This window comes from Mustela nivalis (genome assembly GCF_964662115.1).
Source record: "Mustela nivalis genome assembly, chromosome: 12".
In the NCBI taxonomy this organism is placed as follows: Eukaryota; Metazoa; Chordata; class Mammalia; order Carnivora; family Mustelidae; genus Mustela; species Mustela nivalis.
In genome coordinates, this window is record NC_139031.1 from 35,827,128 (window position 1) to 35,899,216 (window position 72,089).

General features: G+C 40.9%; 1 long non-coding RNA gene across 2 annotated transcripts; it reads right to left on the bottom strand.

Annotated features, from left to right (window-relative positions):
* Positions 1–10,202: 10,202 nt before the first annotated feature.
* Positions 10,203–51,620, bottom strand: LOC309845318. 2 transcript variants are annotated; one of them, XR_014301208.1, is made up of 4 exons: positions 51,343–51,620; positions 34,239–34,302; positions 10,368–10,544; positions 10,203–10,275 (listed from the first exon to the last, which is right to left on the bottom strand). It is a non-coding gene; the product is annotated as an uncharacterized lncRNA (long non-coding RNA). The 2 variants fall into 2 exon arrangements; XR_014301209.1 differs by having other exon boundaries at positions 10,368–10,564.
* Positions 51,621–72,089: the final 20,469 nt, after the last annotated feature.

Here is a 72,089-nt window from a genome sequence, read left to right on the forward strand (position 1 = left end):
AGTTATCTTCTCACAGGAAAAATTGAAGGACTGTCTGTTACAATTTAACCAAGCTGAAATTTTGTAACATGAGGCCATACAGTATGTTCTTTTGCAGAAAAATGCTAGGCCTGCCTTATCCCTAAAGAAAAAAGAACATAGTGAAAAAGAACACAGTGAGACTGCCTTGTTTACAAAGGCTGCTAAAATAATAAATTGATTATTTTGAGTCCCATTTTAGTATGTCTGAGTGAGAATTTGTTGAAGCAGAAGGTGCATTATGGGGAAAATGCTTAGGAAGTGAAATTAGGTATTTCATACATGGAACAGTGGCTGCTCAGAGAGCGGAAAACCCCTCAGAAATAATTTATCAAGTGGTGATGCAGCCAACAACAATGAATACAACTCTTCTTCCAAATGAGGGAATGGTTCTAGATAGCTGTCACTGCAGATGACAGCAACATTATAGTCCAGATCTTGGAACTATTGCATAACTAATGTTCAAAGGTTTATAGCCCAGAATGAACATTATGGAGAGCAAACAATCTTTGATTCAACATTATCAAAAATAGAATATTAAAGCATAATCACAGAGTAGACATACGCCATGGCCAAAATGCAAAGTGATGCTGGCTTGTGCAAGAAAGCTTTCTATAGCCATGAGACATTCCAAACACCAGTTAACATTGAACAGCAAGTCTGACATTAGACAAGTGTGTGAGGTAGAAAAGCCACAACTAGTATAAAAACAAGAAAAAAGAAAAGAAAGATAAAGAAGAGTGGTAATAAACAAAAAAGTTCAACAGAGTAATTGCAACTTTTAGTAGATAAGTCTTCCAAGGGCATTTGTAAATGATGTACAGGCTCTTTGACAGACAGGTCAAGTTATTTTTTCTGAAACTATAAACATTTGTTGGGAGACAGTTTTAGAAAGTTTTAGAAAGGAGGAAGCAAAACTGCCAGGTTGGTAAAAGGCTACTGACATGAAAACAATAGCTTCTGAGGAGAGGACTGACATGATGTTGATGATTCTTATAAGATTAATCTACTAATCAGAAGAATGAATTGAAAGGGGATGGGCAGGGTTGGGTTCAGGTTCTGTGCGTCTGAAGCTATTATCAGCTTAAAGAGGGTGTAGGTCGTTTTGGGGTTTGTTTGTTTGTTTTTAAGATTTTATTTATTCATCTGACAGAGAGAGATCACAAGTAGGCAGAGAGGCAGGCAAATAGAGAAGGGGAAGCAGGCTCCCCGCCGAGCAAAGAGCCCAATGCAGGGCCCGATCCCAGGACCCTGACACCATGACCCGAACCGAAGGCAGAGTCCCCAACCCACTGAGCCACCCAGGCGCCCCAAGAGGGTGTAGGTCGTTTTTATTAAGAAAAAGAATATATATTTAAGAATATAAAACTGCTGGTGCCATACCCAGAGACTTTGAATGGACCCATACAAAGAAAGAGGCCTGAAGGTTAAACTTCTGTATCTTCACAATAAGCTACCTTATGGGTAAGTGATAGTTTAACCCCTATCTGACCACGCAAGCTGGAAACCCAGAAGTCCTCTTTTTTTTTTTTTTTTTTAAGATTTTATTTATCTATTTGACAGAGAGAAATCACAAGCAGGAAGAGAGGCAGGCAGAGAGAGAGGAGGAAGCAGGCTCCCTGCTGAGCAGAGAGCCCGATGCAGGGCTCGATCCCAGGACCCTGAGATCATGACCTGAGCCGAAAGCAGTGGTTTAACTCACTGAGCCACCCAGGCGACCCAGAAGTCATCTTTGACTCTTCCTCGCATTTCCTCTTCAGTCACCAAGTCATGACCATTTCATTTCCTAATTATTTCTCAAATTCATTTCTTTCTTCATTCTTTTTTTTTTTTTTTTTTTTTGAAAGAGAGAGCAAGTATGCAAACAGGAGGGAGAAGGGCAGAGGGAGAGGAAAAGAAAATTAAACAGGTTCCATGCCCAGCACAGAGCTCAAGGTGGGGCTGAATCTCATGACCCTGAGATCACAACCTGAACCAAGATCAAGAGTCGACACTTAACCTACTGGGCCACCCAGGCACCCCTCTTTCTTCATCCTTAATACCAATACATCTACCAACAGCATCTCTTACCTACTCTACTGCAAAGAGCTTCCTAACAGGTTCCCTGTTCCCATTCCTGACCCTTGTCAGAAATCCTTGACCCTAACACTCGGAACTCTATCTAATCTCTACCTAAAAATTAAATCTACGATTTCACGTATCTATTGAGTACCCTTCATTAAAGCCCCAGTTAGGAGAAAGCATTAAGCCTCCTTAGCATGACAAGCAAGGCCTCCATGACCTTGTCCTTTGTACCTCAGCAACCTCAGCATTCAACTCTTCACAGTATCAACAACATAATGCCTGTATTTCTTTGTAAACACCTTTTAAGTTTTCATATCCAGGCTTTCAGTTCCTGGTTGACCTCTTAGCTTAGAGTCTCTGTTTCTCCTCATCTTCCTCCTTTCCACCTCCCTTAAGGTACTCCACACACTATACTGAGGACTTGTTTCTCTCTTTTCGTCTCCTCTCCAGCCTATCATTAACTCAGGGGTAGGAGCGATGTCTGACTCATGTTTGTATCCCTAGCACTTAGCAGAATGTAGGTCTCATTAGATTATTTTTGAATGAACAAATTAATGACTGAATCAATCACTGTACGAGTCATTCTCTCTGACAAAGGACATAGAAACAAAAAGAGTAGAGAACTAGACTATGCCCATTATTGTGGATAAGAGAAAGAAAAGAAGGCAATTAAGCATAGGCTACTGAGAATAATTAGAAAAGTAGAAGGAGGGCCCCTGAGTGGCCCAGATAGTTAAGCGTCTCCCTTCGGCTCAGGTCATGATCCTGGGGTCCTGGGATCAAGTCCTGCATTGGGATCCCTGGTCAGTGGGGAGCCTGCTTCTCCTCCTGCCCCTCCCTCCCTCTCTCTCTTTCTCATGAATAAATAAAATCTTTAAAAAAAAAAAAAAAAGAACGAAAGAAAAGTAGGAGGATTAACAGGAATTGTGTCATTTACTTTCTATTTATCATTAAGTTATACCGTTTCTACAGTGAATGCATACTACTTTTTAAATAAGAAATAAGTTTGGGGCACCTGGGTGCCTCAGTAGGTTAAGTCTCTGTCTTTGGCTCAGGTCGTGATCTCAAGAGTCCTGGGATTGAGTCCCACATCGGGCTCAGCAGGGAGCCTGCTTTCCCCCACTCTCTGCCTGCCTCTCTGCCTACTTGTGATCTCTCTCTGTGTCAAACAAATGAAATTTAAAAATCTTTTAAATTAATAAATAAGAAACAAGTTTATTAGGGTACATGCTAAGCTGCTTAAAACAGAGACCCCAGAATGCAAGCTGGTGCAACCACTCTGGAAAACATCATGGAGGGTCCTCAAAAAGTTGAAAATAGAGCTACCCTATGACCCAGCAATTGCAGTACTGTGTATTTACCCTAAAGATACAAATGTAGTGATCCAAAGGGGCACATGCACCCGAATGTTTATAGCAGCAATGTCCACAATAGCCAAGCTATGGAAAGAACCTAGATGTCCATCAACAGATGAATGGATAAAGAAGATGTGATATACACACACACACACACACACACACACGATGGAATACTATGCAGCCATCAAAATAAATGAAATCTTGCCTTTTGCAACGACATGAATGGAACTAGAGGGTATTATGCTGAGTGAAATAAGTCAATCAGAGAAAGACAACTATCATATGATCTCCCCGATATGAGGAAGTGGAGATGCAATGTGGGGGCCTTGAGGGGAGTAGGAAAAAAATAAATGAAACAACATGGGATCAGGAGGAAGACAAACCATAAGAGACTCTTAATCTCACAAAACAAACTGAGGGTAGGGAGAGGGTTGCGGGGTTATGGACATGAGGGAGGGTATGTGCTATGATGAGTGCTGTGAAGTATGTAAACCTAGCTATTCATAGACCTGTATCCCTGGGGCTAATAATACATTATATGTCTATAAAATTTTTTAAAATTATTTCAAAAATTAATTAATTAAAAAAAAAACCCCAGAGACCCCAAAATAAAATGGTTAAAATACAGTATAAGTTTATTTCTCTCTCATGTAAAGACCCAAAGGTGATTAGTCCATGGCTAGTGGAGCAACAGTGCTGTCCTCAACATGCCAGCCCTGCCTCTTGACCACCAATTTCTAAGGCTGCTTCTAGTCAAGAGTGACAACAAAAGCGGAGGATAGGACGAGAGCAGCAAGATGCTCCCAGCTCCTGGCCCAACAGCCATACCCAGTTGCGAGGATATTGGGAAATATAGTCTCTAGTTGGGCATTGATATGCCCAGCTAAAATTCAGAAGAGTTTCATCCATAAAAGGGAAAAAGAGAAAGGAATACCAGGGATGACTAGTGGTCAGATGGAAAGTGTTCTGTTCTGTTGGTTCTCTACAAGAGAGAGAGGAAAAGAGAATGATTTAGTAAAGCAGTAGAAGCAAAGGCCAGATTACAAAGAATTGAGAGTTACTGGGTACTGGGAAACTGAAGATTAAAAAGTACAGACCATTTATTCATGTTCAACAGAGAACTGAAGAAAAGAAATAGGGTGATGACTAGAAAAAACTAAAACTTGAACCAGATTTTGTTTTGTTTTTCTTGGGGAAGGAATAACCCATGCTTGTCTGAAGTTGTCAGTGGAGATAAGGATCAAATGCTTGAGAAGACCTAAGCCTGGATATGGCAGCTGTGCAGAGTCAGAAGGCCTCCTCTCCTGAAGCTGAGGGAGGGATGAGAGGTCAGTCTGGAGACACTGATACTGAAGTGGAAGGTAGGGGGAAGTTTATCCTACCCACCAGTTCTCCAGCTCTCCCTCCACAGAGTCCCAAGCCCCAAACTTTCCTGCCCCTAATCCTACCCAACCATCCCCCAAAATATCACCTGTTACCCAGTACCATTTTCTACTTTGCAAAGTCAATGAATCACCTAGACAAGAGTTTCAACAAAGACTTCGAGGGATACTCAGCCTCCTCTTCAATTCATTTAGTTACACACTCTTTATTCAGTACAAAAGATTACTCTCTACATTCTGTCAGCTAGGGGTATAGAGATGGACAAGACAAAATCCTTGCCTCCGTGGAATCTGACTTGGAGGACAACATGTACATTTCAACTCTAACCTTCTGAAGACAATGCCTGGCATTTGCTGTGTTACCCAGTTTACTTAACAGTAAAATTTTCTGGGAGGGGAGAAGACAGGGAAACAGTGTGACACACAGGGGACACACAGTCACACTGAATCTATACCTGTTCTCTGGTGGCTAGAACATAAATCTAGAAAATAAATCTACAGAACTCATACTTAGAAAACGGAGATAACACCATGTTTATCTTGAAGAGATGTTACTAGGTATTCAAGCCTCTATACAGTACCTTGAATGACCATAAAGAGCCAGTGGTTCTACCACCTTGATTCTCCACAGGAGCACATGCTTCTCTCCTTCTGTTCTCCCCTTCTCAAACCATTCTTGGCCCTCTGTTTGCTTTTAATTTTCTTCATGTTCTCCTGCATACAATCACCTTCCGACTTCCGTTTAAACTCAACAGGCCATTTGTAATCACTGCTGGGCAGTGGAGAGTACAGGTTAAGAGGACACGTGGACTTCTAAGTGAAAGGCTTGAGTTTGATTCTCAGTCCTGCGCAATTTCACTGATATCTTTGAGCCTCAGTTTTCTCATCTGCAAATGGACATAACACCTACCTTGTGGCTTACTTCTGAGAATTAAATGGGGGTGTCTGTGTAAAGTTCACACACTGTTAGACCTAGCAATTACCAAAAAAGGTTATTTGTTATTATGTGACAATGCACCCATATAAAGAAACTGGCATCAGCCCAAAGCCTGACTGGTTCAGGCTGTTGGCCCAAGTTAAAAAAAGTAATGAAACAGCATTAAATACTGGGATGACTGATACATTCCTTCTGGAACACCCTACTGCTATACAGACTTAGAATGAACCAGCAGTCAGCGGTTCTAGGGCCTCTGGGGTTGGCCCTATTAGTAGTAATAATACAAAATGCTGAGTCATCCTATCCTCCCCCAACAACCACTGGATTTGGAGGGGGGTGGGGAGCTGTTAGGGACTGAAATCCTCTCTGGCAGGCTTCTCAGCAGAGCATTCCAGGGCCTACTTGGCCCACTCTGATCTCCTGACCCACTTGCAGCTCACCTTTTCTTTTGTCTCAGCCCTATTTATGATCTCACCTCTCTGCCTACTGATCCAACCGGTTATTTTCCTCCTCTGGGCACAAGCCTCCTGACCTCAGTTCTGGAACCACAGCCAAACAGGCAGGTGTTCCTACTGATACCTGGGAATTTCCACTTGGGAATCAGGGGATGCCCTGAGCAGAAAAAGGTGCTTTCTTCAGGAAAACCCTGCTCAAGTTTTTTTCTAAAAGAGTTAAATGAGAGGAAGGAGAAAGCAAATAAAAAACCTGCTTCTAATGGACATATAGATGAAATGAAGCAAAAGGAAAAAAAAACCAGACATGTTTTCCAGAAGATAGATGGATGCAACTACTTGATTAATTTCCTAACCTTATCTGTGCAATCTAAGGGTGCTGCCAGAGTTATAAAGATGGCTTGCCATCTCTTCTCTGTCGTAAATTCTTTTCCATAATAATATCAATTTTGGTAACTAATCGACCCTTGCTCTGTGCTATAGGCCTGTGAGATAAATGGTTTGTTCCGATTTTCAGGCTTCAGAGCCTTGCAATAGAATGCAGATGTCTTGAGTTACAGAATTGGTTAACAATACTGTATTTAAAAAAACAACAAAAAAAAGACCACATGGGAAATGAATTCTGGCAACTTTGCTTACTGAATAACCTGTACCGGCAAAAATACTTGCCCTTTAAAGTCTTGAGTATACTGCTCCTTGTACCCGTGTATCCTTCTAAGTCCCCACTTCCTGTTTCCTTGGTTGTGAAATGCTGTGTGGTTACAAGTCTGATGCACAGGGACTGAGTGGTCAAAAAAGCCTCCTCTGTCCCCACTTCTGCAACCCTGACCACAGACCCTGCAAGTGACAGGAGGTGGAAGTTGCCCGCAGGTCTGAAGAGCACTAACCACTACCTCTACCACTTCCTTCCTTCTTGGGTTTCAATCTCTGGTAACTGTCCCCTGCCCCTCCTCCCATCAGGTGATGCAAATGTAACCATCCCCTTGTGGGGGCGTGTACAATGTGGCTGTGACATCTTACTCCTATCCACACTGATCACCAAGGGTGGCTGTGGCATGGGGGACTGCTTGCTGCCTCGCTGCTCTATGCCTGACTCTCCAGAGGGCCATTGAAGATGCCTTCCCAACAGAGAAACAGTGCCTTGCTAGAATAGGAAATATGCACCCTATCTCTGCTCTCTGCTTCACACAGGGTACTCTGTTGAGCCATTCCCTGATCTTGAGATTATTCTTCTTGGCTAACAATTTAAAAGACTTGCCATCTGCTCACGAGGTCCTAAAAGTTTTGATTTCAACATCTGTGCTAAAGATCAAGTCCTGAGTTTCATTCTTAATTCATATTCATTTGCAGACTAATTTTTTTTCAGGCCCTAGGTCTCTGTGCTTATAATAATTCTCCTGGTTGTTAATGAAAGGGCCTGACACAACTCGTTTTATTTAGTTTGGGTTTTGTTGTGAATTATTATTGAGAAACAGGACAGAATCACAGAAGGAGAACTGATGACTTTTTTTTTTTAACTATTAGGGGTTATGCTAATTATTTTTATTAATGTTTTCTGATTTTAAAACTATTATATAATGTTTTACAATATATGAAAAATCCAGGAAAGTTTAAATCACCAAGATAAAAAGGACAAAAATCTTACCACCCCCATGGTAGTAACTGTCCACATTTTGATGTATTTCCTTCCAATCTCTTTTTCCCACAATTTTAGTAAGAATGGGAAGGCTATTTTTATTACTAGCACCCTTCAGCAAAGAACAGGGGCTGGGCTGGTGGGGAGGGAGGGACACACATATTTGCTTGTGTTTCCAACAACTCCAAAAGACAGGCGTTGCTGAAATTATAGAAACTGAGTCCTAGAAAGGTGTTAATAATTTGCTTGAGTGACGATTCAAATCTACATCTCTCACTCCCAGGGCAAAACTTTTTATGAAGTGGACTCCCAACTGAAGCCTTTTCGTGGATTTTATGGAGAGAATGAAATGTTCAGAAAGGGATGCTGGTCTTCCTGAGAGTCAGATCTATCCAGTGTATTATTAAATCAGAGCTACTGAAAGAAGTCTCTTCGTGTGTGTGTGTGTGTGTGTGTGTGTGTGTGTGTGTGTGTGTAGCCATTTTCAAAGAGAGACTGATTTCTCCGAGAATCCAAAATATCACTGTTATTGTAAGCTGAGTAGAAAGAAATGGAGAGAGTGCTCTGAATCATCTCAAAGCAGCTCAGCAGTTCCGCTCTACCAAAAGAGAAAGGAGAGTAAATCTTTGACAGTCTGGGCCACTTTCAACACAGCAAGAGCCTGGCAATGTCTTGCCTTCCAGGGACTTCCAGCTGCAGATAAGTCATGACAGCACCATCTAGAGCTATTGGCCAGATGTGAGTAAATGACATTGAACACAGAAATGGAGTTGTAGTTCTGCTAAAAACCTTTGGACTGAGATAAAAATAAATATTAAGCAATCACCATGCTAACCCTCCCTGTACAAGATCTGGGTCATTAAGACAAGTACATACAATAAATGGCTTCCCTGCCCACAAAGAGTTTCATCCAGTCAACAAATATTTATTGAGCACCTACTATGCACCAAACACTGTAAAGATAAGATAGGTCAGTAAACAAAACAAAGATCCCTGCCCTGAAGCACTGGCTGCTGGGTGGGAAAAGATGGACAAGACACAACAAATGTAACTGAGACAAGCTGTGCAAATTCCAGAGGCCAGGATTTGGGTATGAAGTGCAGGTTTTACTGGGGAAACTCCTACATGAAGGGTTAACAAGAGGCATGGGGTCCCTTGACCTGCTATTCATTTTATATTCACTTGCTTCCAGTCTGAGAGTTTGCTTTTATTTTCCTTTTACATTTCATCTTATTATTACTTTTTAATTTGTAAAATGTTTACACTCGTCATTATCTTTAAGGAAGTGTCACCTCCACCTCCATCTCCTCAGCCCTTTTTCCTCCCCCTTGTACAAAATCATTTTCACTAATATTTTTACTTATCCTTTCAAGGCCTTTGTATTTGGCAAAAACAAGCAAACATTCTTTTTTTTATTATTATGTTATGTTAGTCACCAAACAATACATCATTAGTTTTTGATATAGTGTTCCATGATTCATTGTTTGCTCCATGCAATACATGCCCTCCTTAAAACCCATCACCTAGCTAACCCATCCCCCCCACCCCCACCCCTCTATAACCCAGTTTGTTTCTCTGATTCCATAGTTTCTAATGATTCATCTTCCCTTCTCCTTTCCCCCATCCTTTCAGATAGTTACAGGCCGTTTCCCTCTACATTTTTAAAAAACATTTAACCACCTGTTTATATCTTTTGTCCATTGTGCCTTTCTCAGTAAAGTACTTTGGAAACTTTTCTGACTCCAGTAAAAAAACAAAGGCCACAAGGTAGTCATAATAAATGTATATATCAACTTGGGAGAGGACTGGCATCTCCTTGATGCTACCTCGTCTGACCCAAGAAGGTGGGATGTCTTCTTATTTGTCTCTATTTGTGTTTCACGGAGCGTTTTACAGTTGTCCTCTTATCTGTTTTGCACATTTCTTTGCATCCATTTGGTAAAACCACAACAGGATGGAAAAAAGCCCATGGTCATGCTGACTGGTCTTACTTTAAATTTATTACCACAGACCTAAAGCAGTGTCTTCCTGCTCCCTAGCAGGTAACACTGCCCTGTCTTTCAGCCTCCAGCTCCCCCCAGAGCTCATTACACCCTCTCCCCCCACCCCTCATTCAGCTGATGGTCTTGTTTTCTACCTCATTCAGAAAACAAACCAAAACGGAACAAAAAATCAGAAGACAACTTCTGGAGTTTTTCCTTAGGATAAAAACGCCAGCCACCCAAATTCCAATTTTTCAAAAACTCTCCCTCTGGGGGGGAAAAAAAGAAGAAGAACATAAAAAAACCAACAATAGTAGAAATCCAAGGGCAGCAGTCACTCCACAGCCTACCTCAGAAGCCCAGACTTGTGAGAATTACATGGAAGAGGAGAAAGAGCAGTGGGGTCTTGGTGATAGTAGACTTTAAGTAACACCAGGCTGGGTTCACTGCCAGCAAAGACAGGCAGAATACTGGTGTTTAAGGCAATGAGCTGGTTAAGTCTCCTCTACTGGGCCCCCAGGGGAAGGGCGGACCTTACCCAAATGTGTGTGCTCCCTCCTGAGTGCCACAGGTGGACTGGAGGATGCCTGGGAATGTCAGGTTGACAGCAAGAACGAAGGCCCCCTCATCATTCCTATTAAAGTCTGGAGGATGTATAAGGGCTTAGTTGCCATGGCTGAAGCTTCTTTTGAATCCAGTGGATGGGGCTGAAGGCCTAGAAGATTGATAGTCATACTGAGAAAACAAGATAAACACCAAGCAATTGATAAGCAAGACAGAATGATAGAGCTTATTTATATTTACACACTGATGTATCTACTAAATTAGGCGGTAGAGACAATTCAGAAATAGAATAGTATATAATAAGGTACTGATCATAGGATGCCAGGGATAAATACAAAAATGCTTGAGAACAGAGAGATCTCACAGCTAGAGCCATCAGGTCATGGATTATCTTGAGAAACAGCAGCAGTCTAAAGCTAGATTTTTATCTCCAGCATAAAGATTGTTAAGGAGGCTCCTGCCACATAGATCTAAACATGAGCAGGACAGAGGATGTACATTGATGACCATAGATTATCTAATTGACATGATTTTTAGGAAGGTCTCAGTTTAGCCAGCAGAGGGCAAAAGAACACAGAAACCATTTCAAGATTTATGATCCTTGGAATATTCAGAATAGGATTGTATAGGTGTCTTTGCAAAAATAAACAACAAAAACATGACAGGTGTGGGTCTTTTGAAAGATCATATTTAAAAACAGCATGTCTAAGGCAGTGACTAATTACTGTTGACATTGCAACAAAGTCTTCCTTTTTGTAAAAAGTCAGAATTTATTTAAATGATGCATTTCCTTATAGATCCTTAAACACTGACAAAAATAGGGGAATATGTTTAAATAATTTAACCTTAATTTTAAGAAATACTTTTAGTTGAAAATCCCACAGAAATAAAGTCTCTGAAACTTTAATAAACATGCATAGTAGTGATTAATTTTACAAATCTCAGAAATGCATTTCTTTAGAGAATGTGATGCAACTGTAAATATAGAATACAGTGACGTGTGTGTGTGTGTGTGTGTGTTTTAAGATTTTATTTATTTATGTCACAGAGAGAGGGAACACAAGCTGGGGGAATGGGAGAGGGAGAAGCAGGCTTCCTGCTGAGCAGGGGGCCCAAAATCGACATAGGGCTCCATCCCAGGACTCTGGGGATCATGACCTGAGCTGAAGGGAGATTCCCAACGACTGAGCTACCTGGGCACCCTTGCAGTGACATTTGTTAAATGAGGTAACGAGTGTCAAAATGTTAAATGGGTTGTTTATTAAAGACAATTATGCATTTAGCCTATGTGGTCAGTAAGAATGGAGGTAGGAAGAGGGGGAGAAGGAACTGCCCCTTCCAACAGAAAGAGGGCAAAAGCAGACTTAGACCTCAACAAAATCCTGAGGCCAGTGGCCTTATATCTGTTCCCTCCAATCTCCATCCACTCCTTTCCTGCTGCTCACCCGGACAATTGCAAAAAGTATATTTACTATTCAAATGAAGTTTCAAGCCCACATATTCCAGACCCAGATAGAGAAACTGCAAAAGGTTTTCCCCAGCATATTGTTAAATCACTTACTTTGGGGGTGGCAACCAAGTATCAAATTCACTGAGCAGGAAGTGTGAGAATCAAGATTCTAGCTCTAAGGTGAACATTATCTGGGTAAACCACTGAACCTCTTCAATCCTCAGTATTTTTCATCTACAAAATAAAGGTGTGAGGCTAGATGATCTCAGAGATCCCTACCAATCCACAGATCCTAAGTTTCTATTTATTTTGTCCCCATCTTATACTTCTCCATCTTACCCGATATGTGAGCTGGTAAAACTATAGGATGCTAGTCTCTGCTCAAGAAAATATGCAAATTAAGAAAGAACTCTTAGGACACCTGGGTGGTTTAGTCGGTTAAGCATCTACCTTCAGCTCAGGTCCTGATCCCAGAGTCCTGGGATTGAGTTCCACAACGGGTTCTCTGCTCGGTGGAGAGCCTGCTTCTCCCTCTGCCTGCTGCTCCCCCTGCTTGTGCTCTCTCTCCCTCTCTCTGTCAAATAAATAAATAAAATCTGAAAGTGAGAAAGAAAGAAAACTCTTAAAGACCCTGAGAAAAAATAATCTCTACCACTAGAATGTCAGATCTGAAAGCGGGATACAAGGAAATTCACTTTATTTTATCTACTGAGTGGAAGATTTTATGCCATTCAAAGCACACTTTTTTTTTATTTTTAAAAGATTTTATGATCTAATTTTTATTTTCGTAAAGATTTTCTTTTTAAGTAATCTCCATACCCAACATGTGTCTCAAACTCACAACCCCAAGATCAAGAGATGCCTGCTCTACCAACTGAGCCAGCCAGGGGCCCCCAAACCACACTTTCAGAGGCCAGCTTCAGGTCAGAAGTCTGCTTTTACACATCTCAAGTCTCACTGAACTGTAATCATCAGGGCTCCCAGGTCACTGAGCAATTAAAGCACTGACTAAGGGAATTAAGAGCAGGCAGGATAGCCTGTTTAAACACTCTTCCAGGCAGTGGTGTAGAGAAGCATTATTTCCTACCCAGACTTTAAACTATCTCTAGCGGCTGAAAAGCATTCGGCTCTAAGTAACAGAATAGCCAACCTCAGAAGCTTAAACCCTGAAGAACAAGAAGCTCCAAGCTTGGCTCCATGGGTGGTCAGTGGCTGCCAGGTCAGTAGTTTCCTCCACGGAATTAACACCTGATGGTTACAAGGTGTCTGCCACATTCTAGGCAGCACAGCCCCTAACGGCTCCAGAAACAGCGAAGGATGAGTAGACAGATGGAACTTTCTTCTCCTGAAGCTTTTGCTCTTATGCTGGGGGGGGGGGGGTCTTTCCCCCAGCCTAATTGCTCTTATATTTCATTGGCCAGAACTAGATTACATTTATTTCTTAACAGTTAAGGATGCCAGGAAGTCCAAGATCAAAGCGCCAGCCGAAACCAAAAATCCTACACGAAATACTAGCCACCCAAATTCAACAGCCTAGTAAAAGGATCACACACTCTGATGAAGTGGGATTTATCCCTGGGATGCTATGATGGCTGAACATACACAAATCAATAAGTGCTATATACCACAGTAACAGAATTAAGAATAAAAATCACATGATCATCTCCATAGATGCAGAAAAAAAGCATTTCTTGTATAAAAGCACTAATCCCATTACAAGGGCTACACCCTCAGGCCCTAATTACTTACCAAGGACCCTACTCCAAATACCATCACATCGGGAATTAGGGGTTCAACATATATTTAGTGGGGGCAGAGGGCATACAGACATTCACTGTCCATCAAAGAGTTTTACCATTTCATTTTCTACCCTATTGCTTCGCTTAGTGTTTCTTTTGCTCTTCTGTTAAAAGAGTCGTCTCTGTGTTGAATCAACAGCCAGGTTATTCCCAGGCAAGTGACTGGAGACATTTCCTTGGGAAAACTCTCTTGGAAGACAAAATGCACACTGTTTCGGAAGCAGCCCAACAGAGTGCAGCACTGCACTGCTCACACCCTCCCAGGGACGGAATGGTACTGGTTGTCAAATTAATTTCTTCTTTCATTCACAGTTCATTCTGGGCTTCTGCCTGGTCAAGAATTTAGAGCCAGAACCTTAGACAAAGGGATTTAAGCTGCATGCTAAAAAAATGTCAAAACTATTGTGCATAAGAGAACTGTGCATTTTTTTTTTTTTTTTAGAAAAAGATGCCACCAGGATTACAAGATAGATTCTCCCCATGAGTGAAATCTGTTTAGTAACTCATCAGAAAATCTTCAAACTACGAGTGAATTCTCATATTCTCTTCCATAAGCCATTAGACTGTGTCTTTCTACTTTTTGGACTATACAGTAACACAATACACTAAAATGAGTGGTCTGCAAATTTGGGTAGCCTATTTTTAACTTTAATTTTTACCTCCCCATGAAAACCTTAATGATGAATAAGGCCACTTTTTGGGAAAGTTGCTTATTCCACAGAACACAACTGTTATGCCTCATGTTAAAGCACGAAGCGCTGAATCAGGTCACCTTCTCTAACAATCTTTCTCGATTTAAAAAGAAACACCCAAAGATGACAAGGAGTGGCTTCATTTTCAAGGTCATCTAATGAGAGAAAAAGAGTTGCTCTAGGTTAAAGCAGAGCTTTTTAACTAAAGCAAGATCCCACCATTGGTACCCAGAATAGCCAGGGGTTTACAGAGCAATTGCTAGAATTACCTAGAAATACAGAATCATCTCCCAAAGGGAAGTTTTGGTTTCTAGGGATAAGACACAGTCTCTGAGGGAGTAACTAATGAGAGGCAAGATGCAAAAGGTCTAAGGCATTTGTCACTATCCTAAGTATAGTATTTAAGCGACAAGCAAAAATGTGTATGTACATTTCCATTTGAGGGGATAAAGCGCCCTTTGACCCCGAGCATACTCTGCAGTCCAACTGGCTCTTATTTCTTAAAAAGTGTATGTATAAGACCTGTCTGAAGTCTGAAGTTACAAAACATAGGAACAAATACCCAACTCTTCTTGTGATTAAATTACAGGTCTCTTAGCTGCTGGAGGCCTTTCAGAGGCAGCTCACAGCCTGGAAAAACGTCTAATTCCTGTTAGACCCTTTAGGGTCCACAGCTGTTGCCTCCTTATTTTGACTAAAGGTGATTGCTCATGAATCCCCAGATCACATAAGGATGCTCACCACTGTATTAAAGAGACCCCGGGCTCGGTCCTGGTTGGGGTGAAGGAGCTTCCTGTGTACATGTGCCTCTTGTCAGAGGCTATAGCTTATCAGCGTGAAGCAACGCTGAGATGTAACTATTAATGCAAGATTCATTGTTAAATGTTTTTTCATCTTGTGTAGTTTATTTTTTAAAATTTTTTATTTAAATTCAATTAATTAACATATAATGTATTATTGATTTCAGAGGTAGAGGTCAGGGATTCATTAGTCTTATATAACTCCCAGTGCTCATTATATCATGTGCCCTCCTCCTTAATGCCCATCACCCAGTTACTCCAACCCCCCGTACCACCCCTCCAGCCACTCTGTTTCCTATGATTAAAAGTCACTTATCGTTTGTCTCCCTCTCTGATTTTGTCTTGTTTTATTTTTTCCTCTCTTCCCCAATGATCCTGTTTTCTTAAATTCCACATATGAGTGAGATCGTATGATAATTATCTTTCTCTGATTGACTTACTTCGTTTAGCTTAATACACTCTAATTTCATCCACATCATTGCCAATGGCAAGATTTCATTTTTGATGGCTGAGCAATATTCCATCTTATATATGCCACATTTTCTCCATCTATTTATCTGTCAATGGACATCTGGGCTCTCTCCACAATTTGGCTACTGTGGAGATTGCTGCTATAAATATTGGGGTGCATGTGTGCCTTTGGATCACTACATTTGTAATTTTGGGGTAAATACCTTTTATCAGCTTCTTGAGGACCCACCACACTGTTTTCCAGAGTGGCTGCACCAGTTTGCATTCCCACCAACAATGCAGGAAGTTTCCCCTTTTCTCTGCATCCTCACTAAGTCTGTCATTTCCTGACTTGTTAATTTTAGCCATTCTGACTGGTGGGAAGTGGTATCTCATTGCAGTTTTGATTTGTATTTCCGTGATGCCGAGTGATATGGAGCATTTTTTTAATGTGTCTGTTGGCCATTTGTATATCTTCTTTGGAGAAATGTCTGTTCCTGTTTTTTGCTCATTTCTTGGCTGGATGGTTTTTTCTTTGGGTGTTGAGTTTGATAAGGTCTTTATAGATTTTGGATACTAGCCCTTTATCTGATAGGCCATTTCTCCCATTATCTTCTCCCATTTTTGTCGGTTATCTTTTGGTTTTGTCAATTGTTTCCTTTGCTGTCCAAAAGCTTTTTATCTTGATGAAGTCTCATAATTATTAACTGTTTACATAAGCTTTTTTGAAGTTTATCATACAGGCAGAAAATTACAAAAATATTAAGAGTGCAGCTCAATGAAGAATTCCTAGTAAGGAGACAGATCATAGGGGAATTTACTGAAGGAGCAGTCACCCTACAATTAAATATTTTAGGGGGAAGGAATGGCCAGTGAAGAGATGACTGTGAAACCAAAGTAAGAAAGCTTGACACATGTCCCCCAGAGTTTAAAGAATACAAAAACTGGTACCTATTCTCAACAAAAAGGTATAAGGTGAGGGACTGGCTAGAGCTGCCAGTGCAAGAAGAGAGCAGGAAAGTGGAAGCCTGCAGCACTCATACCAGCTGTGGACAGGGGCACCCATTTCCCAGACTTGACATCACAGACCGTCATCACAAGATCATCATCCTCACAGGCTCCCAAAAGGATGCCCATTAGGATAAGGAGAACCCAGATAAGGTCTCTGGAATAGGACGTGAGGATTCGTAAGAATGTAGAAAGTTCCATACTTGAGTCAGAAAATAGTGTAACTAGAAGGCCCATGGGGGGATGAGAGGGGAGAGGTGTGCCCAGAAACTCCTCAGCAGAGAAAGGCCAGCACTTTGCTTATCCATAAGAAGGGGTATTTGCTATCAAGGATAGGAATACACATAGCTCCAGCTAAGTTAAAAGACAGGCTATTCTTTTTCTGTCATCCTCTTGCACAACCAAACCCTGGGGGAGGCTGAAGGATGGAGCAGGGAAGCAGAAGGACAGACCTCCCCACTGCCAGTCTGTGGGACTATAGGTCAGCCCTGAGCTGAGTACAAAGGGTGGAGGTGGGGATTTGATTAGTTAAGATAGGAATTTTTAATACCTGAAAACAGGACTGCTTAGATAATGAAAAGAGACCAGAGATGGATATCATTTGCCCAAGATGGTCTGCAGAGCCGGAAAAGAAAATCCAACATGGTATGTTTGAGGACACCTCATCCCATAAAATGGTTACATAAGTTTGACCATCCATAGCCAAGAGATGAGAAGAAGTCTACTGGCTCTCCTAAGGTATGCAGCCTGGAGGCTTTGAAATCTGAGGCAGGGTTTCGGGTGAGATAAAGAAGTCTTTTAATTAAAGTCAGCAAGGGTAAGAACAAGGTGACATAAGATTCTCCCAGAAACTTCAAAGCAGAAAAGATTAAAATGACAGCTTGGACACCTTAACCATCCTAAGAGTAGACAGAAGAATTTATTGAGTATAGTCTAAGTTTTCTCCAGAAGCTAGAAAAAATAGTCTTCTTCACTGGTTATCACTTACCTACTGGGCCCTGTCACACCACACCGGGAGTCAAATATTTCATTGCAGGGACCTCATTTTTGGAGGGAAGTTGCCCAAAAGTAATACAAGAATTTTAAACAGCGAGGAAGTCGATTCAAAGCCCTGAAATACAAGCAAGTCGAGGGAACCTGGGATGTTGAGTCTAAAGAGACTCAAGGAGTCCATTTCAAGAGCTGTGACCGGCACCATGGTGGCATGATGATCACTATGTGCGCCTCTAGATGGCACACCGGCCACTTTATGAGCAGTTTGAGGGTGGCTGGCATTGTCTTCAGAACCTTTGTGTCAAAGTGACTCTTAGCTGTCTTTTAGGGGAGAGGTTTAAGATCTAACAAACAAGGCCATTCTAGATTGGGGAGCTCCCTCTCCCTTGAAATAGCCAGTGTCAAGGAGAGAATTATTCTTCACACATGGAACTGGAACTCCAGACTGAGAAGCAGGCAAGCAATGGATTTGGGTATTAGAGGCTTTGTTTTCCTAGGTCTGTCTCTCAAGGAAGAAAAATGTTCAGAGTTGGCTCTCACTGGGGCAACGAGAGGGATTCTGACTTCTAATGCATAGTAAGGTTGGTCAGAAAGGAAGAAAAAAATCAATAGAATCCCATATAATAGAATTCAAATAGCATTCCATGTAATAATTTCCAGTTATTTTCAAGGGCCTCAAATTTTCCCATATTCCCTGTTGATGTCACCAATTTGGAACTGCAAAGTGTTTCTGTTCCGATGGCTCTCTGGGTGAACAGTGAACAGTAGTGAAGAGTTGGGGGTGAATAGTGGTTAGTAGTAGAGCAGAGGTCCTGAAGTATCAGACAGAATCGTTTGCTTTTCTCATTAGCCACTCCACCAAGTTTGGGTATCATCACTGAAACCTGGGGGACATAATTTTGAAATGTGTAAAAACAAGACCAAAACTCTTTGGCAAGTAACATCTTAAATCTCACATTCATCTAAGAAGTCTTGCCTCCTACTCCCTCTCTTTTTTCATAGCGTCTGTGATACATTTCAAGAATAGGCATGAAAAATAAACTGCTTTCATGCCCTTTCAAAGAATCATTTTGAAACCTGACTTTCAGACTCATGGTAGGAATTTAAAATGGACGATCCACCCTAATCTAAGACTAGTCTTTTGGTACAAGGATGACAAGGGACACACTACAAAGATTATCATACAATCTTTGAGTAGTTTTATTTTGATTTGTGGTGGTGATGAGTTTAAAATGGTCCATTCAATGCTTTCTTACTGAACACACATTTTGGAAGGCAACAGTTAGCTTAGACGTAGAAGCAATTCATGGAGGGGAGCAAATACACATGGATAAGGAAACAATAACTATGGATAATATTTACTGAATGCTTGGTATGTGCCAAGCCCTGCTCTAGTATTTTTTTTTTTTTAAGATTTTATTTATTTATCAGAGAGAGAGAGGGGGAGAGAGCGAGCACAGGCAGACAGAATGGCAGGCAGAGGCAGAGAGAGAAGCAGGCTCCCTGCCGAGCAAGGAGCCCGATGTGGGACTCGATCCCAGGACGCTGGAATCATGACCTGAGCCGAAGGCAGCTGCTTAACCAACTGAGCCACCCAGGCGTCCCCTTGCTCTAGTATTTTATTCACATGCATAATCTCATTTAATCATCACGGTAGCTTAATAGGATAAGAAATACTAGAAGTTCCCTCTTATCCATGGGAAATAGATTCTGAGACTGCCACTGGATGCCTAAAACCAGAGATAGTACTGAACCCTAGATACACGAAACTTTTCCTATACCTATGATGAAGTGGAATTTATAAATTCAGCACAGTAACAGTTCAGTAACAATAACAAAATAAAAAGTAGAGTAATTATACCAACATACTTAATAAAAGTTATATGAATATGGTCTCCCCGTACCCAATATCTTACTGTACGGTACCCACCCTTCTTATGATAATATGAGATGAGTAAATGCCTACCTGATAAGACAAAGTGAGGTGACATAGCGAAGCCAAGACTGACCTTCAGACAATTCATCAGAAAGACAATCATCAGTTTCTGGACCATAATTGACCATGAGTCACCGAAACCACAGAAAGCAAACCTGCCAATAAGGGTAGACTACTGGATCATAATCTCTCCTTGTTATCAATAAGGAACCCAAGGCACAGAGAGGTTAAGTGACTATTCCAAAGCCAAACAGCTTAGAAGTATTGCCCCCTGGATAAAAGCCTGTTCTTTTGTATTCATTCACACAATAACATAATAATTTGATGCTCCCAGTAACAGGACACAACCAGTTTGCTCTGATATATGCAGTTTCAAAATTTCTCCACATATCTACACCTCCTCCCGACCAGCCTTTAGTCTTTTGAAAACAGCTTAACACTAGGTGGTACTGATTTAATGAAAATCTTGAGAATGAATTCAAAGTTTTTAGTTAATATTTCTGAGTGTGCACTGTTGTTTGACATTTTAAAACAGCCAAAACATTGTCTGAAAAAATGGTTGAGTTCTATGATTTTTCTCTTTAAGACAAATGTAAAGTCCAGATATGTTCGTTATGGGCTATAATTAATTTCACTGTTCAGTTTCCTCTAAAGATGATAGATTTTTTCCTGCCTTATAACACCCACTCCTCACTGCTGGTTTCAATCTTGGCAACATTTACATAAAATACTAAACCAGTCTCCTCACTTTGCCCCTCTGAGACTTCCTTCCTCCCACCTGACCCCTCCCTCTCCCTGGGACCCAGCATGTGCACAACCCAGGGGTTGTGCCATTTTAAATCATCAGGGACAAGTTACAGTTAAGACTCAGATTTCTGAAATAACAATTTAAAAAAAAACAAAAAACAAAACAAAAAAAACAGGCTGTTAGGGTTAGATTGCTATACTTAGGATAGAGAGGTTTATGACTGAAAGAAATGGAAGCTCAGCAGATCTCAATGTTTGCAGAGCCTAGGGCTAGAGTGAAAATATTGGTGAGGATGTAGAGAAAAGGGAACTCTTAATGCACAGCTGGTGGGAATTTACATTGGTGCAGTCACTCTGGAAAACAGTATAGAGGTTCCTCAAAAATTAAACAGAACAGAACTACCATATGATCCAGCATTTCCACTTCTGGGTATTTAGCTGAAGAAAATGAAAACACTGACTCAAAAAGACATACACACCATTATTTATTTCACTGCAGCATTTTATTTATTATTTTATTTATTATTTCACTGCAGCATTATTTACAATAGCCAAGACAGGGGAGCACCCAAAGTGCCCATCAATGGATGAATAGATAAAGAAAATGTGATCTTCAGCCATAGGACAAAGAAAACTTGCCATTCATGACAACATGGCTAGAACTAGCGGGTATCATGTGCTAACTGAAATAAGTCACAGAAAGACAAATATCATATGATCTCTCTAACGTGGAATCAAACAAACTGAATTCAAACAAACGTGAATTCAAACAAAACTGAATTCATAGATACAGAGAACAGAGTGGTGGTTACTAGAGGCATGGGGTGGGAGGTGAGGGAGCAATGGGTAAGATGAAAAAAAGGCAGAAACTTCCAGTTACAGGTACAGCATGTCATGTAATGTACAACATCGTGAGTACATTACCAATGCTGTATTGTGTATTTGAAAGTTGTCAAGAGGGTTGATCTTAAAAGTTCTCATCAAAAGAAAAAAATTATGTAGCTTATTTGGTGATGGATATTAACGAGACTTTTTGTGGTAACCAATTCACAATTATAGACAAATATAGACACATCAGGTTGCACACCTGACACTCATATAATGCTATATATCAATTATACCTCAATAAAAAAAGAAAAAACTTACTTTTAATTCTTATTTCAAAATGTTATATTAAAATGAGAAGGCAAAATAGTAATTATAATGAATGACTCTTAAAAACTATTTATTGGGGTACCTGGGTGGCTCAGTGGGTGCAATGTCCAACTCTTGATCTCAGGTCTTAATCTTAGGGTCATGAGTTCAAGGCCGACATTGGATATGGAAGCTACTTTTAAAAATAAAATTAAAATTAAATCAAAATAAAAGCTATTTTTTGTGGTAAAAACTCATAACATAAAATTTGCCATCTTTACCATTTTTTTTTAAGATTTTATTTATTTATTTGACAGAGATCACAAGTAGGCAGAGAGCCGGGCAGAGAGAGAGCGACTGGAGGAAGCAGGCTCCCTGCTGAGCAGAGAGCCCAATGCCGGGCTCCATCCCAGGACCCTGGGATCATGACCTGAGCCGAAGGCAGAGGCTTTAACCCACAGAGCCACCCAGGCGTCCCCTATCTTAACCATTTTTAAGCATACTGGACAACACTCATAACTATAGCCACCTTGTGCAACAGATCTCCAGAACTTTCTCATCATGCAAAACTGAAACTATATATATTGTTCTATACCCTCTGAATAACTTCCCTTTTGCCCTCCTCCCTGCCCCTAGCAAATACCATTCTACTTTTTGTTTCTAAGAGTTTGACTATTTTAGATCTTCACATAAGTGAAATCATGCAGTATTTGTCTTCCTATGACTGGTTTATTCCACTTAGCATAATGTTCTCAAATTTTATCCATGTTGTAGCATGATTAGTGATATTTTAAGTTATCTTTTAGAAATATTAAATTTCACTAACTTTTTTATAAAAATAAGATTATTTACAATTTTTGCAGCCATGGAGGTAAGCCACTCAGATCTCTCTTCAAAGGAAAAATGGCCACGAAGTACGCAGTTATCCATGGCCCTTAGCCACCCCTTCAGGATCCGCCTCAGTGCGCAGTTTGAGGCTCTGCCATCTCAAGGGAGCTTTCAGTTAGAGGCTACGAGACAGGGAAACGAGGGGTTAGTCATTTCTGTTTAATCTAGGACTCCCCTACTGGCAATCTTTGTACCAGAGATCCCCGCTGGTCAAGACTTTCTCAGAACTATATTGCAGTCAGAGGCTCCTCCTACCCAAACTTACTTCCTTTCCTCTCCATAGGTATCAGACCTACATTGTGGTCTGAACGCTTTCCTGACCCATTCTTGCTCCCTTTTCCCTTGATCTTTAATAGACATTTCCCCCCCAAAAATCCCTTGTACTTCTGACACCTGTTTCCTAAAAAACACAAATTGGCACAATTTTCTAGCATTTAGTAACCGTTTAGTTGACAGCACAGAGAATTGGTATTGCATTTTATTCAGGTTACATCTAGGCCCACATACATACAATATTTAACATCATATGAATGAATCTTGCAAATCGTCATTGTCCACCATTTGCAGTTTGTGTGAACACCATGCTCTGGAAACACAGATTGGAACATGAGGAGAAGCAAGAACACGGACACTTGGGCACTACAGAAAAATGATATTTTGTTGTGCAAGCATCTACTACATTCAAGTTACCTGAGAGGAAGTATTCAAAAGTTAACTAATTTGTCTTCTCTTTACTAAACATTTCTGTTACTCAAATTCTCATACTGAAGCAATATCCATCTCCAATATCTATAGTGCTAAAGCACACTGACCTTCAGGTCATTCAGATGCCAATGACTGTTGTTTAAAAGTACTTGGGGCAAAAGGTGTGGTTAAATATTTCACTGGGTTCTGAATAGTATTAACCCTGAAGATAGATGCATAATGTCACAGATTGTATTAGATGAGAGCCAAGCTCCGGATCCTGTGACAAAGAAACTTAAGTGTTTTCTGTGCCTGTGAAATACTGGTGTCTAAAACACAAGAGTTCAGGAAAGGAAACCGTGTCACCTGGATCGAAAGATGGTGCTGACATTTTCTTTTCTTTAAGATTTTATTTATTTATTTAACAGATAGAGAGAGATCACAAGTAGGCAGAGAGGCAGGCAGAGAGAGAGGGGGAAGCAGGCTCCCTGCTGAGCAGAGACCCCCCCCCAACCCCCCCAATGCGGGGCTCGATCCCAGGACCATGACCTGAGCCGAAGGCAGAGGCTTAACCCACTGAGCTGCCCAGGCGCCCCTTATTTTTTTTTTTTTTTAAGATTTTACTTATTTAATTGACAGAGATCACAAGTACGCAGAGAGGCAGGTGGGGTGGGGTGGGGAAGCAGGCTCCCTGCTGAGAAGAGAGCCTGATGTGGGACTCGATCCCAGGACCCTGAGATCATGACCTGAGCCAAAGGCAGAGGCTTAACCCACTGAGCCACCCAGGTGCCCCTAAAGATGGAGCTGACATTTGAAAATGGGCATCCAGACTTCAAGGGAAGAGGGTATTGTAGGAGGATCCCAAGTTTACCTTGTTCCAGAGATACACCTAGAGAACAACATCAGTGGAAGAGATGAAATTGAGAGCCAAACTGAACCAAAGGCATGGCCACAGGACAAAGGGATACTGTAGGTACAGAGAGGGGAGGATCACACCCTACCCCAGGCACCCCAGGCACTGGGAACCTACACTGAGCTGATGATCCCCATAACATTTGACTTTGTAAACCAAAGGGGCTTAACTTCTTCAGTTCTAATGATTAGAAGGACTTAAACTTCTGGAACTTTAATAATCAGTGGGCTTGCCTCTAGGAAATCTGGAGGGTGATGGAACACTGAGTAATTGCCCTCAAAGAGACAGCACAACAAACAGTCCTGCTGAGATACAGCACGGAAGCAACAAATTGAAAGACACATGGAGTGTATGGTGGAGGGAGGGGGGTGGGAAGAGTGGAGGGGATTTGTTTGCTAATCTCAGGGCCTGTGCTGGAGGAGTAGGGATCTTTGGGAGACTTCTATTAGAACAAAGGGGCCAGCACGTGCAGATTTCCAACTCTCACTCCCCTCCCCAGCCTATAAACACAAATCAGCACAGCACAAACACTCCCCACCTAGCTTGCTAACAGCAGCTCCAACCCTGCACACTTCTATAGAGCTTCCTTCTCCAACCTGGCACCCTCCCATAGCAAACACACCTAGCATTCCTGAGGGCTCTCCTGAGGCCACCCCCTACAATAAACATGGCAGTGTGCAAGTAGCGCCAACAGGGGTCAGCATCACTCCAAATTGACTCCTGCCCCTTCGAGATATAGTAAAGGGGATTCTTTGAGTGGAAAGACCACAAGGAAAGGTAAGAAAAGTAGCAACCACAAAAGCAGTAAAAATGAGTCAAGGGACTCACAAAAATCAGTCAAGAAACTCACAAAACAGAAAGATCAAAAGTATGACTCCCTATACTTAAACTGGGGGGCAGGGGGAGGCAATAAAGAATGGACTCAAACTTAAGCAACCATCAACTTAGTATAGAATGCTATATGCAAAGATGTTATATATAAACCTGATGGTAACCACAAATCAAAAATCAGTAATGACTATACAAAAAAGAGAGAGAAAATAATCCAAGCATATCACTAAAGAAAGCCAATTTATGGTGAGAAGAGACAGAGAAGAACTACAAAAACAACCATAAAACAAGTAACAGGAACACCTCGGTGGCTCAGTGGTACAGTGTCTGCATTCTGCTCAGGTGATGATCACAGGGTCTTGGGACCTAATCCCACATTGGGCTCCTTGCTCAACGGAAAGCTTGTCTCTCCCTCTGCCTGCAGCTCCCCCTGCTTGTGCTCCTTCTCTCTCTAACAAATAGATAAATAAAATCTTTAAAAAAAAAAAAGTAACAAAATGGCAATATATACATACCTATAAATAATTAATTTGAATGTAAATGGACCAAATCCTCCAATTAAAAGTTTTAGGGTGACAGAATATTTTAGACCTAAAAGACCCACCCTAAAGACCGACCCACATGCTGCCTACAAGAGACTCATTTCAGACCTAAAATCAAATGCAGATTGAAGGTGAAGAGATAGAAAGCATTTATCATGAAAATGGGAGTGAAAAGAAAGCCAGGATAGCAATAACTACATCAAACAAAATGGACTTTAAAACAAAGACTGCAGCAAGAGGCAAAGGAGGATACCATATAATAAGAACAATCTAAGGAAATATAATAATTGCAAATATTTATACACTCAACATGGGAGTACCCAAATACATAAAGCAGTTAATCACAAACACAAAGAAAGTAATTGATAGTAATACAATAATAGTAGGGGACTTTAACACCCACCTACATCAAGGGACAGATCATCCAAACAAAAATTGAACAGCAAAGAGTGGCTTTGAATGACACATTTGACTAATAGATATATTGAGAACATTCCATCCTAAAACAGCAAAATACACATTCTTTTCAAGGATACATGGAACATTCTCCAGAATAGATTCTCCAGATTCTCCAGAATAGATTTTGCAGCATCATTTACAATAGTCATGATATGGAAGCAGCCCACATGTCCACTGATAGATGAATGAATAAAGAAGAGGTGGTGTGTGTGTGTGTGTGTGTGTGTGTGTGTGTAATAGAATATTATTCAGCCATAAAAAGGAATGAAATGTTGCCATTTGCAATTACATGGATGAAGCTAGAGAGTACAGTGCCAAATGAAATAAGTCAGTCAGAGAAAGACAAATACCAGAGTATTTCACTCATAAGTGGAATTAAAGAAACAAAAAATAAATAGTGGACAAGGCAAGAAAAACTTTCAAGACAAATTACCAGAAGAGACGGAGGTGCTGAGAGAGAAGGAGAGAGCTCTGGAAATCTTCAGAGGTATACCCTCGAGTATCTGGCTGAGTATTATTCTTTGAGTGTTTGAAAGGAAATTACCCAAGGCCAGGAAAAGAACCACTGGAAATGAGAAGGCCCAACAATTCCCAGGGGTCACATAGGGTGGGGAATGGTTTATTCTGTATAATCCTGAGGGGAAAGATTTCTTAATACATGGGGCATTGTGTAGACTCCTCAAAAGTGTGCCAGTTTAGCAGGAGGGCTAAATTATTTCCTGACTGAAGGCAGCTCTAGACTTGCCTTAACAAAGAAAGCTTAAAGACAAAAGTTAAAAGGATCTGATAGGTTCCAAGTAACTTAACTGTGTGCTGAGACAAAATCCAACACAATTTGAAGGAATACAACAAAAACCAAACACTCAAAAATATAAAGTTCGCCATGTCTAACATTTGATCATAAATCACCATGCAAGCAAAAAAAGCAGGAAATATTACCTATAACCAGGAGACATTTTGATTTTTAAAAACGAGAAATGAAAAACATGATGACTTAGCAAAGATATTGAAACAGTTATTATAACTATTCAAGAAGGTAGAAAAAAATGACCATTATGAGGAGAGAAATGGAAGATATTTAAAAGACATAAATGAGACCTGTATAGGTAACAAATATGTCTAGATGAAAAATATACTAGATGGTATTAATAATAGGTATGATGCTGCAGAAGAAAAGATAGCTAAACTTGAAGAAAGGACAGTAAATCTATCTGAGGTGAGCAGAATTCCAAGATGTACTCCCAAGATTTCATGCCCCTGGTGTACAAACCCCACATAATCCACATGACTATGAATATGATACATTTTACCTGGTGATTATGTTATACGACACAGATGATCTTAAGAAAGAGAGATTATCCAGGCAGACTTGACTTAAGCACATAGGCTTTTTGAAAGCAGATTGTTTCTCTGGCTGATCACAGAGGGGAGTTACAGATCAAAGCAAGAAAAGTATTTAAAGCACTGTTACTAGCTTGACAATGGAGGAGACCATATGATAAGAAATGTGGGCAGTCTCTATTTCATAAGATCAGCTATGAACTGAGGGGCAGCAGAAAAATAGGGACCTCAATCCTGTAAGTCCAAGAAAATGAATTTTGTCAACAAACAGTGAGCTTGGAAATGGATGCTAAGCCTTACGTGAGAACCTCATTCCCTGTCAATACCTTGATTTCAGCCCTGTGAGATCTTGAAGAGAGAACCCAGATATGTTGTGTCAGATTTTTGGCTTATAAAACTGTGAGTTAATAAATGAATGTTATTTTAAGGCTCAAAGTCTGTGGTAATTTGTTGTATAGCAGTAGAAAATTATCCATGAGTGGGGCACCTGGGTGGCGCAGTCAGTTAAACATCCGACTCTTGGTTTTGGCTCAGGTCATGATCTCAGGGTCATGACTGAACCCTACATTGGGCTCCCCACTCAGCGCAGAGTCTGCTTAAGACTCTCTCTCTCTCTGCCCTTCTTCCCTATGTGCTCTCTTTCTCTCTCTCAAAACAAATAAATAAATCTTAAAAAAAAAATTATCCATGAAGCAAGAGAAAAAAGACTAACAAACGACACAGCATCAATGATTGCAAGCAATATCAAGGATTCTAGTGTATGTGTAATGGAGCCTTAGGAGAAAGGGGAAGAGCATAGTTAAAGATATAATGGCCAGGACGCCTGGGTGGCTCAGTCGTTGAGCGTCTGACTTCAGCTCAGGTCATGATCTCAGGGTCCTGGGATCTAGTCCCGCATCAGACTCCTGCTCAGTAAAAAGCCTGCCTCTCCCTCTGCCCTGCCTCCTGCTTGTGTGCATTCTCTCCCTTTTAAAAAAAAAAAAAAAAAAAAAAAAAAGATATAATGGCCAAAGTATGTAAAACATTTAGCCCAATTATGCCTAATATATAATATGTGAAATTCTCACCATAGAAAATTTACTTTTATTCAATACTTTAAAAAACTGGAGTTGTAGAAAATAGTTTACTACTTAATTTACTGAAAGAGGTTACTAGACGAAATGTATTGAACCTATAAAAAAACAGTATGTAGATTTTATAGGCTCAGTGCCTAAAAGTTGATCATAAAACCTGACCTGACATCAAGTATTTTCTAGGAAATTTATCAGTAGATTTCTGACTTTACAGAGCCTTATTTCATTAACAAATATCCAAATTAGCTACTAGGTAAAATTGAAATAATTTATTAAAATCAAGATCATCTGAGTGCCTGGGTGGCTCAGTCATTGTGTCTGCCTTTGGTTCAGGTCATGATCCCAGGGCCCTGGCTGGGATCGAGTTCTGCATCGGGCTCCCTGCTCAGTGGGAAGCCTGCTTCTCCCTCTTCCACTACCCCTGCTTGTGTTCACTCTGTCACTGTGTCTCTCTCTGTCAAGTAAATAAATAAAATCTTTCATAAATAAATAAATAAAATCAAGACCATCTGCCAATCAGTCATTTAAAAATATAGAACTCTGGGGCACCTGGGTGGCTCAGTTGGTTAAGCAACTGCCTTTGGCTCAGGTCATGGTCCCAGAGTCCTGGGATCAAGTCCGACATTGGGCTCCCAGCTCCATGGGGAGTCTGCTTCACCCTCTGACCTCCCCTCTCATGCTCTCTCTCACTTTGTCTCTCTCTCTCTCTCTCAAAATAAATAAATAAAAATCTTAAAAAAAATATATAGAACTCCAACGCCATTGTAGGAAGCCTCTATGATAATACCTAATGATCTCTACTATCTGATATTCATGCCCTTGAGTACTCTCTCCCAGCGCTGTGGAATGGAATTATTGGCTCACTTCTAATGAATAGAATATGGTAGGAGTGAGAACAAGCTGCTTTTGAGAGTAAATTATAAGAAGACTGTCTTCTCTTTGGGGCTCGCTCTCTCTCTCTCTCTCTCTCTCACGTCACTAGCCTAGAAGGAAAGCCAGTTGCCATGTTTTGAGGAAACTCTGTGGAAAAGCCTAATTGGCTAGTGATTGAACAACCACATGTGTGGCCTTCGGAGTGGATGCCAGCATTACCATCAGTCGACCTTTTGGATGAGACTACAACCCCAGCTGATAGCTTGGTCACACCTCCTAAGAGACCTGAGGCACCCAATTAAGCTGCATGCAGATTCTTAACACACAGGAATTCTTTCAAGCCTCTATGAGTTGGGAAAACTTGTCAAACAGCAGTAGATAACCAATACAGTTTAATATTCAGCAGTTTAATCTTTTTCATGAAGGGCAAAATAATCCTACTTGCTACTTTGTGTACCACAGTATTTTCATGGATCAGTAAACAAGTCAATGTGTAGCAGGCCATTACATGAAGATTCAAAATCTGTAATAATTTGGCACCATAATATATTCAAATATTGTTGGAAGTAGTAGGAAGTATGATATAAGAGAATAGAGTTTACCAGGAACCAAAGTAACACTTGGTTCATTTTATAATCTCAGAGAATCATTAGGTTCTTTTAAAAATGTTCCAGAGAGATATCTTTAATTGCTGGTGCTATGTTCAAGTTAAATAACTTTCTACCCACACAAATGGGTAAAATTATATGACTCACTAATTCTCCCACTGAACAGAGCTCCACAAAACCTTTTGGCCATCTGGCAAAGATAGTACCTTTGGGACTAATAACCTAAGGCTCTCGGGGACCTAATAATCATATCAGAATAATATATATAGTTCTTACTAGCTAAATAATATCCATGCTAGAGATGTAAGATAAAGAAAATGATGATTAAAATAGCATTGGTTTAAACTTTAAAGCTTATAATATTATTGTCATTTACAGTTTCATTTGTTTCTCACCAAAAATCTTGTGTACTAGATATTTTTATCGTAAGTACTTTTCACAATGCTTATTCTTTGCTATGTATCTAGGACAGAGTTTGATAACTCTAGAGTTCAAAGACAATTTGACACAAACAGAATAACTGTTGGCTCCTGAAGCTACAAAATGCCTGCATTAAAAAGTTAATAAATCTGGGACGCCTGGGTGGCTCAGTTGGCTGGACGACTGCCTTCGGCTCAGGTCATGATCTGGGAGTCTCGGGATCGAGTCCCGCATCGGGCTCCCAGCAACACGGGGATTCTGCTTCTCCCTCTGACCTTCTCCTCGCTCATGATCTCTCTCACTGTCTCTCTCTCAAATAAATAAATAAAATATTAAAAAAATAAAAAGTTAATAAATCTAACATAATGAGAAAAATCCTACTATCCTACTGCCTTCCCAACCCACCCTTGGCTGGACTTTGTCTTTTCTTCTATTCCACATTGTTTAAGACTTTTTTTTTTTTTTTTTTTTGGAGGGAAGGTTTACTCTAGCTTAATGAGCCAAATTCTTTGAGCCAACAACTACCTTCCTTACAAGTGCATAAACAAAATTGACCATATTTGTTATGGGAAAAGGCAGTCCAAAGACATGGTAATGACTGCCTACTGTGGAATTTTCATCTCCTGCAGAAATTTATAGCCCCATTCACCACCACATCATATGCCTCCTAGAAAAAGAAGCAATGGGTATTTCATTCCTGTCTAGAAATTGATGTGTAGCCAGGGGTAACATGTGCACATTCACATCTGCCTCAAGCAGCGTGTAAAATGTGCCCATGAATCAAAGATTCTCTAGTATTTTTAAATCACAGAAAGTCAGAACTAGCTGCAAAAGGCAGGCTTTGGGAGTTGGGCTGCACTTCCCTGAAATATGTGTCTTGATCTTTTGTTGATCCATTTCCTGGACTGGAAGTCCTCTAGAGGTTCTTTTGACTCTAATGTTATATTTGTGGACCAGCCAAGTTCATTTAAGGAACCTGCCTAAGCTCTGTTAACTATGTGCTGAATCCTTGATGTCAGATGGTATTTTTCATGGGTGCTTTGGATTATGACACACAGTGTACACAGTAGGATATTACAATATATCTATGGCTGGCAAAGAGTCATCAAAACTAGTTGAAAAATAGGAAATAGTTGCATGAAAAGAAAACATTTAAATAACATGTCTAGCAAAGACCACTAGCAAAGACCAAAAGTCGCAATTTCTATTTTCCCCTATTTCCTTTATATTAGAACTTCTGATTTTAAACAGCCATCTGAAACAAAGATATTTCTTGGTAGTTTGCTGGTAGATATGGTCATTTGTCTAAGCTCTAGCCATGAGATATAAGCAGTAGTGTTATGTGTAGTATCTTGGAAGAGTCCTACTGGCTTAAATGCAGACAAGATGGCTGAAGCACAAGAACCATGAACCTGAACCATGAGATGGCACTTGCATACCAAGAATAGCAGGCCAACAATATAGAGGGGACCTTGATCATAGATACACGGATGCTGTCTCTAGATAGTCAGCCCTGAACTATCTCCAAACTTCATTTGACAGAGAAATAAATGGCCGTCTTGTTTATATCACTACCATTTTAGATTTCCTGTCACCCACAACAGAATTAATATTGGTGACAAAGCAAGAATATTTGTAACCCATTTTAATAAAGTTATGTAGGTGTGTATGCATACATGCATGTGGACATGTGGTATGTTAGGTCCAGCCACCCAGCATCCACTCTCCCATTTTTAAATCATTCTTATTTCCTTTTATTGAACTGCCTCTCTATCACTGTGTGAGGTCATGATGGGTGGTCACGAACACATTCTCTCTTTAATGGACCCAAGGGGGGTCTCTAGAGTCTCCTTTCATCCGGTTCTTCTTTTCACCTCCCTGTTTTAGGGAGAGGGAAGGCGGAGTGTTCTAAAGCTCAGTCCTAAGTCCTCTCCATTTCTTGACTGTGCTCTCCCACAAAGGAATTTATCATCCACATCAGCATCTGCTACATCTATAAACAGAGGGTCCACAAAATACATCTTTAGCCTGAACCTGTCCATTGAATTCTATACGCCTGTATCAGTCAGGACTCTGGCAGAAATGAGTGATATGTTCAGACTGGCACAACTTAAGTGTGTAGACAGGATACAGGGAAATTAAAAGAGGTAGAACAGTGTTCTGTAATTAGCAAGAATGCAGCCAGAACCTGGAAAGACAAGGCTTGCAGGGGAAGGTGTCTGATGAGAGCTGTGACCTTTGGTTCAGGGACACAGCCTTTACACAGCAATGAGGCAGGGATGAAGCCAAGAAAACAAAGACAAAAGTCACTCCTTTTCCTCTTTTGATCTCCTGTTAGTGTACCCCACTGAACTAACCTGATCTGAAGCCAGAGGCAAAGGAAGTTTTGTTGATGCAGGTCACCCTCCCAGGGCTACAAGCAGGGTGGAGGGAGATCTGGAGGCAAAGACAGAAAATGTGTGGCACAACCCATATATCTGGTTACCTACTTAACATCTTTTGATGTCTCAAGGCACCTGAAATTCAGCATGACTGAGAAGAAACCACTCATGCAACCCCTCCCAAGATTTAGCCAATCTGGTCATCTTTCACTGTTCCCAACTTAGGAAATGACACCATTAGCAATGTATTTATGGAACCAAAAACCTGGAAATTATGCCTGGTCCCTCTTGCCCTGTCCATTCGTACTCAAGTCTATCACCAAGTGCAGCTAATTTTATGTAGCCTAAATTCCACAAAACAAAACAAAATAAAAACCATTCTCTCCTAGTACTTTGATTCTTTTTTTTTTTTTTTAAGATTTTAATTTTACTTATTTATTTGGCAGAGAGAGCAAGAGAGCACAAGCATGGGGAAGAGCAGAGGGAGAGGGAGAAGCAGGCTCCCTGCCCAGCAGGGAGCCCAATGCAGGGCTTGATCCCAGAACCCTGAGATTGTGACCTGAGCTAAAGGCAGGAGCTTAACCATCTGAGCGACCCAGTTGCCCCCAGTACTTTGATTCTTCAGAACAAAGGTGCAAGCCAGGAATGCAGGCCAGGCCAAGACCACTAGATCCCTGTCAATTATTAACCCTGTTCTTCAGGCTCTCTTCAATCTCATGAGACTCCTGGATTCTTCCCACAAAGCTCCTTTTTGGTCGATTTAGTGAGAATTAGTTTCTGCTGCCTCAACAACAGTCTTAATGAATAAAGTAAAATGTTTAATTAGGAAGCTGAGAAAGTACTCTCTCCGAAAACATGTCCTCACTCTTTACAACTTACAAAACAGTCTGAAACTGTTCTCTATCTTCAGCTATCTTCTCCAAAGACAGGCATTAAAAGATAATTCTGTAAATTAAAAAATGTAAAGCACAGCTATGTATAATTCAATCACAGCATGGCCCATATGTTACCAATGGGCATCTCTCAGAGTTTTCTCTTTGGGTCTTTTGTCTCCATGTTTTCTACCATAAGCACTTACTACCTTTGTAATTGAGTAAGTAAACATTATCTTAAAAAATAAATAAATTATAGTGTACTGATGCTGGAATAATAGTAAAAATGCTTTAATACTGCATAACAGGCACATAGCAAGAAAGCAGCTACTACAGAATTGTATTAAAAAACAAAACTAAGATTTGGGTGTTTTAGTGATATACACACAGTGGCTGAGCTCATTCATTCAACATGTATCCATATATTGAGTGTCTGTTTATACTTCCTTACTTATACTTCAAATAGGCTAATTGTTGGACTCATAGACTATACTTTCATTATATGTCTATGTACAGAACATAGTCTACACAGGTCCTACAGATATAAATGAAGGAAGATTTTCATTTTTAAAACACTTCTAGTCTTGTGCAAAGTGACACAAAGTATGGCATGGGAACCCTTTGCATCAGAGTCACCTGTGACAGTGGTTCAATGAAAATGCCTAGGTTCTTCCCCAGGAACCAGAGAAAATGACAAAGTGAAGATGAGATTTAAGCCTGATTTTTTAAAAATTATTTTTATTAACATATAATGTATTTTTTTGCCCCAGGGGTACAGTTTTAAGCCTGGTTTTAAATGATATAAGGAAATAAGAAATTAACTGGCCAAAGAAACAAAGATCTGGCATTCTAATTAGTATAAGACAAAAAATATTTAAGAACATAATTCTAGAGCTTCCTAATTTAGTAACTTGTAAATAATGTGTCATAATAACAGTATTACAGACTTACACTTCTGCTACCAAGACAGCACACATGCTTCAGTTAAGAGCTGAATGCTGGGAGTATTCATGGCCTGAAAAAGTAATTAATATATTTATTAATTATCCTCCTGTGCATACTTCCAACAGCTTAATTGTTTGACAGACTGTACCTTCATTATAAGTCACAGTGACCAATAATAAACTGATTTTTTTTTAAGATTTTATTTATTTGTTTGTCAGAGAGAGACAGAGCGAGCGCACTTCCAAGTGAACAAGCAGGGCAGCAGGCAGAGGCAGAGAAAGAAGCAGGCTTCCTGCCAAGCAAGGAGCCTGATGCGGGACTTGATCCCAGGACCCTGGGATCATGACCTGAGCCAAAGGCAGCAGCTTGACCGACTGAGCCACTCAGGCATCCCAATAAGCTGGGTTTTTATAGCTTTCTTCAAGTTAAAAATGCTCATATTTCACACCTGAGAAAAGTTCCACTTATTCTATACTAACATTGCCTTTGAGTTCATAAAACATCAAGAAAACCTACGTGTAAGTTGTTTTCCAAAAATCTGCAACCAAAGTACTAACAAAATGATTACTTTAAAATCATAGCTCCCATGCTGCTTTTACCTTGCCTTAATTGCAGTTAACTCATTCATCCATTCATCTGTTGATTGACTGATAGATTGAGTCATTCACTCAAACATTCATTTACACAGAACACTGTATACATGTGCAAGAGACTGGAGAGTCAATGATAATTAAATCCTTCCTTCAAAAAAAAAAGTTTGCAGATAAGTTCACAGATAAAATGAAGATGAGAGGTAGTATATAATAAATGCCACCAACTGAAACATGCAAAGTACTAAGAGGACTCAAAGGTGAGAAAGCTGGCTGCCACTGGGTTTCACAGGAGAGCTTTGCCACTGACAGGTCAGATAATGAGGGAGTAAAACTGACAATCTCAGCAGTTGGATATAGGAGTGGAAGAATCAAGCAGATGCTTGGAGCCTGCGTAGCAACAACAGAAGCCAAAAAGAGGAACAGCTTTTTAATGGGGGGAAAATGAGTTGTTTAGGACCAAGTCTAGCATGTTGCTGGGATATCTAATGAGATATGAAAGCAGGGAATTAGGAAAACTAGTCTCTGGCTCTGGAGAGGGTACAAGGCTGAATATCATGGGGTCAAGGATGGAGTCAAGGCTCATGGCCAACCCAAGTTTTGTTGTTAAACCTCTTTGATCTTTGGCGGCCTCCTCTGCAAAGTAAAAATGCTGTGTTAAACCCAAGGTCCCCAAAGCATGGTACACTTCAGGATTTTAGATGGTCCACAGAGAAACCTCATTTTACTATTTTATATTTATTTTCAGGTGTTTTCCAAAAAAAATATATTGCACAAGAAAACCCTGATTTCACTGACATTATTTCTTTGGCTAAATGAAGAAAAAAAGGCATCTTGGTTTTTAAGGAATACTAAAATATATTGGCAATAGTCTGATAAGGTACAAATTGTGAAGACAGTTTGCAAATGCTAAGTTTGGGAAGCTAAATTTGGGGTTGTCTAGAAGGTGTTTAGTACTAAATATTCCTAAATTCTATCTAAAATCATAGGTTTGATGGTATTTCCATAGGTGGAAGTGGAGGGCTAGACAAGATTGACAAGAAAGAGTATGTGAAATGAGAAAGGGGCTCAGGGCAGAGCCTGGAGGATCCTGCACTGAAGGGATGAAGAAGGGAGCTGGAAGCAGCATGGGGCAGTCCTGTCTGAAGCCTCAGTTGGAGGTGGGGGTGCTGTAAGTAGAGAAGGAGGCAAAGAGGAAAGGCAAGGAGCTGTGCCTCTGTTCTTAACTCTTGGAAGTGAGATACAGGGAGATTCTACTGTGTAGAGGGAGCAGAATGTGGAGGAGACAGCCAGTTACTTGTACTTCACATGCCAAGCAGAAGTACTCTGATCCTATGATTCAGTAAGCTGAGAGAAAAGGAGGGTGACATTAACTGCACAGAGTAGAACAACAAACTCAGTCACACTTTGACTCAAATGTCCCACACTCTGTGTCTGCACCTACTCTTTTATGTGTGGGCAATTCATTCGAACTGACATTTAACTGGTGTCTAACCACTTCCAGAAACTATTCAAAGTAGTGGGGACTTAGAAATGGATGAAATACAGTTGCTGCCCTAAAGAGCCTACAGTGTGGAAAGGAAGGCAGACATGCTTACAAATAAATTAGAACTCAGTGTGAAGGGTCCAATCATAAAAGTACATTCAAGGAACAGCAGTACGAGAGAAGAGAAAGTGTAAAACTCCACTCTGATGAGAATGGGAGAAGAAAAGGCGACAGTCAGAAAAGACTACCCAAATATAGATGACCCTAAGTCATAAAGGAAATTTTACATTTCCAAGCACTCTAAGATTTATTCATTCAAACAATATTTATTGAATGCCTATTACGTGCCAGGCACTATTCTAGACACAGAAAGTAAGAGTGATTTTAAAAACTGAAGAGAAGGGATGAACAGAAAGTAAGAGTGATTTTAAAAAATCCCTGCTCTTATGGAATTTACAAGCTAGTGAGGGAAGATAAGTAACAAATCAGCAAAAAAATAAATAGTATGTGAGATGGTGATTAAGTGCTATCAGGAAAAAAAATGATAGGAAGGGAGGTTAGAAAGGGTTTAAGGCAGCATGAGCTGTTATTTTTCTTACTCGTAAGTTTAAGACATGCGTGAGCTGTTATTTCTTAAAAGAGTATTCAGGAGAAGCCTTAGTAAAAACAGGATCTTTGAGCAAATCCCTGAAGGAGGAGAGGAAACAAGCCATGTGGATTGAGAGGAACGGTATTCCAAGAAGCGAGAACAGCAAATGCAAAGGTTCTAAAGTGGAAGCATGCCTGGCATGTTTGAAAAGCACTGGGCAGCGTGAGCGGGCACCAGGGAACCACAGAGAATAGGTCAGAGAATTAATAGAGGGCCAGATCAGGCTTGAATATTTTAAGAGTGAGATGCTTTAGAAATCTCATCCAGGTAGGTATGTCCAGGAGACACTGGGCTCTTTGAATCCGGAGTTGAGGTAAGAGGTCTGAGCGGAGCACAGATGGTCCACAGACGGTATTTAAAGTCATGAGCCTGCATGAGACCACCAAAGGAGTGAAGATAGATGGCAAACACAGGTCTGTGGACTAAGCCAAGAGCTTTCCAGTGTTTGGAGATCATGACAATAAGAAGGAACCAGGAAAGAAACAAAAAAGAAACAGTGCGAAGGGAAAAAAGGGAAGCCAGAAGAGTACAGTGCCCTTAAAGCCCAGGGAAGAATAGTCTCAAGAAGGAAGGGGTGATCAACTGTGTCACATAGATTAAGTGTGGTTAATGGGTCGAATAAAAGGAAGACTAGGAGGTGGTCATTGAATGAGCAGAGTAGAAGTGCTTATTGATCTCAACAAGCCAAGTTTTGGTAGATTGGGCAAGCCAAACTGGAACTGGGGAGCACAGACAAGTCTTTTGAGAGTTTTGCCCAAAAAAAAGATGCAGAAAAATGGAACAGCTGCCAGAGGGAGATGTATGGTCAAGAGGGTTTTTAAAATTTAAAGGTTGTTTTTGTTGTTTAATAAGGATAGCACAGCCTGTTTGTATATTAACAGGTATGATCTAAAAGAAAGAGAAAAGCTGGTAAATAAGAGAAGAAAACTGCAGAAGCAATGGGTCTGAATAGAAAAAGAAGAATGATAGACAACTATGCATAAAAAAAGGTTTGGTCACTGACACATTTAAACTAATAGAAAACCCCCAAACAATCATTCATATGTTATTCCTCAACTCAGGTTTCCTCCATGGTCACAACTGCTTGTGTGTATGTTTTTTGACATTTTTGTGTACGGTACACAACTTGTTCCTTTTTGGTGTGGTATTTATATACAGGGCTTGATCAATGCAGGGAAAGTTGCTCTTTCTTGACAGCCCTGAATCATACCAGTTTCTCTAGTAGAATGGTCAAAGGGCCTCTATAAATGAAGTTTGTGTTAGTTTTAGGAAACCTTAATTAGGGGAAATTTCCATTAACATGGAAGGGAGGGATGTGTTTATTTCTGTGAATTGGGAATTGTCTTGAGGCTCCTCTAGTCTTCACTTCCTTCCCCCATCAGAAGCTTCCCAGAGCCTGCATAGCATATACAAGGAAGAATCACATATCAGACACAACAAACACAGGGATCTGACTACTTGAGGGACACACTAGCATTGCGATATCTAAGAGAGGTTTGTTCTTTTCAAATCAGTTTCTTGAGAAATTTGATGCTAGTATTGCTCAAAACATCCATTCATACCCTATGGCATGTAGAAAAAATATTCAACCTTACAGCAAGGAAATTGGGGAATGTCTAAAGGAATTTATAGCCAATTCTATTGTTGAGGTTTTTAACAACTTTTTGGAAATCTAATTTATATACCATAAATTCACCCATTATACAGTTATGTCAATGACTGTTGATAAATCTAGAGTTATGCAATCATCACCAAAACCCAGCTTTAGGACGTTAGGATGTTTCCATCAAGCCATAAAGCTCCCCAGGGCCCATTTACATTTAATCCCCACTACCCTAGGCAACCACAGATCTTATTTCTATGCCTAGAAATTTTCCTTTTCTGGATATTTTCTTTAAATAGGATCACACAGAGGTGCCTGGGTAGCTCAGTGGGTTAAAGCCTCTGCCTTCAGCTCAGGTCATGATCCCAGAGTCCTGGGATTGAGCCCAGCCTCGGGCTCTCTGCTCAGCGGGAAGCCTGCTTCCTCCTCTCTCTCTGCCTGCCCCTCTGCCTACTTGTGATCTCTGTCTATCAAATAAATAAATAAAATCTTATTAAAAAAATAAATAAATAGGATCACACAGCATGTGATTCTTGTTCCTACCTCTTTCACTGAGCATTATGTTTTTGAAATTCATCCATGTTGCAGCAACTATCAGCACTTTGTTTTAACATATCACTGAATAGTATTTCATTCTATGGGTATATCACATTCTGTTTATCCATTCACTAGATGATAGTCATTTGAGTTTTTAGTTCGGGGCTATTATGAATGCTATAAACATTCACATGCATGTCTCTGTGTGGATGTTTTATTTCTGTTGAATAAGGGTTTTTAACTGTACAATTCAATGGTTTTTAGTACAGTCACCAGAACTGTGTAACCATTGTCACTATCTAATTGCAAAATATTTTCATCATCCCAAAAAGAAACCCTATACTCATTAGCAGTCACCCCTAATATCCCCTTCCTTCCATCCCCTAGAAACTACTAGTCTACTTTCTAACTACAGATTTACCTATTCTGGGCACTTTATATAAAGGAATCATACCATGTGGAGCTTTTTGTGACTGACTTCTTTCACTTAGCATAATGTTTTCAAGATTCACCCACATCACAGCATGTGTCAGTGCTTCAGTCCTTCTCAGTGGCAAAAAAAAAATGCCAGATTCTTTGGATACAACACCCCTTATCCCTACGATGCGATGATATACGCATCGGGGTTGTTTCCACTTTTGGGCTATGATGAATAATGCTGCTATGAACACCTGTGCACAAGTTTTTGCATGGACATATGTTTTCAATTCTCAGTGCTCTGGGTTATATATCTAGGAGTAGACTTGCTGGGTCATATGGGACCTTTATATTCGACTTTTTGAGGAGCTGCTAAACTGTTTTTCAAAGTGGCTGCACCACTTTACATATCAATCAGCAATGTATGAGGGTTCCAATTTTTCCACAAGCTCACCAACACTGTGAACTGGAAATTCACTTGTTACCAGCATAAAAGGGGTTAAGCAAACCTGTGATTTTTTTTTTTCCTACGTGAATAACACAGCGACATCCCTGGGTTGATCTTCCAGAATGAATGGCTGGGTTACTCCTACAACTAAGGAGAGAACACTCTCAAATGCAGACAGTGATCCAGGGCTAGATCTCAGAAAAAGACTCCCTTGTAGTGAGCTAATCAAATAATAACATCCTCATAGTAATAGCTACCCAACAACAGCCTTGCAACTTTCCAGAAACTGCTTATTAAACCTCAGGGCATTATATGTACTTCATGATTTCCCTACCCAAATGAGTAGTTTCACTAACAAGTTCTAACTGGTAAGGTAGAACTTTTGTCTCATCCAGGGAGGAAATCTGTGAAAAGAAATGAAATGTGTATGTGTATATACATACATATATATACTACTACAGAATTCAGCATTGTTTTATTTCCCACACTAAAATGTCTAGGCTGGGCACCTGGGTGGCTCGGTGGGTTAAAGCCTCTGCCTTTGGCTCAGGTCATAATCCCAGGGTCCTGGGATCGAGCCCCACATCGGGCTCTCTGCTCAGCAAGGAGCCTGCTTCCCCCTCTCTCTCTCCCTCTGCCTGCTCTCTGCCTACTTGTGATCTCTGTCTGTCAAATAAATAAATAAAATCTTTTTAAAAAATTAAAAAAAATAAAATGTCTAGGCAGAGAGCCAAAAACCTCAAAATAAGCTTTCTTTCAGTGCAAATAAATAATAATGAATAATTTAAAAATAGTTCATTATGTTGAATTATAATCAGTAATACCTAAGTATGAGATTGTTATGTTATATATTTTATATACCGTTCAATCAACTGCTTTAATTACAATTTTAGTTATGTTTTCTATAATAATAAAAGAAAAATATCACATGTCACTAGTGGATTATAACAACAGGTAGAATAATGTTAAGTAACAATGCATCCTTGAGTGTGAATCCATAGGAAAAATTTACATATATCATAGTCTAAGAACACTTTAGAAAATACCACACCAATATATATTTGAACAGAGTTGTAATACTATGCAAGTAAACTAGTAAACAAACCAAACACCCCCCTACTTGATGAAAACAGCAATTCAATGTCAGCAAAAAACTTTGCCACGCAGCGAGAGAAAGGGAAAGAATAAGAGAGAATAGAGGGAATCTAAAAGATAAAGTCTCAGGTATCAAATCCTAGAACAAATAATCTTAAAAATGTTCTCTTCTCCAGATATGCTTCATAACTCATATTTATATTAATGTACTGTAATCTGTATTGCTATATTTTTATTCATTTTCATTGATAATTGGAATTATTAAACTTCTTTTCTTAGTGCTTAGCAAATGCAAAATGTTAGCAAATCCAACCTTAGAATGTATCATGGAAATGGCCCATTTCTGACAAACATTATGTCCACAGGGCTTGTATCAAATGACTATGTTTAAAAAGGACAAAAGTGTTCCAAAGGTCCTCTGACCAACAGTATAACCTCATGTGTTGTGTACCACAGGCACTCAATCAATAGAGGAAGAAAGACTGGAGAATCAGCTAAGCACATTTACAGAAATCAAAGATTATCCAGAAATCATGTGGGTTTTTTTTTTTAAATGAACAGAGACATAAAAGGGCTATCCTTTTTTAATCCCTTAGAGTCAACCAGATACAGGATTTAACCAATCTCAGAATATATTCCTCTTCTGAAGTAGAGAAATAGACCCCATTATAATAATGTCATTCATACCATATCATGCCAGGACAGCAGATGAGTCATTGGGGGGGCCCCTACCTGAGAAAGGCCATGTCAAACCTGAACCAGCTCTTCATGCCTTCCCTGCAACTATGTCAAGGGACTGTTCTGCATGGCCTCAAAGATGGTAGGAGGAAGAGCATCTGCCACACCACCTGCTGTTTCTGCACAGAAGAACCCCCCTCACCCACCCTGGGCTACAGCAGAGTCATCCAGGAAAAATACCCTACCCTCAGATGTGAGCATAAAGGAATGGGTGGCTATTTAAGGCCTTTTACTTTGACTCACTGTACCCCTAAAAGTCGAGCTCTCTTTTAAGAAATTAGTGCCAAGAGGGCTCAATTCTGATGACTGCCTGAATTAAAACCTGTTACAACTAGGGAAACTGGGGTAAGCTGCTCCTGCCAGTATAACCCTGGAGGGCTTCTATCAGAGATACCAGTATTAACATAAATGACCCTGTTCTAGCCTGAGGCTAGATTTGGGCATGTGGGACACAGAGACTTCTGAAATTCCCCAAAGTCCCTTGGGATGTGGCCTGCTTTGTTCCTACCTTCCCCTTGACTTAATGTGACTGACCCTCATAATCCTTCTCTTTGAGGATTTTCCTTTTCAGCTTCCTGCCCCAGGAGTCATCGTAGAATAATCAGTTACTTCAACCATCTGTAATAGCTATCTCTCTCTCTCTCTCTCTCTCTCTCTCACACACACACACACACACACACACTTAACAGAGAAAATAAAAAGACCTCAAAGACCAAGCTGCAATGAAAATGGCTTAGACAACCTGAAGACCCATGATACTAAAAGGTATAATAAAATCATTCCTGAAATATTTAATGTAACTAATTGCTAATACTGAAGATGCCAGGAATTCATCAGTGTATAAAAAAGAGATAAAATCCCTACTAGGGGAGAAAATAAAGGAGAAAAAAAGAATAAAGATGGGGCATTGAGTGGACTGCAGTTGTCAGGGAAGATTTCACTGTGGAAATGCCACATTTGAACAAACACCGGAAAGAGATGAGTGAGTCAGGCAGCACCAAGAAGAGCGTTCCAAGCAGGAGGGCAGCAACTGCAAAGTCCCTGAGTTGGGACCGTACCTGGCATGTGCAAGGAGCGGCAGGGAGGCCCATGTGCTGGCATCAGAGTAAGCAAGCAAAAGAGAGGCAGAGAGAATGAGGTAAGGGGGGGGGTGCAGTTCATATATAGGGTTTCTTGGGGCCACGGAAGGACCTGGGTGGAATGGGTACTCACTGGAGCATTTCAAGCAGATGAAGGACCCTGTTGAGAGCACTTTGTGACTGGTCACACACAGCACTCTCATAGTTGGCCTGACGGTACCAAACTGAGAAGTACAAGTGAGTACTGGAGAAGAGAAAAAGAAGTCAAATAGGCTGAAGAGTACTAGTGGACTAGCGCTGGTGGTGAGGGATGTTGTGATAAGGAGCACAGGAAAGAACATAGCGTCCACATTTGTTGGCAAGAAATAACAGCCATCACTGAGATGGAGGGTATATGAACACAGGTGTTGGAAAGCATTCACATTAGAGCCAAACTCCCAACCTATCTCAATAACCCAGAGGGTTCTATAGCCCAGAAAAATTATAATTTGGGCTCATAAACAAAAGGTTAAAATATGACCAAAAGATTTACTTTATTATATCATGAGGTCACATGATCTTTGGGAAAACACTGCCAGATGTGTCCCACCACTTGTATTATCTGTGTCCCACACTAGCAGCTGCTTTTAATTAAAACTGTAAGCTGCTTTACACATAAATATCTTGGTGAAATATTAAGCACCCATTTTATAATCAGCCCTTGGAGTATTTCTAAACAGACAATATATAAAGGAAGAAGACAAAGAAATTCCAAGGTCCCGTGCTGGGTAAACACAGAAACTGAGAGATTTCTGTATAGCAATGTCAGACCAACTGACCAATAAGCACTGGCTCTTGTCCGTGAGGTAAAGTAGAGGATCTAGGACATAAAGCCCCTGGAACAGATGGGGGTGCTGGATATTGTGATAAGGTGTCTTTGGGAGGGGCTTATATCTTCTCTGCTTATTTGATTCCCAAAGAAATATTCACTCACTGTGATTTTTTTTTTTTTTTCTAAAAATGACAAGGATGAAGTAAAACATTCTTCTTCTCTAACGCCTCTAACTACATGAAGTCACAGTTAACAACCGGATGTTTCTTTTAGACTTTTTTCTGTGCATATAATTCCTTACTTATAAACACATATTTTATATGTTTCCACATTAAACACAGAACAAAGTTATTTCAACAATGAAACTGTAGGTATTCTTTACATACTGTTCTACCCTTTTCCCCTTACTTGCCTCTTCATTGCTTTTTCTCTCCAGATTAGGTTGTATAGATCTGTCTCACTCTTGTTTTAACAGATTTTTTTTAATGTGGTAAAATATACATACAGTTTAGCACATGAACCTGTTTTAAGTGTACAATTCAATCATGTTAAATACACTTAGAGTATTTTGTGCCTCATGCCTAAGAGATAGGTCACACATGGACTTTGGAGTCAGTCTGCCTGGGTTCAACTCCTGGTTCCCAGACAATCAGCTCTGTGGCCTGGAGCAAGGCAACAGTTTCTACATCTATAAAATGGCAGTAATACCACTATCTATCTCATAGGAGTGTATCAAGTGTATATCAATACTTAAAAGTACTCAGAAAAGGGCCTAGCATTTGAGAAGATTTAACTATGGAACAGATCATATTGATAATAAGTATATATCCTAATATATCTAACCAGTTCCCTAAAAATGGCCAGTTAGTATATTTGGGGGGATAGCTCCTCAGAGGCAGCTGGAAAGGTGGGAGGGCCACATTAGCTGAGCTCTGGGACAGAGGGTGCTTTTGGCACATACTGGAGAGGAATAGTAAAGGTCAACATGCTACAATGAGCGGGGCGGTTCTAAACAAGGAAGAATGCCCCCATCCCAGCACAGAAACACAACCTTACCTTTTCATACTACATTCCTATTTCCTGTAATTTTTTCTCCACAGACTGACTTGCACCCAAACAAAATGATAAATGTAGAAGTCTAGTTGATGTAGTTTTGTTTGTAATAGTAACTGATGGGAAATAATCCAAATGTGCTTCTCCACATGGGACTAAATAATTATTAAAGTACATTCATACGGGGCTCCTGGGTGGCTCAGTGGGTTAAAGCCTCTGCCTTCAGCTCAGGTCATGATCTCAGGTCCTGGGATGGAGCATCTCATCGGGCTGTCTGCTCAGTGGGGAACCTGCTTCCCTTCCTCTCTCTGCCTGCCGTTCTGCCTACTTGTGATCTCCGTCTGTCAAATAGATAAACAAAATCTTAAAAAAAAAAAAAAAGTACATTCATACAATGGCATGCTATACAGTGGTTTTAAAAGATTGAGAAACTGCGCATGTACTATTAAGAAAAGATTTCCAATATATATTAAATGGAAAAAAAAAGTTTAAAGTGACATACAAGGTATGCTAGCATTTCTGTAAAAAGGAAGATGGTAATTAAGAAGCCACATTTACATATGGCTTTATTTGTGTATATGACATAGGAAAATAAATGGGGCTACCTGGGAAAGGGTTTACAGGCAGAGGTGAAAATGTGGTGGATAGGATTAGGGTGGCAGTCAGAATTTTTAATATGTGCCTTCTTCTAACTTTTTAAAAAATATTTAGAATCCGTAAATACCATGGCTTTTTTTTTTTTTCTTTTTGAATTAAGGAATGAGGTAGGCTTTTCTCCAGCATTTGTGGAAACTGGGACAAGAATAAAAATACAGGTCTACAAATGTAAAAGCTATAAATCAAGCTAACAAACTGTTAAATAAAATATGTTCTCTTCCCCTACCTTGATAAATAAACTTTCTTAAAGACAAAAAAGATAAATAAGGGCAAAATTTGAAAGCTGACATAATAGGGTTGCCTGGGTGGCTCAGTAGGTTAAAGCCTCTGCCTTTGGCTCAGGTCATGATACAAGGGTCCTGGGATCGAACCCCACATCAGGCTCTCTGCTCAGCAAGGAGCCTGCTTCCCCCCATCTCTCTCTGCCTACTTGTGACCTCTGTCTGTCAAATAAATTTTAAAAATCTTAAAAAAAAAAAATAGAAAGAAAGTTGGCAAAATATAAAACACATAGAATTAAAAATTATTATTATGCATATCCACATAGCTGAGCAATGGTTTGGTGAAGTTTGGAAGAATAATAAAATAAAACAAAGTTTAAAAATTTATGAAGTAATTTTTGAAGATTTATTTATTTATTTGAGAGAGAGAGAGCGGAGGGTGGGGCAGCAGGAAAGGTACAGAAACTCAAGCAGGCTCCCCACTGAGTACAGAGCCTGACATGAGGCTCCATCTCAGCTCCATCTCAGGATCATGGTCTAAGCTGAAACAAGAGTTAGACACTTAACTTAACCTACTGAGCCACCCAGGCATGCCCACAATATATTTTATATTTATTCTATACATCTTTTTCTTGCACATCATTTCAATATAAACATACTATGTAGTCATAGTCAAGATTTTTAAATAATTTGAGTGCTACTGACAGTAATAACAAATTAGAAATCTTTCTTGAGGGCGCCTGGGTGGCTCAGTGGGTTAAGCCGCTGCCTTTGGCTCGGGTCATGATCTCAGGGTCCTGGGATTGAGTCCCGCATCGGGCTCTCTGCTCAGCAGGGAGCCTGCTTCCCTCTCTCTCTCTCTGCCTGCCTCTCCATCTACTTGTGATTTCTCTCTGTCAAATAAATAAATAAATAAATCTTAAAAAAAAAAAAAAGAAATCTTTCTTGAGTATTTAAAGTTTTTAGGGTTTTTTTCCCTAAATTAGTTTGAATTTGAAGAAACCATTCTGCTAAAGCAGAAACAACTGGAATTTTTAAAACCTTTTTAAAGCAGTACCTACACTGGAAACAAACTATGACATCTGATCTCATGTTCAAACATTATAATGGGGTCTTTACTGTAGAAATGATAACATAATATTTAAATTTCTCCTATAAATCAATAGCACTCAGTTGCCCTTCTCCTCATCTCTCAATGCAGATCTATATAGTATTTCTTAAATTCTTCTCATTTCTAATTTTTAAATGTTAAGATATTATAAAGAAAACTAGAAATAGCATACTTGCTGCAATATCCTACTTCAAAGAATTCAAAATCTTAGAAATTGCCCATGTCTTTAAGTATGAATACCAGGTTTCTATTAAATTGGGAGACAACATCAGTTAAAAAAAAAAAAAAAGTAAAAATGCCCCTGTAGGGTGCCTGGGTGACCCATTTGGTTGGGTAACTACCTTTGGCTCAGGTCATGATCCTGGAGTCCCACATTGGGCTTCCTGCTCAGTAGGAAATCTGCTTCTCCTGCTGACTTCTCTCCTCTCATGCTCTCTCTATTTCATTCCCTCTCTCTCAAATAAGTAAATAATTAAAAAAAAAATGCCCCTGTAATCCTTAAAAACTCAGTCATTATTACAGAGATTGATGATGTGGTGAAAAAGGAACTGTGAAGTGCACTGACACAGGTGAGGATGTGGTCAGTATATGCAGGCAGCAACAAACCATTCTTCTTTCAAAGTACCTCAAATCATAATAGAACTGAAGAAATAATGGCAAACAAGTTTCTGGAACTGCTAAAACCACCAAGGAAAACCCAAACCAACCATCTAAGACAGATGGAGACAGATGGATAGGGCTAGGCAATAAAACTTTTCTAAAGAGAATGACCAGGGAAAGAAAAATCTCCAGTCTCAGAAGAGAAGGTAATTAATCCAATTATTTCAATGAACTTGAGCTTCTTGCAACAATGTTTCTAGAACATTCATGTGACTGTGATCTTGACAGTATGCTCATTTATGTATAATATAGCAGCAAGGATCTGATATAAAATTACAATATTCTAAGCATACTTTATTAAAATGCTTTAAATAGAGTAAGAATTTTATATTCCTATTACTCCTTTACTTATTACTCATCTTAAAGTTAACTGGGTAAGAAAAAAATGGTTATTTGGGAGCAAGAGGAAGAAAGAAAATGAGGGAGACCACCTATATAAAAAGAGGTTTGGATGAGGTGAGCACTGTTTGGACTGATTATCAGGGTAGACCTATATTCATTCATAATCCCTATGCTCACTTCTCATAGCACCAGAATCACATTGGTGCAAAGGCCTTTTTATTTGATTGCCTCACAATTACACCATAAGCTTACAGATAAGGATGGTGACCACTGTGTTTTCCACTGTGTCTCCACCAATTACACAGGGTCTAACAGACAGTAGGTACTGGTAAATGTTAACCGGCTAGGTGGATGGATGGATAAATAGGTAAGTAGGCATGTGGGTGGGTTAGCTCATACGTCAAAGGTGTTAGGGAGTTGCACATCCCTTGGCTACAGTAGATAGGAAAGTTTCTTCATATCCATGGGAAGTTGGACTACCAGTGCTACAGCCACAAACATCTCTCAGATACCATTAACCTCTCCAAGGTGTTTACCTAATAGGTGTTTACCTAAAGTCCAAATATTGAAAGATAAATCTTAAAAAAACCAAACCTAAAAACTGGAAATCATAACAACAGCAATCAGACAAGGAAAAGAAATGAAAATGTAAATGTACCTCCTTCTCTTAATTGGCAATACCTTTCAGAGATAACTCTGGTCAGGGATTTGCTGCCAGGATGCCTGGGTAGCTCAGTATTCACAAATCTATCAACATGATATACCACCACATCAATAAGAGAAAAGATAAAAACCATATGACTATATGATCATTTCAACAGATGCAGAAAAAGCATTTGACAAAGTACAACATCTATTCATGGTAAAAACCCTCAGCAAAGTAGGTTTAGAGGGAACATACCTCAATATAATAAAGGTCACATATTAAAAACCCACAGCTGGGGGTTCCTGGGTGGCTCAGTTGGTTGAGCTTCCAACTTTTGGTTTCCACTCAGGTCATGATCTCATGGGTTGTGGGAGCAAGTCCTGTGTCGGGGTCCATGCTCACTGGAGAGTCTGCTTGGAGATTCTTTCCCTCTGCTCCCCCGACCCAACTTGCATGCATCCTCTCTTTCTCTCTAATAAATAAATAACTAAATATTTTAAACAAAAAATAAAAACTCATAGCTAACATCATACTCAATGAGGAAAAGTGAGAGCATTTCCACTAAGATCAGGAACAAGACAAGGCTGTCCATGCACACCACTTCTATTCAATACAGTACTGGAAATCCTAGCAACAGCAATCAGACAAGGAAAAGAAATGAAAGGCATCCAAATTGGTAGAGGAAGCAAAACATGCACTATTTCTGGATGATATGATACTGTATATAAAAAACTCTAGAGTCTCCACCAGAAAACTACTGGAACTGATCATGAATTCAGTAAGGTCACAGGATACAAAATCAATGTACAGAAATCCATTGCATTTGTATACACTAATAAGGAACCAGCAGAAAGAGAAACTAAGAAAACAATTCCATTTATAATTGAACCAAAGAAAATAAAATACCTAGTGATAAACTTAACCAAGGAGGTGAGAGACCTGTACTCTGAAAATGACAAACTACTGATGAAAGAAACTGAAGACAACACAAATGGAAATATATCCCTTACACATAGAATGAAGAAATAGTGTTAAAATGTCCATACTACCCAAAAACAATCTACAAATTTAATGCAATCCCCATCAAAGTACCAACAGCATCTTCCACAGAACTAGAATAAACAATCCTAAAGCTTGTATGGAACCGCAAAAGACCTCAAATAGCCAAAGCAATCTTGAAAAAGAAAGAAGCTGGAGGTATCACAATTCCAGATTTCAAGTTATAGTATCAAGCTGTAGTAATCAAAACCATATGGCAATGGCACAAAAACAGACACATAGACCAATGTAACACAACAGAGAGCCCAGAAACAAACCCACAATTATATAATCGATAAATCTTCAACAAAGGATGCAAGAATATGTAATGGGAAAAAGTCTCTTCAACAACTAGGTACACCTGGTTATTCATTTTGTGTAGTAAGAGAAATGGCTCAAGATTAGAATATTTATGGATTCAGAGGTGGTATCAAAAGGGCCAGCCTTTGGTCAGGGGCATGGGAGGAAAAATATCAGAAGATGGGGGACAAAGAGGTCTAGGAGAGAGAATGTAGTTAGACATACAGGCAAAGGCACCAAGTATTAAGATCTGTGTATCAAATGTTGGCATCCACCAGACAGGGTCTATCATAGAAAAGGCGATAAGCAATCAAGTAGATAGAACAGCCAGGCCAGTTGATGCTTTTGTCATCAACACTGGGATCAGTGCTGGCATTTGGCCACAGTGGCAAAGATGGAGGTAAATATCTGGGCCAATAGCATGGACTTTCACTAACCAAGACCGATCTTGCTACTGGTCATTCACTTTGAATGTAAAGAGAAAAGGTCTAAGGTTAATTACTGGTACTGCTGAATGTCCACCAACAGAGACCACCACCAAGCCTCTGATAAGGCATCATACCCCAAAGAGATTAACTAGCTAACTTGGCAACAAACTAACTACATTGGGCCCCTTCAATCCTGGAAAAGCCAGCAGTTCAGGAATACATGCATGTTCTGGCTACAGATTTGCCTTTCCCACCTGTCGGCCCCAGTCAACACCCTCAAGGGCTTCGAGAATATTCCATCCACTGGTAAGAGATCCCACATACCAATGCTGTCAGATCATGGGACCACGTCACAGCAAAGGAGGAGCAGGAGTCAGCCCATGATCCTGGGATTGCAGCACGTGCCGCATTCCTCGGAAGGAGCCAGCTTGAGAGTGTTGAAACTGCCTGCTGGAAGCACCAGGTCAAGAGCATGACGCTGAAGGGACGGGGTACCAATCTCTGGAATAGATTATATTCCCAGGATGGAAGAGCTTTATATGCTATCTCCAAGAGAAAGAAGAGATGGACCAAGAAATAAAGAGTGGAAGCAGAAGTGGACTCACATGCCACTCATCTCAATGACCCGGCCACAGGGGCTGTCACTCCTCAGTTCTGGGCTCTGCGGGGTTGGGAGACCTAGCACCCTGAGCAGCCACACTTTTGCCAGGGGACCTAGCAAGCGTCACCCAGTCATCTTAAGCTCCCTGTGTCCAGGAACCAGCAGGAGGGAGAGAACTTACTGCAGTAGCTTACTTCTCATCATCAGAAGGAGGTAGGCCTGTTGTCACACAATGGGGACAGGCAGGAATATAGGTGCAGCCCCCTTGGGCACTTAGGTGTAGCTGCTCCAGCTTAAGAAGGGCGTGGTGACCAGAACCTCGGGCTTCTTGGGGATAAAAGTGTAGATAGGTCACAGCACCACGGAGGCCACTGAGGCCAGCAGAAGTGGTAGCTGAAAGCGAAGGGAACTTAGAACCAACAGCAAAGTAGGAAGACAATGAAGAGCCGTTCGTCTGCTCACCGCCCCCTTCCAAGTCTCCCTCAGGAAGAGAAGCCCACGACGCCATAGAAGAGCTGAGAAGAACGGCACTGCCAGTGGGTTCGGAAGTGAGGCTCCTGCGCTGGGAGAAGATGGTAGTCACAGAGCCGTGTCACCCACCTCCGCTTCAGCACTGGGAGTCCAGTCAGCAGACAGCCTCCGGCAGTCCCGTCTTCGTGCCGCCCACGGACCCTGAGCGAGACTGGCCTGCCGCGGAAAGCACGGCATGGCAGCCCCAGGCCGGAAGAGGCGGTGTCAGCCCAGAGCTCCTCACGTGATTGGCTGCGGCTGGGTAGGCCCGCCAGCTGCTTCCGCCCCCTTCCTTCCCCGGGTGTGGGTCAGGAGTAAGCCTTGAGCAACCCAAGCTCCATCTTAGCGTTTACACCTGCAGAACGTACCTGAAACGAGGATTGTATCAAGCACAGCAGGAATTCTTTCGAGTCCCCTTTTTTGCCTTCTCCCATCAGCTTTCTTCTTAAATATTAACTGTTTCAGTTTCCTCTGGTTAGAGCTTACCCAAAGCACTCTCTCTCTCTCAATGCTTAGGCCACACAGCCCCAAGTGGGTCCCAGACTTCAGGCCCAGCTGGCAGAGAACCCTTGGGCTCCGCAGCCACAGAGCCCTCCCCCACCTCTCCATCTCGCTAAGTGTATTTCTTCTTTTTCTTCTTCCGCAGTCACTGTCAATCTGCGGGAGGATGGAAAACTCTGGACACTCACATGTTATATTTTTGGGCCAATGAGACACATCCTATCCATGCAAATTAGTGCGAACAGTTTAATAGAGTACCCGGAAAGGTTCTTGCGTTTTAAAAAAGTGACTATCCACAGAATGCCTCTCTAATGGAGAATTTCCGGCAACCTTATTTAATAAGGTTGAGCCTTCCCTATATCCTTCCAAATGCACCATTACTTTGCCTGCATGCAGCCCCTTGGCTCCCTGAAATACCTAAGAGCATTAAAACAACAAAAATAACAAATGACTGAGTTCTTATTACATGTTAGCCATTGGGCTGGGCCTTTTACATTCCTTTAAACCCCACACCAACTTCATTTCAGATAAATAGCTGAGTCTTGGAAAGCCTAAGTGGCTCCCCAAGGCATGCAGCTTGGAAGTGGTAGAGAAAAAAATGCACTGAGCTATTTTGACTGCAAGCGCCCAGCCCACTGGAATTGAAGGAAAGCCGCTCCCAGCTGGCACACAAGTGCGGTGCCATTAGCAACAGCTCAGCAGCACGCCACAGAAATCAGCACACACTTTGTTGTTGAATGATGTTCAAAAGGCATTTTTCACCATTTAGGGTCTGAAATAATATACCAGACTGTGAAGAAAATGTTTGGGTGGGACATTCTTGGATCGAATTTCCAAAATTTCCTGTTAATTTTCATAACACGCTTTAAAGCGAGAATGAAGCCATCTACATGTATGAGTGCTATGAGTTAGAAAAAAGCCCCATTCCCCCGCCCTTTTGGGGTGGAGCGCTGTTATTTAGCAATTTCACTAGATATTAGTGATGGTCAGTTGTTTTAGAGGAGCACTCAGATGGAACAAAGATGCCATGGTCTCAGCCCTCCAAGGAACACAGTGCTTGAGCCCCAGTGAATGGGTTTGGTTCACTAACAGTTGAGGAGACACAGCCAAAGTGCCTAGAAGCCACCTCCCCTCCAGTTCAACATTGCCTTTCTTTGCGAATTGCAGTTCATCCAGTGGTGAGAAGGAGAATGTAGAGAAGTGATATTGGGGTCCATTACACAACCATTTCAGTAAGTACAACCCCCTGGTATCTCCTTGTTTAAAGTGGCAGAGATTTAGGAGCAGGTAGAATGGCTGTGATCATGGGACTAGTCAAAATATTTCAACCATTATTGCATACTATGGACCCAGAGAGGCCAAGTACAGGGGATTCCTGGCAGTAGGCGGCAGGACACTACAGCCTTGGGGTGGCCTGGTATGCACCAGGCAGATTTCCCCAGAGGACGGCAGTCCTTCTCCCAGAGGGGCTCATGTCTGAGCCTACTCATAGCATCACTGATGGTGAGAAGCAGAGGGAGGATGGGAGACGTATAGGACAGCCTCAGGCATGCTGGAGCCTTGACCAGTTACAGAGCTATTTTCCTCTAGTGCTGACCAGGGCTCCCTAGGGCTGAGGCGGCTGGAGTGATAAAAGGGCATTCTGGGAGCTTTAGCCAGTGTCTATTTACCAATTGATAAGGAGAATTTCTTTTTTAAGGTTTTATTTATTTATGTATTTGAGAGAAATAGAGAGAATGAGCAAGGCAGGGAGGAGCAGAAGGAGAGGGAGAAGGGAGCTTGGGGTCATGACCCGAGCGGAAGGCAGACACTTAACCAGCTGAGCCACCCCGGAGACCCAGGAGCTTTTAATGTTGTACTAATGCACACTGCTGTACTGGTAGCAGCTCTGGAGGTGACACATGGACAGCACATGGCAGCTTCCTGGACAACACTGGTGTTATGATCAGAAAAATCCTTGAGCTACTGATCATTTCTTCCAGGGACCAGTGTTGTTCAGGAGCTCTGTGGATGCCTGGGGACTGACTGAAAACACTCAGCTAAAACCTTCCCTATGGGCAGAAATATCCAGGGCAAATGTAATCCAGGGCTATGTCTTTCTTTTCTTTTCTTGTTTTTATATTTTATTTATTTGACAGATAGAGATCACAACTAGGCAAAGAGGCAGGCCGAGAGAGAGAGGGAGAAGCAGGTTGCCCACTAAGCAGAGAGCCCGATGCGGGGCTCAATCCCAGGACCCTGAGATCATGACCCCAGCCGAAGGCAGAGGCTTAATCCACTGAGCCACCCAGGCGCCCCATATGTCTTAATCTCTAAGTAAACCTGAAACCTGTAGGATCCAGGACATGCCTGTCATTGTATCAGTTCCTTCTTACAGACCAGCGATGGTAAATCGGCATCATCTCAGTTGAGTGCTGGTGGCTACCTGATGCACTGTGTCAAGTGGGATTCTAAAGTTACACCCAGTCTTTGAGAGAAAAAGTCCCATTGATAGAGTACTGGTGACATCTTTTAGATCTAGGCTTTCTTTTCCCCCCAGCTTTTTGTGTGTTTGTCATGGCTGCTCGTTGCCACGTAGTAAAGACTATAGACACCTTTTCAGAGTAATACTCATTGAAAAAGAAAATTAAATAAAAAGGAAATCAAATATGTTAAATACAGTTAACTAAAAACTCTAGGAAGTATTTAAGATACAATAATATATGTGCATCTTGATTATTGTATTCAACAAGATCCAGTGGTGAGCCCAGAAACCATTGAATTTTGAAATACTAATGAGTATAGATGATATTTTGAGATGTCTACAACAGCTGATTGCACTATGAATATATCTGTGGTTTCTATCATCAAAAGCACTGCAAATTCTACAACGATGTGTTGCCTACATTCATGGTGGAAGGAAATGCTATGCTTCAGTTTAAGGTTGGTGAAAATAAAGACGTCATCTTTTCCCATTCATGTTCAGAGACTCTCTGAATTCTAAATATGGATCTCTTGGGAGAGGGCTCAGGGACTCCAGGTTTTTAACCCATAACTGAGACAGCCACACAGACCCATCTCCTGGTCTGTCATGTTTTTCTCTAGGGCATCCAAGACCAGAATTCACTGAAGTCCAGAATTGTGCACACCAGTATTTAACACCTGTTTACCTAAATACATATCATTCCATGACTCTGGAGGGTAATAGTGGTGGGGCGCCCAAGTGTTCTGGTTTTCATCATGGCCCAAATCATGGTCCAATTCCCGGGAAAACAGAGAAGTCTCCCTATTCTCTACAAAGTTCAGGTTGCCCCAAGGCCCACGGAATGGAACTGCAGACACCCAAGGATTCAGGTACTCTCATGACCTGACAGGTCCCTGTTATGGTTTGGAAGTCTGGAGGGCATCACCAACTACTCTGGGTGTGGTTAAGCAAGAAGAGAAGGGACTCCAATAGAATCTGTGCTCTGGATATGGCAGTAAGAGCTCATATCATGGAGAGGAATGGCTGGCACATCCTTCTTAACTGTGTAAGAGTTATACCTTCTTGCACGTTGATGGATTTATAATTATCTCCTGGTAAAAATGAAGACCAAAAACAGACCATTTTCCAGACAGAGACCTTTAAATAAAAATCAGCAGTAGACTTTCACAGTGGTGTGAGTGTGGTAAATCAGGACTAATACTTTCACAATATGAAATGAGACTCAAATTCATCATTACCATGTATTATATTTGAATTGTAGCTATTATTTAAGAGGAGGAAAAAAAGGAAACATCTTCTACCTGGGACATCAAATGGTGCTGCTGTGAGAGATTGTCAACCCAGCTTTCTGGGATAGTTGCCAATAAACACTCAGAAATTTTGTTGCCTCTCATCAAGCCCCTCTGAATCTCCAGAAGCAGTTGTGGAAAATATATGCTCAGGCCTTGACCTCTGAGCTGTCTGTCCAACATTTTATTCCTTGACCTCAAGTTTGCTTGAAATCACCTGCACCATTAAGTTCCCCCTTCAGACTGTTCATTTGACTATTTCATTCTCTGGGCCGTGAGATATCGAAGACTTGCCCAGCAGTGTGGCATTCAAGACCGCAAGCCCCATTTGGCCTCCCGTGCTCTGAAGACTCTGTACTAGTTATTAACAATAGCCCCTAGAAGTCCAGAATTGGCTTTGTGTGAGCTCTGCTTTTGCCTTGAGGCTTGCTGACCACTACCCATCCACCAACTCCCAGTGATGAGACAAGGATAAGCCCCTTCATTTCTTTCTTTCTTTCTTTCTTTTTTAAGATTTTATTTATTTATTTGTTAGGGAGAGAGAGTGGGAGGGAGAGAGAGTGCAAGCACTAGCAGGCAGAGAGGCAGGCAGAGGGAGAAGCAGGCTCCCTGTTGAGCAAGGAGCCCAACGTGGGACTCGATCCCTGCCAGGTATCTGACCTGAGCCAAAGGCAGACGACACTTTACCGACTGAGCCACCCAGACGTCCCAAGTCCCATCATTTCTATTTAAAACCTTGGAAACTGGAAAAAGTTCTGTCAGGTCGGGTCCTTGATGCCTAATAAGACTGGAACTTGCCTTTTCTCAATTAATTTCTGCCTAAATCACATTTGTAATCCAGTCAACACTTCCCAAACTCAAAGTCCATAAAGAAGTGAAACCAAACATGAGCTAAATGACTAACATCAATATATGGAGCAGTAGGCTGGGAAAAAATAATCCAGCTTAGTGGTGATGGTGATGATGATGATGATGATGATGGCACACTTATTAAGTGCCTCGTACATTCTAGAAACTGTTATCTCTGAACTTTCAAATCTATACTGTTGGCCCAGAAGTCTGTCTTTATTTCTGTGTCATGCTGCTTTGACTACTGTAGCTTTGTAATATGTTTTGAGAGTAAGAAGTGTGGAGATCTCTAACTTTGTTCTTCTTTTCCAAGATTGTTTTGGCTATTTGGGTGCCTTGAAATGCCATGTGAATTTTAGGAAAGATTTATTTTCTATTTCTGCCAAAAAAAAAAAATACCATTAGGATTTCGATAGATGTTGCATTGTGGAAAATCTATTACATGCTTTAAAAATATATTCTCATTTATTTCTTATGATATTTGGGAGATAGGTACTATTATTATTTTCCAAATACACATAATAAAATGGAGGCATATAGATGTTATGTAACTTGCCAATGGATCTCACTTGCCAACTAGTGAGAGAACCAGGTTTTATACCCAGACAGAGTCCAAATACCATGTTTCATGATCATCCTGAAAAGACTGAGGATTTGCATAACCTGAAAAGTTTCTATACTTCCACTGTTTAAGAAGTAAGGAAGAACTGAAAGGAACCAGCTAATTGTTCACCAGCATCTATTCTCCCCTTCTTTACTAATAGGCCTCTGAGTTGAAGTGGCCCACACCACCACTGAGCTGATAACTGCGTGTCCAAGTAGACCCTGCAGTTAAGCAGCCACAAAGAAACACTCATGTACTCTGTGGTTCTTCCCCTTGTTCCTCCTGACTAGGTTGGAAGCCCTGTCCAGGCATGACCAGGCAGCCCTACCAATGGAGCTCCTCAAGACTGTGGGGAGAGAGGCAAATAGATCCTGAGGTAAACCAATGTATCCTTGGGTCTTTTTGTTACAGCATCATATAGCCTAAACCCTAACTCATGCTATTAACTTTGGGTATGTTTCACTTGGAATTTCTGTATTTAGGAGAATGAGGTTTTCAAACATTTGAGACCGGAAAATAGCTTGATGATTTTTTTTTTTAACCTTTTGGGTAATTTTTAAGTTAAACTTCCCCATCTAGTACCTTTTTACAAAGATGTTGGTGCTGAAATTAGGGCATGTGCTTTGAATTTATTTTCCAGTAGTAATAATGAATGTTCATCTAGCTAAATTATCTTGACTTTGTTCCTAGGATCATCTGTTTTTTCCTGTGGAGTGCCCTGGTTGGAGTTGGGGATTGGGCCAGAACCCAGGGTAGGGCCTAGCCAACTGGATTATCTCAGCAGTGAGATGGCCCATCCGCCTGCAGACACCCACTGACAGCTCTGACAGACTGACATTGTATGTGTTAGCATGGTTGATGTTCTTCACAGAGAATGCCATGCTAGGGTCATGGATAAGCCTCAGATCTTGTATGTGCCCAGGTGTAGATTTCACGTGATATTAATCAGAGCTATCCTTATGGAAGGTAACGTTTGGAGCCATTCATCTGAACAAAGACTTTAAAAAGCTTTTTTTTTTTTTTTTTTTAAGGAAAATTTCAAACATATTCATAAGTAGAGAGATTAGTATGATGAGCGCCCTTGTCTGTGAATGTTTTTATGTAGATGAAGTCAAGTTAAAAAGAACATCAAGGGCAGCTTTGAAGACGTAGAGAATTTGAGAAAGAACAGACAAGGGAGGTCATGATAAAAGGGAGGAGTTCTGCTCAGACAAAGGCTTTTTATAAGATGGTGACGAAAGAAACAGGGCAGCTCACCTTGCCCTAAAAACACTTCAGCTCCCTCCAACAGAGCTTAAGAATTAATCATAACAAAACTGTTAATATCTACCTTACCTTTCCTATGTGCTGAATATTGTTTTATAAACTCATTAGGTAGCCATTAGTATTATGCCCATGTTACAAATGAGAAATTTGTGACTTTCAGGAGTTAAAGTTAACTTTCTCAAAGTCCCATGGCTGATAAATGTCAGAGCCAAAATTTGAAACCAGGACCTTTTTGACTCAAGAGCCTCTTACTCCTAACAATATGTTTATGTTTAAGTATGGTTCATGGGCTTTGACCTAACATCACTTGGGGCACTTGTTAGAAAGGCAGACCACCCTAAACCTAGTGCATCAGAAACTATGGTGTATGAGATTATGAACAGGCATCTGAAATCAGATTTTTCAGTCCATCCGAGTTTGAGAACTGTGGTGTAGTGACACTCTGTTGAGGTAGTCTCGAGACCATCAGAGGTTCTCTGAACTTTTTGATCCTGTACCAATAAGATGTATTAAAAGATGCTTTCTCAGGATATTCTCAGTCTAACTCTAAATTATATACATTTTTATGTTTTTAGAAGTTTATTTATTTAAGAGAGAGAGCACAACAGTGAGCAGTTTCAGAAGGTGTAAGAGAAGCAGGATCCTTGCCCAGCAAGGAGCCAGATGCGGGGCTTGAGACCAGGACCTGGGATCATGATCTGAGCCGAAGGCAGATGCTTAACCGACTGAGCCACCCAGGTGTCCCTATGTACATTCTTTATAAATTACTCTTTATGATTTAATACATAGACACTGTTGTTCTAGTGTATAATGTATACCATAAATATCCACAAATAAAAATTTTAAAATATTCCAAGTGCATGCCCTCTATTCCTCTTTTAAGGACATCGTTCTATAGTCAGTGCAATATGAATTTGTTATCTCATTTTATCACGCCATCCATATCAGGAGTCATAATGGGAACTGGCCCTCAGACAGGGATTATAAATCAGAAACTTCATGTAGAAATACAGGTCTCTGACTTCTTTTGGAAACAGTAGATTTGACCCCTTTGGGCCTGAGTTTGTGATGCCATCATTGGCAGGGGCTGCTGAGGAAAAAAATGAGCGGGACCCCAGCAGTGAGTCCCTCATGGGGAACGTGCAAGGGTGCAGTCTCGGCCTTGCCTGCCTCACTTGATTGTATTAAATAGGGACCCAGTGGACATTTCAGGCCTTGATGTCAGATCTACTGCCAAGACATGAGGATTTCTTATTCTACCCTCACATGAAGACAGTCTTCATCTTGGTATGTTGTATGCTGCCAGATAATTTTTACCACCAACCTTAACTTTTAAAACCAATCATCTTAGCTCAACCCATATGAATTTGCCATTTCACAGGTTCCAAATGCTACAAATAAAGGAATTTTACAGGGTTCGACCTAGTCGTAAATCTGCTTTTGGAGCACACCGTGGTAAGAGTTTGCTTTAATAACAACCCAGGTTATTTCAGTGGCTGAGGTAATGAAATGCTGCTGAAAGAAAGAACTGGACTAACTGAGGCATTGAGAAAACATGATTAACTGGGGTGCCTGGATGCTTCTGTCCGTTAGGCATTCTGCTCTTGATTTCGGCTCCAGTCATGTTCTTAGGGTTGTGAGATCGAGCTCCGCCTCGAGCTCCACTTAAGATTCACTTTGTTGGGACGCTTAGGGGTGCAGTAGGTGAAGTATCTGCCTTCGGTTCAGGTCATGATCCCAGGGTCCTGGGATCAAGTCTCATAAGGGGTTCCTTTCTCAGAGGGAATCTTGCTTCTTCCTCTGCCTGCCCTCCACTACCCCTGCTTGTGCTCTCTCTCTCTGACAAATAAATAAAATCTTAAAAAAAAAAAATCAAGAAAAAAAAATCAAGAAGAAAGAAGAAATTAAAAAAAAAAAAAAAGATTCTCTCTGTCCCTCTCCCTCTGCCCCTCCCCTGCCTCTTTCCCTCTCTAAAAATAAAATAAATAATAGACAAAAAAGACAAAACCATGATTAAATAAATAAATAATAGACAAAACCCCCCACAAAACCATGATTAACTTTGTCACTGGTTTCAAGGGAGACTCAAAATAACCATGTTGTCACTTTCTGAGGAAAATAAAAGAATGCAAGGATGAAAATTATTTTATACATTAATAAGCCAGATTCTCTCCAGAGCTGAAACCCCTCATTGTTTTAAGGTAGCGACATGATGAGGCAAAAAAGCCTCTTCCGTTTGTGCCTCAGAATGTCTGGTAAAAGGAGACACTAAGTTTCACTCTGAAGTTTGTGTTTCTCCATTTGTAACTGGACTACCACAAGGTTGTCTTGAGGCCTGCCTCTTTCTGGCCTCATGTCCAAAAAGAACCTAGTTCCCAAATCCGGAAGACCTGACAATAGGTTTTTATCAAGGAATTGGTTTTTCTAGTCATAAGGAATTTTATTAGGAGGAATAATTACCTCAAAAAGAACTGATAATGGTTAAAATTACACATTGTACAATTTGTTAAACAATAAAAGAGATCAAATTGTCTTGATAAAATTTATATCCACAAATATTTGTCTAGGGAAATTGGATTTGATAAAAACAATGGTCACAAAAGAAAAATTACAATATCAGAAGTTATAATGTATACAATTTGATGAATGTATTAAACACTTCCTGTACAATTTATACAAAACAGAAGTGAATTCTTTGGAAATAATTTAAATAAAATAAAAGTAAAATGTATTACAGACAAGTTCACAAGACAGATAGGAAACTGATCAAGGAATTAAACTGCCTTAATGGAACTCACTACAGAAAATGTATTCCATCTGTATTCATAAACATGGAGTCCAAGGGACCACGGTCAAAACATCAACTACCTGGGGGCACCTGGGTGGCTCAGTGGGCTAAAGCCTCTGCTTTCGACTCGGGTCATGATCCCAGGGTCCTGGGATCGAGCTCCATATTGGGCTATCTGCTTAGCAGGGAGCCTGCTTCCTCCTCTCTCTCTCAGTCTCTCTGCCTGCCTCTCTGCCTACTTGTGATCTATAAATAAAATCTTAAAAAAAAAAAAATCAACTACCTGGTGTAAATGGTCAGGACCACACTCTGGGGAGAGAATTCCCAGTTCCCACTAGAGAGCAGCTTCCCAAACCCAGTGGAACTTGGGCACATGTGTGGAGACCTTTTGGCTGATTTTGCTCAAACTCTACAGCCTACCACTTAAAACAGCTTTGCTTGCACTGGCTACTTTCCAGCTACTTACCCGACTTTCCCCAGATCTCCTCCATTTAGACCAGGTGACTTCCCCAGTCTGGGTTTCCCAGTTCTCACCATCTTCCTTGCCTGCCAGGTCATCTTAGAGTGGTCTACTTCCTACTGTTCCTTCAAGACTCAGGCCTAGCTCCTCTTCCACATTGCCTCCCATGTAGCTTCCATCTCCTTGCAATCCAGACTTTGTCCCTTTGAATAACCTTCTACCAAAGTCACCAAAGACCTCTCTATTGCCAAATGCTACAAAAACTCTTAGATTGACTTCTCTGTCCATCAGTCCCTCCTTCTGGTAACCATTTCTTCTCAAGTTTCCATGACATAGGGCACAATGAGGCTCCATCTGGTCAAGAGCAATGCGCACAAAGGGATGCAGCTGTGGGCCATTATCAATCTACACCCAGGCCAGCTGGCAGAAGGAGGGCCTCGATCCTGAAGGAGGGAGCTGGAGTGTCCGTTATATGCCTCAAATTCAGCAGGTCCAAAATAATAGGCATTTGGTCCTGACCATTCTACTTCCAAAATTTTCCAGATTTTTGTTGCCTTAATTGAAGTGCTCATCAGCATCTGATCAGATTGATGTTCTGGTCTCTCTCTTGGTCTGCTTGACCTACTCTAGTTCCTCCTTTATACAGTCAGTTTATTTATTTATTTATTTTTAAAGATTTTTATTTCTTTATTTGACAGAGAGAGATTACAAGTAGGCAGAGAGGCAGGCAGAAGGAGAGGAGGAAGCAGGCTTCTGGCCAAGCAGAGAGCCAGATGTGGGGCTCGATCTCAGGACCCTGAGATCATGACCTGAGCCCAAGGCAAAAGCCTAACCCACTGAGCCACCCAGGTGGCCCCAGTCAGTTTATTTTTTAAATGTTTTCCCCATTTTTATTGGGAAACAGTTGACACACATCACTGCATAATTTTAAGACATATAACACGGTGGTTTGATTTATACATATTGTGAAATGATTCCCACAAGGTTCAGCTAGTGTTCATTATTTCATATAAATATACTAAAAAGAAAAGAAAAAAGAAAAAAATTCTCCTTATGATGGGAACTCTTAGGATTTGCTCTCTTAACTTCCTATGTATCAAACAGCAGTGCTAACTATAGTCTTCATGTTGCACATTACATCTCTAGTGTTCATTTATTTTATATTTGGGAGTTTGTATCTTTTGACCACCTTCCTCCAATTCAACACCATGCCTCTTGGAACCACAAGTCTGCTCTCTTTATGAGTTTATTTTAGATTCCACCTGTGAGATCATACAGTGTTTGTCTTTCTCTGTCTGACTTACTCCACTTAGCATAATCCCTTCAAGGTCCATCCTTGTTGTTGCAAATACTAGGATTTCCTCTAGTCCATTGATTGCTTGATGATACCCCATTGTAATGATGCATTTGTACATACTGCACTTCTTTATTCATTCATCCACTTATGGACACTTAAGTTGTTTCCATGTCTTGGGTATTGTAAATAATGATGCTATGAACATGGGAGTGCACATGTATTTTCAAGTTAGTGTTTTCATTTCCTTTGGATATATTCCCGGTAGTGCAATTGCTGGATCATATGGCAGCTTTCTTTTTTACTTTTTAAAGATTTAATTTAATTTAATTTTAGATTCATTTCTTTGAGAGAAAGAGAGTGAGCAGGGGGAGGGGCAGAGGAAAAAGGAGAGAATTTCAAGCAGACTCCCCACTGAGCATTGAGCCCAACATGGGGCTTGATCCCATGACCTCAAATCATGATCTGAACCAAAATCAAGAGTTGAATGCCTAACAGACTGAGCCACCCAGACCCCCATAAAGATTTTATTTTTTTTATAAAGATTTTTAAAAAAATTTATTTGACAGGGGCGCCTGCGTGGCTCAATGGGTTAAAGCCTCTGCCTTCGGCTTGGGTCATGATCCCAGAGTCCTGGGATCAAGCCCCGCATCTGGCTCTCTGCTTGGCCGGAAGCCTGCTTCCTCCTCTCCTTCTGCCTGCCTCTCTGCCTACTTGTGATCTCTGTCTGGCAAGTAAATAAATAAAATCTTAAAAAAATAATAATAAAATAAAAAATAAAGAATAAAAATTTATTTGACAGAGAGAGATACAGCAAGAGAAAGAACACAAGCAGGGGGAGTAGGAGAGAGAGAAGCAGGCTTCCCACTGAGCAGGGCACCTAATGCAGGGCTTGACCCCAGAATCCTGGGATCATGACCTGAGCTGAAGGCAGATGCTTAATGACTGAGCCACCCAGGTGCCCCTAAAGGTTTTATTTTTAAGTTATCTCTATACCCAACATGGGGCTTAAACCTACAATACTGAGATCAAGAGTTGCATGTTCCACTGATTGAGCTAGCCAGGTGTCCTTCTTTTTTTAATTTTTGAGGATCCTCCATACCGTTTTCCATAGCAGTTGTACATATTTATAGTCCAAACAGTGCACAAGGCTTCCCTTTTCTCCATATCCATACCAGCATTTATTATCTCTTCTCTTGTTGGTGTTGGCCATTCTAACAGATGGATATGTCTGCATTGTCAGGTGATAACTCACTGTGGTTTTAATTTGCATTTCCCCAATGACTGGTGATGTTGAGCATCTTTTCGGGTGCCTGTTGACCTTCTTTGGAAAAATGTTCTGGTCCTTTGTCCATTTTAAGCTTATTTTTTAATCTTTTTCTTATTTTTTTTAAAGATTTTATTTATTTATTTGACAGAGAGAAATTACAAGTACACTGAGAGGCAGGCAGAGAGAGAGAGAAGGAAGCAGGCTCCCTGCCGAGCAGAGAGCCCGATGTGGGACTCGATCCCAGGACCCTGAGATCATGACCTGAGCCGAAGGCAGCGGCTTAACCCACTGAGCCACCCAGGCGCCCAGTCTTTTTCTTATTGTGGTAAAATATACATAACACAAAATTCATTGTTCTGAACATTTTAAAATAAATAACTCAGTGTTGTTAATTAAATTCACAATGTTGGGGGAGCCTGGGTGGCTCAGTTCGTTAAGTATCTGACTCTTGATTTTGGCTCAGTCATGATCTCAGGGTGGTGAGTTCAAGCCTCACGTGGGGCTCTGCACTGGGTGTGGGGCCTGCTTAGGATTCTCTCTCTCCCTCTGCCCCTCCCTTACCCACCCCACTGCCTGTTCTCTCTCTCTCAAAAAAAAATTCACAATGTTGTGCAACTATCACCACTATTTCCAGAACTCTGTAATTACCTGAACAGAAACTCTGTAACCATCAAACAGTAACTCTCCATTTCCCCTTTCTCCCTGGGAACTGATTTTTTGTTTTTCCTTAAAATGTTTTTTAAGGAAGACACTAGTACACCATGTGTTGCTGTCCATGAAAATATCCTTAAAGTCCTCTTCACTCTCCCTTCTGTGCTGAAGATCCTGCTTGCTCTCTGAACCCTGTAATCTCTCTCCAGTCTTCTCCTAACTTGCTGCCCTCTGGAACTCTCACCTTCTCCTCATATACGATTGCACCAGCTTCTAGCACAAGGCTTTCTAGAGCCCACACAGCCTCTTGGCATTCTTGGGAATAAAATTCTCCATTCTAACCCCAGAAAAATATGATGTCCCCACACATTTATTTATAATATTCTTCTCAGAAGTGAGAGTGGAGAGACCGAATGCATATTGGCTTGGGGCACCAAGAATATTTCCAACTCACAGCCTGGCCTTCTCCCAGTTCTTTTCTCATGGGGTTGCTGAAATTCAAACTGCTCTGGCAGCATCTAAGATACTGTAGGACTTTAAACTGGAATGGACCAGCATGTGATGCTGAGACCAAGGCCTGGATGATAAGAAGACAGTAATATAAAGAGTCTGCCCAAGAGTGTACAGAGAGAGGATGTGTGGAAACACTGAGGTGGGAAGAAGCGTTGTCTGTTCAAGGAGGCCTGGTTGCCTCAAGAGTAGTGGGCATGCAGGAGAGTGGCAAGGGATGAGGTTGGAGATGTGGCCAGGTCCAAATCAGGAGGTCTTTGGGGATCATGTAAGAAGTTTACACTTGATTTCTTGTTCAATGAGAAGCCATGTACACGAGCTCTGACAGTCTCATGTATGTAATAGAAAACTTCACTTAAAGGGTTTAAGCAATAAAGGGAATTTATTGGCTTGAGTAACTGAAAAGTCCAGGGGACTGTCTTGAGGTGAGGGCTCTGGTTTCATTTCATCTTGCCTTTTTTCTTCTCTGAGAATCCTTGGCCTACTTTCTCTCAAGATGGCAAGATGGTTTTTGGCAGCAACCGGGGTACCTGTTTCTTTTTTTCACAAGGAAAGGGAGAATCTAGCTTCTGTAAGGCAATGAACAGACTCCCTCACAGTCACTCTGATTAGCTCAGCCGGGACCAGTCCCAGTGGGCACCTCTCTGCACCACCCGATCTCTGCAGTGAAGCTCTAAACTACAGGCAGTTCTCCCTCCCTCCTGTCGCCAGGGCTGTGGTCATTCCCAAATGGCATGCTGCTACTTAGTGAGGGTGGAGTGGTCCCCCCAAGATCATTTGGAAACAATTAGGGAATAAAGAAAGGGGAAGTAGGTGCTGGTAAGTAACCCCCAAATTCATTATACTGTGGAAGGATTGTTCAAGATCACTCTAGCTGCTGTGAAGAGGACAGACTGGAGGAGCCATCACAGAAGGGGGGAGGCTAACTAGTAGACGGTTGCTGTGGTTTCGTCCAGGGGTGGCACAAACTGAGGAGATGCATTTGGGGGAAAGAATTGACTGGACTTAATGATGGACTGGATGATAGAGGAGGTAGTTGTGACCAGATTCTGAGAAGTCTCAAGTGCCAGGCTTTGGATGTTATCTTTGTAGGTTGATGGAGGTGTTGGAGTGGGTTGCCTTTTGGGAAAGTAAGAGATTAAGAATTTTTGGTTTTCAATGTCTTTCACTTTCTCTTCCTCCTTTAGTTTTTGTTTGTTTGTTTGTTTGTTTGTTTTAGTTTTTACAATTTACCACAGCATATTCTTTTGCTTTTCTAATGTTTTCCAAACGATGAAAACACCAAAATGAAAATCTGTGATTTCATTAGATTGATTTACTGCTCATCCTGTATCCAAGTCAACTGACTGAAATTATCTTCAAAAAAAAAAAAAAAGGCAGCTTGTTTTCTGTAGCCTAATTTTATAAGCCCAAAAGAACCCAGCTTCACTTGAATCTCAGAACACTGTGAAATTAATATTAACTTAGCTGAATGTTTTCAGTTTGAATTAATATGCTTGTGATGTCATTCAATCTTGCAAATTGCTATCATCAGGAAGTGAACATGTTTTAGCTTTTCAAAGTATCAATTATGAGGCATACGAGTTCAACTGCAGCTCTGGTTTAATCCTCTGGCTATCCATCATCTAAAGCGTATTGAGAGTTGAATTAAACTTCAAGGATGTAGGATGGCTATTTTTGCAGACTAGGCAAACAATAGGTGTAGTTTGATGCCCTTGATGAAAGTGGACTGGTGTGTTAATTCTGCACATGAAGTCAGCAAAGCACTTAACATTTTAAAGAATCCATTCTTGTTCTGATTCAGGTTTGAGTCTGTCCCCTCAAAAAGAATTGCTATTCCTCCATTCAGTAAAGAAGTTCAGGACTTGGCTTTGTTTCATTTTAAATTCCCATGTATTATTTTGTCATCAAAATACAAAATACTTGGTGGGGTTTTTTTCTTTTGGACAAATCCCCATCTCTCTGTTCCTCGATTTTCTCATCATCTCTTTACCCTTGATGAGATGAACATTCCTGACTAGAGAGCTCATAACATTATTTTGAGGGTCAGGTCAGATGATACATGGAGAAGTTGTGCAGACAGCTAAATTCTACATAAAATGTTTCTTTTCTGGTCATGCAACATCTATAGTCATAGCAGTTACTGTTAGAGTCCTTTTGCACTACCACTTCCTCAGCCTTTGTGTAAGGTACAGAGCAATGCGGAAGGCAGGCTGGAAGTGCCAGGCAGTTTATGCTGTGGGAGCAGTCCTAGATCTGTGGCCAGTGGGGGTTGGTGGATAAATAGCCCATCTCTTTTGCCCTTTGGTGGTAGTGGTGGGTGGAGGGCCACTCCAAGTGTTCTATGCGATCCCCTAGTCCTCAGTAAGGTTGAACTCCAGTTCTCTTAGCAGTAATTTCTTCATTAATGAACACTTTAGTGTTCCTTCCATTTCATTTTTTACTTCCTATACTGCCATTTCCTGAGTTTACCTGTCAAGTAAATGATCTGCACTCAAGTTTTCTTTTAAGGTCTGTTTTTGGTGGAACTCAACCCAAGACCCTAGTTTTAATGGTCTTTCAAAAAATATATAAGCAGCTAGCTCACCACTGATATTCTAGAATTCTCTGGCTTTATCGCCCAGCCTTAGTTCTGGATTGGGATGGAGTCTGTTTTGCCTCCTGACTGCCAGGACTCAAAGGTATTTACCAGTAAACTCTTCAAGATGCGGTTTCCTAGTAACTTCGACTATACCTACCGTCTCCTGAGAGACTGTGTACCTTCTAGAGGGGCCGGGTGATACATGAGTCAAGCAGGCAGAGATGAAATATCACCTTTATTACTAATAAAAATGCTGTTGGAGAGCATGGCATACAGTTGTGGGCACTGACAATGAACCCCAAAGTTAAGCAGATTTATCCACATGGTCACAGACAGCATTGGGTAACTGCTGGCTTCTAACTTCACAGGCAGAGTCTGTCACTCTGAAGTTTGCAGAATGGAGGAGCAGAACAGGGTGTGCTCTCTTGGCAGACTGACAGATCTGAACAAGAAAAAGAAGGAGGAAGGGGCTGAGTCATAGATGCCTCGTTCTTGTTCCAGTCAGAAAATTCATTTTCCTCCCTCAAAGCAGTGACAGGGGGCAGAAAGAAACTGAGAATGGTATTGTAATGGATTCCTTTTCTTCTGGAAACAAGGTGCTAGGGAAATGGGTTTCCTTTTTCCAACACTCCCAGGTTTTTTTTTTTTTTTTTTTTATTAGCTCATTGGCCTTAACCGTTAAATTCAAAGCCAACCAAGAGTGTGACCATCTCCTTGGCAGGAGATCAGCAATCTATCCTGACAGTACTGCTTCCACCACGAGCACATCCCCTTGCCTTCCCCATCCGAATGGCTGAAGAGCATAGCTATCGCCCTCAGAAGGCAGTTCAGTGACTGAAGTAATTCTAGGACCATGCTGAACCCTAGCTGAAAGTTCCTCAGTTCACTTTGCAGTCCTAACTGTGTCTAACCATGTTGTTTGGACAGTCAGGGGCTCTGAAGAGATTATATGACAATGTAAAGATACCTCAATAAAAAATTTTCAGTAAAATATTGATGTTTGCCAATTTAAATATAACCCCTGTGAATTCCCCAGGGAAAAAAGTTGAAAGATTAGATTTTCTTTTATGCTTGAGTTAAAGATAAAGACATTAGAATCTAAAACTCATCCTTCTTGATTCTGCTCATTCTGAACCAGATGAGTTAGTTCTTCATACCTTGGACAGCCACTGTGGGTCTTTCAGCAGCATGGACAGGGTCTCACTAGAACTACTGGTGTGGCTTTTTTCAGAATCTTAAAAGTTAAATTATAACCAAGTTTCTAGTATACCTCACTTTTAAAAAGGAAAGAATTAAAAAAGTTTATTTGAGAGAAAGAGAGAGAGATAGCAAGCTGGGGAAGGGGTAAAGGCATGAGGGAGAGGGAGAAGGAGAATCTCAGGCAGACTTTGTGCTGAGAGTGGACCCTGACTTGGGACTTGATCTCACAACCCTGAGATCACGAGTTGAGTGGAAACTAAGAGTTGGATGCTCAATCGACTGTGCCACCTAGGCGCCCTGATATACCTCATTTTTAAGAGTATCATCAAAACAGCTAACACCAACATAACTAAACAAAAGAAAACAAATCAATACCAAGAGCTTCAAGTAATTATCAAGACAAAATGATGCTCCCCAAACCCTGTACCTTCCATAACAGAGACTCAAGGATAGCTTGATTTCCGCTTCAGCAGGGTGTTGAAGATCTTGACCAGTGAAGTTAAACTGCATTGGGAGGAATCTCCCCCAAGGGGTTACCACTGGTAACATGCTTCACCATTCCTGTGAGGAAAACCAACTGGTAATTCTCTCAAGGTGACCTATGAGATTGTAAGAGATCAGAATATGCCACCCCAATCGTTGCCACTCTGGTATAAGGATTATTTTGAACTGAAGGCAACTGAGATAAAGTTGGCATAGGATGAGCTCTCTGTGGTACCCTCTCTACCTGAAAACAAGATCATAAATTGCCCAAGGTATCTCCCCCCTCCTCCCACCATCCCCCACTTTTCATACCAGGAAGGGACTAACACCCTTATCACCAGAGATGAGATGGCACCTCTTTGAGGTCTATACAAACCTTACCTACCTTACTAGCCCTTACCTACCATTCATTTGCCATGTATTTCCCTTCCTGCCATTTGCTGCCACTAAAAGCTCAGTCTTTTTCATATGCCTTGACAGTTCTGTTTAAATGTACCCTCTTTTGGTATAAGAGCACTCAAACTTAGCTGTTTCTTTGGGGGTTTTCTATTCTTTCTGAAAAGCCCCCTATGTAAAACTTTTTAAAAAACATTTTATTTATTTATTTGAGAGGAAAGAGAGAGAGAGAGAGTGGAGGTGAGTGCAGGGGGAGGGGCAGAGAGAGGGAGAGGCGGAGAATCCCAAACAGAATCCATGCTGAGCACAAAACTTGATCTCAGGACCCATTAGATCATGACCTGAGCTGAAATCACAAGTCAGACACTTAACCAACTGAGCCACCCAGGCACCAGTTTAAAACTTTTAATATCAAATAACTTTTTTTGGTTAAATTTTTTTTAAAAAAATGTTCTATTTAGGGGCGCCTGTGTGGCTGAGTCCGTGGAGTCTGCCTTTGGCTCTGGTTGGGATTCCGAATTCCGGGGATCAAGCCCTGAGTGGGGCTCCCTGCTCAGCGGAGCCTGCTTCTCCCTGTCCTTCCTCCTGCCTTTCTGTCTGCTTGTGCTCTTTCTCTAGCTCTCTGTTAAATAAATAAAATCTTAAAAAAAATAAAATAAAAGATTCTATTTATTTATTTGCCAGAGAGTGCACAAATGGGGAGTAGCAGGTAGAGGGAGAGGAGACTCCCTGCTGAGCAAGTAGCCTGATGAGGGACTTGATCCCAGGATCCCAGGATCATGACTCTAGCTGAAGGCAGCCGCTTAACTGTGGACTGAGCCACCCAGGTGCCCCAATGTCAAATAACTTTGTGTATTTTTTCTCATATTAATCTGTTTGTTGACAGTTTATTTTGCAGAATCAGCTGAAGAACCTAAGAGGGCAGAGAAGTTTTCTCCCCTGTAAGGTATTTACATTCTTGCAAAGAAATATCCAGGGATGGCAAGCCCAATTATGAGTCTGCTGTGAGAGGTCTTTCTTTCCCATCTCAAATCTTAAAAACCTTTTTACTTTTCCTTTCCCCTCTGAGCCCTCTGTCTACAATATCCCCTGCCTGATCTGTGGGAATCTAGACTCTAAATAACCACATGGTTTCCACACTGGCTTGTGCTGTTGGTCTTTGCTGTGGAATGACAGGCCTATAAAGCCTTTTTTTGAAGGGTAGCTTCTCTTTCATCCCCTCGTTGGTTTCACCTGGAAAACATCCTCAGCAGATTCCTGAACTAAAGCTGCTATGATCATTTCTGCAGCTGAAATTTCTAGGTTTAGCTATGAATCACAAAACCCCCAAAGTAACAGTGGGGAGGTAGATATTTATTCCATTCAGATGAAAGTCTAGGTCATCGTTCAAGGGCTGGTGTAGCCTCAAGATAGGGATCCAGGTTCCTTTGACCCTCTTGCTCCATCACGCTTGGTTTGACCTCCCTGTCCCATATGCAGACATCTTTGGCAACAGAGCAGGAAGGGATGAAAGGAAAGCAGAGAGTGCTTTGTCTAGTATCTTAAGGAAGCTGTCACACTCGACTCTTCTGCTTACATCTCATTTACTGTCATGTAGACGAGGAAGTGTCCTGAGCTGCTGGAGAACCTGGGAAATGTAGTCTTCATTCTAGCTGTCATATACCCAACTAAACTTATTATTCAAGAAATGGAGAATGAATATGGGGGCAACTGGACTACCAGATTGATTGTACCGGTGTGGACAGATACCTCTGTGGAGCCCTCCTCAGCAGTCCACCTTCCCTTGCTTTTGATTGGTCCAGGCCTCCAGCAGTATTTCCCTCCATTCTGCCTTTGTCAGCAATAGTGCATATGTTCTGGGTCTTGACTTCCCCTCTATGCCTTTCAAGGTGGAACCGCTGGATTTGTCACAGTTTAACTTACCTCCTAGTAAGTTAAAATTCCCCAATAAAGGCCTAGTGTTTCTACAGTCTGATGCCTTTTTTTTCTTTCCTTTTAAATCTTTCTCTTCTTTCTGGCCTAGACATGTACTTACCTGACATTCTGTTCTAGATTTCGTCTAATGGGGTCTTCTGTTTTGAGAGATAAATCACTAGGTCTGCTTGGCCAAAAGCAACGGTTGTTCAAAAACAAACAAACAAACAAAACAAAACAAAAACAAACACAAAACCAAACCAAACAAACAAAAACCTCGGCCAGGGGGGCCTGGGTGGCTCAGTCAGTTGAGATTC